Source organism: Gadus morhua, chromosome 4 (assembly GCF_902167405.1).
Source record: "Gadus morhua chromosome 4, gadMor3.0, whole genome shotgun sequence".
In the NCBI taxonomy this organism is placed as follows: Eukaryota; Metazoa; Chordata; class Actinopteri; order Gadiformes; family Gadidae; genus Gadus; species Gadus morhua.
The window spans coordinates 267-70,290 of record NC_044051.1 but is presented as its reverse complement, the minus strand read 5'-3'; the positions used below and the strand labels follow the sequence as shown (position 1 = coordinate 70,290).

General features: G+C 48.3%; 2 protein-coding genes across 6 annotated transcripts in view; both read left to right on the top strand.

The window, feature by feature from the left end:
• Nucleotides 1-10,828, top strand: part of depdc4 (DEP domain containing 4) — a 12,947-nt gene extending 2,119 nt beyond the window's left edge. Inside the window, exons 4-9 of one of the 2 annotated variants that reach the window (XM_030355383.1) lie at nt 1,306-1,510; nt 4,960-5,204; nt 7,242-7,384; nt 8,591-8,716; nt 9,080-9,158; nt 10,481-10,828. In XM_030355383.1, the coding sequence (XP_030211243.1) occupies nt 1,306-1,510; nt 4,960-5,204; nt 7,242-7,384; nt 8,591-8,716; nt 9,080-9,158; nt 10,481-10,680 (998 nt within the window). In that variant the 3' untranslated portion in view covers nt 10,681-10,828. Of the gene's footprint in view, nt 1-1,305; nt 1,511-4,959; nt 5,205-7,241; nt 7,385-8,590; nt 8,717-9,079; nt 9,159-10,284 lie in introns of both variants that reach the window. The other variant, XM_030355384.1, reaches the window with a different exon arrangement.
• A 2,180-nt stretch (nt 10,829-13,008) lies between these two features.
• Nucleotides 13,009-36,666, top strand: scyl2 (SCY1 like pseudokinase 2). 4 transcript variants are annotated; one of them, XM_030353763.1, is made up of 19 exons: nt 13,009-13,170; nt 14,040-14,224; nt 15,692-15,849; nt 15,941-16,085; nt 19,301-19,450; nt 23,516-23,737; nt 24,777-24,893; nt 25,800-25,925; nt 26,133-26,309; nt 28,495-28,506; nt 28,984-29,106; nt 29,460-29,573; nt 29,657-29,789; nt 30,167-30,285; nt 32,138-32,238; nt 32,541-32,610; nt 32,713-32,784; nt 33,389-33,508; nt 33,772-36,666. In XM_030353763.1, the coding sequence occupies exons 2-19, from the start codon at nt 14,048-14,050 to the stop codon at nt 34,393-34,395; spliced, it is 2,760 nt and encodes a 919-aa protein (XP_030209623.1). In that variant the 5' UTR covers nt 13,009-13,170; nt 14,040-14,047; the 3' UTR covers nt 34,396-36,666. The 4 variants fall into 4 exon arrangements, with proteins under 4 accessions (XP_030209623.1, XP_030209621.1, XP_030209625.1 ...); XM_030353761.1 differs by having other exon boundaries at nt 13,010-13,166; XM_030353764.1 differs by lacking the exon at nt 13,009-13,170 and adding an exon at nt 13,684-13,813.
• Nucleotides 36,667-70,024: the final 33,358 nt, after the last annotated feature.

Here is a 70,024-nt window from a genome sequence, read left to right as displayed (position 1 = left end):
TCACAACATTTACACCCTCTCCATCATCCAACATATGTTTTACTTTGTAACTGTTTCTACTTCCAGGCGCGGAGTGATATGCAAACTTTCACAAAATGATCGGGCGTCATAGCAGTTATGTATACGCTCATTATACAACAGTTAGGAACCAATCAGATCGCTGGATTTAAACCACCCGTTGTATAATCTCGCATATACACCACTATACTCATATACTCGCACTATTATACTCCTTTTCCATGTATGTATCTGAGTGTATGTCTGAGAGTATAGTACTGTATGTGAGAGAGTATAGTACTGTTAGAGTACTGTAAAGTTGGGTATCTGAGGGAGTATAGTAGTGTACGAGTTTGAGATAGGCTTCCTCTTGTGGCCGCCATCTTTCTCTTGTGCCAATTCGTTCTCAACCATGGCCAGTCTTTACTTGTTGTGGAAGTACCAGAGACGTCAGAGAAACCACTCCAGCAGGAGTCAGTTCCGGAGCTGACTCTGCGGTTGTCCGGGAGTCCGCCCGCCATAATCCCTTTCTCCTCCATGTAGCGGTTCAATCTGGCGAGTTATTTAATTTTGGGACATTACTGTACTGCCTATATCTAATAGTGGCCAACCCTACTTTGCAGAAGTCCACCCTGCTGTGCTGAATAATCATAATCAATGAGGAAGTAAGAATTCCTGTTTGATCAAATCAACTTCCTTTTCAATTATACCTATCACACGCATATACTCCATCTCACACACTACCATACTCTCTCACATAACCAACTATATACTCTCACACAGTACCATACTCCCTCACACAGTACCATACTCACTCACACACACTACCACTCTCTCACATAACCAACTATATACTCTCACACAGTACCATACTCTCTCACATAACCAACTATATACTCTCACACAGTACCATACTCTCTCACATAACCAACTATATACTCTCACACAGTACCATACTCACTCACACAGTACCATACTCACTCACACACACTACCACTCTCTCACATAACCAACTATATACTCTCACACAGTACCATACTCTCTCACATAACCAACTATATACCCTCACACATACATGTAAAAGGAGTATCAAAGTGTGTGTTTGAGTATAGTGGGTTATATGCAAGATTATAATAGTGTGTGTAAGACCAAGTATGAATTATGTCCCATGTCCTCGTCCACACACACATGCACACGTAGACACACACACACACAGTGCTGTTGAAACACGTATTGGGTTTCCAATGCACTAGGTAGGACATGGTTTGTGAGCACGACGAGGTAACCCTCCACTGCCTCCCTCCTCAGCGCTGGAGGCCTTGTGGAGGCAGCAGACCCTCCTGCAGCTGCTGCAGGTTGTGGAGCTGCCCATGCTGGAATGCATCCTCAGCTCCCCCCCCCGAGCCCGGGCGGCGCAGGCCTGCCCGCGCCGCCCGGGCTCCGGGCACCAGGACCTCGTCCTCTCCAACACCTGCCTGGAAAGAGACCTGCACCAAATGCTTCACCTGCCTCGGTCAGTGTTCGACCCTCTCACCACCGCCCCCGCTGCGGTGGTGGATATGTCTGTCTCACAGAGGAACGTCTGTCTCACAAAAACAGGATGTGGTATCATAGTGTCTGATAGTGGTGTAGCCATACACAAAAGTCACGATTAAGCACGTACCTCGTTCACAGTTCAGAAGGTTTTTCGGTACAAGACAAGACACTCCAAGTGTGATAATCAAAATTTCTTAAATTAAGATAAAAAAATGAAAAAAATAATCGGTACGCACCGAAAAGAAACGAGCATCGAACAGTTAGACCCCAACCGAAAAATGTCAGAACAAATACACGTATCGTTACACCCCTAGTGTCTGAGAATGATCTGTGTGCTGCCTATGCATTATGGCACATATTAATGACAAGTTTGCCTTTATTAGTTGCAAGTCAGGCCAACTTACATTGGGGATACATGGAAGGAAAGACAATCATAATCATCCTCCTGTATAATTGGCTGGCTCATTAATGCCCTCACTCTCCACCTCCAGCTGGTGCAGTGTTCCCCCAGCACTGTATGGCTAAGGCCTTAACAACAGGGTTAGAGTTAGGGTTAACCCTAACCCTAACCCTAACCCTAACCTCCAGCTGGTGCAGTGTTTCCCCCAGCACTGTATGGCTAAGGCCTTAACAACAGTAGGGCCCCGCTAACCCTAACCCTTAACAACAGTAGGGCCCCGCTAACCCTAACCCTAACCCAGCCCTGTATGGCTAAGGCCTTAACAACAGTAGGGCCCCGCTAACCCTAACCCTAACCCAGCCCTGTATGGCTAAGGCCTTAACAACAGTAGGGCCCCGCCTTGACTACCAATGTATGAAAACAAACCTAACTGTCCGTCCACACCAGAAGCGAATTGAGCGACCAAATCGCCGGAAGTCATTCACTTTCTATGGGCAAGAGCGACCAAAGCGACCAAAGCGACCAACGCTACCAGCGGCCAAAGTTGAGCGACCAGAGCGTCAAAAAGAAGTTGAAAACTTTTTAACTTTATGCAAATGACTATTATTCGCTTCAGCGGCCAAACACTGACAGCCAATCGGAATGTAGACGCTCTTCGCTTGCGTGGATCCCAGGGAACATCGGCAGGCACTTTGGTTCCTACCTACCTTTATTCACTCACTGAACAAAATGTCGGCTGAAGTATTAATCGCGGCTGTAACTGGGCACCCGGTGTTGTACGAACCCACCCCTTTTCATTTCAGAGATCGAAACGCCGTAGTGGTTTGGATATCAAGTGATGATAAGCGGGAGTATTTATAGGCTACATCTAGAACGTTCGTATTTAAGCGGGAATCATTTTAATTTGCTCTCATGCCACCAATCTAACCAACCAATCGCGTGTAGCATGCTTTCAACAAAACCAAAAAAGTTTTTGAAATCGTCACATAAACAAACTAATCGACAAGACGAGGGATAAATGACAAGGGATATATCTAGTCTAGATAGATAGAAAGCCTAGTCAAGTCTTTATTAATACCAAACGACACAAATCGTCGGGAATCCATTTAGGTGGTTCGGCCCACACAGGACAGTAGCCTACAAGACCACACAGAACAAGTCTGACTGGACATACACACAATACATCACATTAAAACTAGACACGCGTTGATAGATAGACAGAAAAGCCTAGATAGATCGATATGTTCCATTATTTGCCTTGCGGAGCCAACCAGTCCTGTGCGCGTATGCAAATTAGCCATGTGCGCGAATGTCTATTTGTTTTGAATGCGACGAATGAGTGCAGATCATGATTTGCAGATCCAGATCAGTGAAACATATTTTAACTACTACATCACGCAGGGTTTTTTGTTCTCGGTTGTAATTAGCCTACATTTTAGGATTTTTTTTGTATTGGGGGGAATCACTGTCCTACTTGTTGTCGAAGCACTTTATCGAACAAGCAAAACCGTCTCGGCAATATGGCCAAGGTGTATGGGAGAGTTCACTATTTGATATGGCTGTCTGTAGGGCCTACTAAACGCATACGGCTCCTTTAAATGGGTCTGCATAATTGAATTGTACGTCATGAGCGACTTGAGCGACCAAAGCGAACAGAAAAATTCGCAGCGAAACTTTGTGAGCGACCAAAGCGTCTTTGACGCTTTGTGGACGTACAGTAAGAGAAAAACTCTCATAGGGAAAGAAAACATGCTTCCATCAACTACAAAAAATAAAGATAAATAATGCATATGTAATAGTGTTAATAGTCGTGCCATAGTTGTGTAGTGTTACAATAGTCGTGCCATAAAACTTTTTGAATGGGATTGAAACGGCAGTAAATGGTTGTATATATTATTGCTCACCGAAGACCCCCCCCCCCACTCCTTGACCACCTTGACTAAGAGATTTTCTTGGGGGAACGCTGGTGTGTGGTGAGCGCTCTGGCGCAGACCGGCTGCCGTGAGTCACCCCAGTGGGTGCGTCACACTGGTGGTGGTGAGAGAGGTCCCCCCTCCACTGGTGGTGGTGAGAGAGGTCCCCCCTCCACTGGTGGTGGTGAGAGAGGTCCCCCCTCCACTGGTGGTGGTGAGAGGTGCCCCCTCCACTGGTGGTGGTGAGAGGTCCCCCCTCCACTGGTGGTGGTGAGAGAGGTCCCCCCTCCACTGGTGGTGGTGAGAGGTCCCCCCTCCACTGGTGGTGGTGAGAGAGGTCCCCCCTCATCTGGTGGTGGTGAGAGAGGTCCCCCCTCCACTGGTGGTGGTGAGAGGTCCCCCCTCCACTGGTGGTGGTGAGAGAGGTCCCCCCTCCACTGGTGGTGGTGAGAGAGGTCCCCCCTCCACTGGTGGTGGTGAGAGAGGTCCCCCCTCCACTGTAAAGCGTCTTCGAGTGTCCGGAAAGGGCTATATAAAAGCTCACGTTTATTTTGTGATAATGTATTCTGATGTATTCTTGCTGTCTGTCTGTGTCTATCTCTCTCTGTGTGTCCGTCTGTCTGTCTGTGTGCCTCTCTCTCTCTGTCCGTCCGTCTGTCTGTCTTTGTGCCTCTCTCTCTCTCTTTGTCTGTCCGTCTTTGTGCCTCTCTCTCTCTCTCTCTCTCTCTCTCTCTCTCTCTCTCTGTCCGTCTGTCTGTCTTTGTGCCTCTCTCTGTGTGTCCGTCTGTCTGTCTTTGTGCCTCTCTCTCTCTCTCTCTCTCTCTCTCTCTCTCTCTCTCTCTCTCTCTCTCTCTCTCTCTCTCTCTCTCTCTCGCTCTCTCTCTCTCTCTCTCTCTCTCTCTCTCTCTCTCTCTCTCTCTCTCTCTCTCTCTCGTTCTCTCTCTCTCTCTCTCTCTCTCTGTGTCTGTGTCTGTCTGTCTTTGTGCCTCTCTCTGTGTCTGTGTCTGTCTGTGTGTCCGTCTGTCTGTCTGTCTTTGTGCCTCTCTCTCTCTCTCTCTGTCCGTCTGTCTGTCCTTGTGGCTCTCTCTCTGTCCGTCCGTCTGTCTGACTCAGTCTGGACGACTGGCTCCTGGCAGCAGCCGACTGCTTGGAGCTCCTCCCCGACCGGCTGATCGTAGCGGTGGGGGGGCAGCTGGCCGCCGCCACGGGGGCGGGGCCCGGCGGGGCCGCTGCCGCGGGGGAGGGGCCCAAGAGGCTGCTTTTCGACGTCATAGCCAAGCACTACGGCGGGCAGGAGACGGGCCCACTGCTGGCAGGACGCTACTCTGACGTGCACGTTGCCATACATGGCTTACTGGGTGAGAGGATAAAGGGTTCTCAATACATGGCTTACTGGGTGGGAGGATAAAGGGTTCTCAATACATGGCTGGGTGAGAGGATAAAGGGTTCTCAATACATGGTTTACTGGGTGAGAGGATAAAGGGTTCTCAATACATGGCTTACTGGGTGAGAGGATAAAGGGTTCTCAATGCATGGCTTACTGGGTGAGAGGATAAAGGGTTCTCAATACATGGCTTACTGGGTGAGAGGATAGGGGGTTCTCAATACATGGCTTACTGGGTGAGAGGATAAAGGGTTCTCAATTAGGGCCCGACCGATATTGATTTTTGAGTGCCGATGCCGATTATTTTCAGAGAAAAATCACGATTACGATTTAATCGGCCGATTAAAAACAAAACAAAAAAAAGCCTATAAAACATAGTTTTTCATACCTTAAATATACTTTAAACACTTTTGACGAATATGTGAATTGAATGCAGAACCTTTGAGTGTTTTAGAATACATTTACAGTCAGAAATGGGTGTAATGTAAAATGTAAAATAAATACCTAACTCCCAATGTGCTGCGCTCGTGAGCAGTGACTAACACGTGCGTGCTGAGCAGTATGGTCTCACAGTTAGAGTCTACAGTATTACAAATTAACATGGCCTGGGACCTAAAGAAAAACAGGCACAACATGCTCAAACAACGCGTCTTGTGTACATTGGTGAGGTGAGTGCGCAGCTGCCTGAGCGAGCGTGCTTTCATGTTGTACGGTAAAATTCAATGTCCTCTTTTTTACTCCAGCTAAAGTTGTTAGTTAGCAAGGCGAGTAGGAGCGCAATCTGCAGGATACTAAGCGCAATAACATTTTGAAAAAAAAAATGAAAATAGGTTGTAATCGGCGTCTTTTGGGCAGATGTTGATTATTTTCAAAAAGGCTATAATCGGCCGATTAAATCGGCAGGCCGATGAATCGGTCGGGCCCTATTCTCAATACATGGCTTACTGGGTGAGAGGATAAAGGGTACTCAATACATGGCTTACTGGGTGAGAGGATAAAGGGTTCTCAATACATGGCTTACTGGGTGAGAGGATAAAGGGTTCTCAATACATGGCTTACTGGGTCAGAGGATAAAGGGTTCTCAATACATGGCATACTGGGTGAGAGGATAAAGGGTTCTCAATACATGGCATACTGGGTGAGAGGATAAAGGGTTCTCAATGGGTTGGTTAGGAATTGGTTATTTTTAGGGTTTTTAATTTCCTCTTAGCACCCCTCAATTTTGTTATACATTATTAATTTATTTTCCAAACACAGTGTTTTGTTCAAGAAGCAGTAGGTAGTGGATTTCATGTTTAAAAACCCAATTAAAGGGATACTTTGCAATTACAGTTGATCAATGTTCGGATAGGGAAGTTGGGTCACATTGGTCGTTATTAATGGGTCTTTGGGTTAACCCTAACCATTATTAATGGGTACTTGGGTTAACCCTAACCCTTATTAATGGGTACTTGGGTTAACCCTAACCCTTATCAAATGGTACTTGGGTTAACCCTAACCCTTATTAATGGGTACTTGGGTTAACCCTAACCCTTATCAATGGGTACTTGGGTTAACCCTAACCCTTATTAATGGGTACTTGGGTTAACCCTAACCCCCTATTAATGGGTTCTTGGGTTAACCCTAACCCTTATTAATGGGTACTTGCAGTTGTGTGCAGCTCAAGTTGAATCAAACTTCAATTGCAGATGGCTTAAACTGAATCACTGGATCTGTTTTCTATTTATTGCATCTACTTTATCACGGTTTATTTGAGTCTGATAAAGTTATCTGTCTGGCAGTTTGCTTCTTGCCATGGTGCCGTGTCATACATTAAATAAGATTCTTCGGCCTCAATCATGTCATATTCTCTTCAGGTGCTGAGCTCCCATAAAGGTCTCACCGTCAAATCGAACCTGGGGCCGGGGATTAGTATCCTCCACCTTGGACCAATCACGTCGATGGTTGATGTGACCCCTTTCCAGAATCCTAGCTTGTGCTTGACTCTTCTTTGGTCTGCCGTGTCCTCCAGAGCGCGGCGAGGAGGCCGCCGCCCTGAAGGCCTCCCAGCTGTGTCTGCGTCTGCTGGACGCCAGCGGGCGGGACCAGCTGCGCAGACTGTTGGCCTTCATGGCCCAGGCGGCCGCGCCACACGCCTGCCGTCTGCACAGACAGGTAGCCAGCCCCGCAGGACCCAGCCGCCTCGGTGTGTGTGTGTGTGTGTGTGTGTGTGTGTGTGTGTGTGTGTGTGTGTGTGTGTGTGTGTGTGTGTGTGTGTGTGTGTGTGTGTGTGTGTGTGTGTGTGTGTGTGTGTGTGTGTGTGTGTGTGTGTGACCCTGTTCATTAATCCCAGAGGGTTTATGTTTCAATCACCGCTCAGACCTTCCAAAACGTGTTCAGTTCCTTAAAGAAACGGATAATAAAAGTCCCACGGGTTAGGGTTAGGCTAACCCGTGGGACTTTTATTATCTGTTTCTTTACCCATACCCTAACCATATTTTATGGTTAGGGTATGGGTAATCACATGGGTTAGGCTAACCCTAGCTCTTACCCTAGTTCCCATACCCTAACCATATCTTATGGTTAGTGTAGTGACGATTTGTCCTCAATAAAACAATAACTTGAAAATTAAGAAATCAAACAAAGCAACGTAATCAAAATAGCCACTGAGGCACCAGGGGGGACGAATCTTACACAGTGCAAAGAGTCAACTGTCCTGTCGTGAATTTAGATTTCTGCAGGTTTATTTTCCGACCTTCCAAGCAAACAAAACAAATGTGAACAGTGTGAACCAGCAGCCTCACTCCTTTGTCTCACTCGTACAGCTGGTAAAAAACCATGACCCTTCCCAGTGCCTGTCTTACCTATACCCGCCACCTCTATATATAGGCTAGTAATAACTTCAAAACAAAAGCATAAGCAAACTCAAATTAACTAATTTATACTACAAACGACAAATTAAACATAAAATAGTCCTATTATTTTATATTAAGCAAGAACTGCATAGCTCCAACAGTTAGGGTATGGGTAATCTAACCATATCTTATGGTTAGGGTATGGGTAATCTAACCCTATTTTATGGTTGGGGTATGGGTAATCTAACCATATTTTATGGTTAGGGTATGGGTAATCTAACCATATCTTATGGTTAGGGTATGGGTAATCTAACCATATTTTATGGTTAGGGTATTGGTAATCTAACCATATTTTATGGTTAGGGTATGGGTAATCTAACCATATTTTATGGTTAGGATATGGGTAATCTAACCATAGGGTTAGGGTATTGGTAATCTAACCATAATAGGGTATCATATCATAGGTATTATATCAGGGTATGGGTAATCCCACGGGTGGGTGACATGATGGTGTTCCTTCTGCCAGATTCCCAACAGGATGTTAGTCAGCCGCACCTTCCAGAAGGCCGTCGTCCGGAACCGCGAGCTGAGCCCCGCCCAGAGCCAAGCCCTGCTTCTGTTCCTCATGGACCACCACACCCGCCTCTTCAAGGTGTGTGTGTGTGTGTGTGTGTGTGTGTGTGTGTGTGTGTGTGTGTGTGTGTGTGTGTGTGTGTGTGTGTGTGTGTGTGTGTGTGTGTGTGTGTGTGTGTGTGTGTGCAAGCTTTATTATTAACCGAGTACTGCGATGAAAATGTCAGTAGTTAACAGTGTCAATGTCATGTGAATAATTTCAGGGAATATTACGGACAAGCAATAATCTCATGTTTAGTCCCTAGTGTTGCATCTCTTACGATATTACTACCATTGGTTGCTAAAATGATATTATTGTATTTATGGATTTAGACTGTCCTGTCATTCGTTCATTTAACTTAGCGGAGCATTAAGTGCCATAAAGGTGAACCTGTGTTTGTAGACCCCTTCCTGTGTGATTGAGGCTGTGAGAAAGACTCTGAGGGATATGCAAAAAGGAAAAGACCCAGACTCCATTGGTAGTAAGTACAAACAACCCCAAGTACCCTTTATCACACAAAACACGACATCGGCAAGTTTTGGCGGTGAAATGCAGCCATACCTGTTACCTCCCAGGTGTCAGCATTTAAAAAGAAAATGTTCTATTTGTTGTCCATGCATCACACATTGTTTAATTGCAATGTAGTATAGAAGAGCTATACATGTGTGAAAAAACTGCTACGCAAAGTAAAGGTGTCTTCAGTGATGTTTAGTATAGTAATGTCAATTAACAGGGCAACACTCACTATGGGAACGGGGCGCAAAACTAAATCTCGCCTGGGGCTACCAAAGGGCTCGAGCAGGCAGCTGTAAAGTTGTGGGTATTGTTCTCTAACGGAGATTAAGGCATCTACATAACCTGTATAACCCGACCTGAATACCTCTGTGAATACATGGGAATACTCACTTTAGTTGACGTGCTGTTTGCACATTCTTTTGGGTGATACGAATGATACGAAAATAAACAACCAGTCAATTTATCGACAATTAAATCAAATACTTTTTATTTGCAGCATTAGTTCAAGACACTAAATCTCCAAAGTGCCTATCTTTGGGCTTTTTCCGAACACCTCTTGAAATGCTTGGACGATGTCTTTCTGCTCCCCAACTTCCTTATTTCCCGAGCCAAAATGCTCAATCAATAGAAAGCAAACTCTCATCTAACCTTCCTTCTTTATTGTTTTAACGTGTCAATCATTGAAAACCTGACCTGGCTCAAGCAGTAAACTGCAACGGTTAGGGTTAGGGTTAAACATAACCTTTGCAGTTTATGTTGGTCATAAACTGCAAAGGTTATGTTTGTCAAGGGAACTTATATTCCTTTGGCTAACATGACCTTGCAGTACTATTGTTACATCTTACCTTTTTTCTTTATTGGAACACTGTTCCTTACAGCTCAACGCAACACTAAGCGTACTGCTCTTTCTCTCATATCAGGAAACAGTTTCCTCCTTTTTAAATGAGCCCTGAGAACCGCCGTGTCCCTTCTCTTCCCCCGCCCTCCGTCCAGCGTTCTCCTTCTGACTGTAGAACCTCCTTCTGCCCCGTTCTCCGTCCAGCGTTCTCCTTCTGACTGTAGAACCTCCTTCTGCCCCGTTCTCCGTCCAGCGTTCGCCTTCTGACTGTAGAACCTCCTTCTGCCCCGTTCTCCGTCCAGCGTTCGCCTTCTGACTGTAGAACCTCCTTCTGCCCCGTTCTCCGTCCAGTGTTCTCCTTCTGACTGTAGAACCTCCTTCTGCCCCGTTCTCCATCCAGCGTTCGCCTTCTGACTGTAGAACCTCCTTCTGCCCCGTTCTCCGTCCAGCGTTCGCCTTCTGCCAGCAGGTGTCACCGCAGCAGTATGAGGACCAGAGGGAGGCCTCCACCCTCCAGAGCCTCAAGCGGCTCCTGAGTGACGTCGTCCTCAGCGACGGGCTACCCGCTAAGGAGCGTTCGTGGCTGGTGAAGGAGTTCCAGAAGCACCACCCCGTCGTGTTCCTGCAGCACTTCTCCGGAACCTACTGAGGCCCCGTTCACACGAAGCCGAAACGGGCGAAACCGTTACGGTTTCGATCTATCCGGTTTCAAAGTATCTCCGTAAAGACGAAGCCAAGCGAAACCGGGTAGATCTGTAGAAACGCTGTAGTACACATTCCAGGCCCATAAGGGGCGCCTCTTCTGGTACAGAAATCCAGAAGAAATGAAATAAGAAGAAGAGGCGAGCATGCGCATAAAGGCTGCCCTTATGCGCATGCTCGCATGTGATTTCTGAGACTCCGCGGGCTTAAGAGCCATTGGCTAGAAGGTCGAGGGGTGGGGCGATGACGTCATGGTTTGCGGTTTCAGTCGGTTTCAGGCGTACACACGAATCCAAAACGAAACCGGGTAGATTTGAAACCACCTCCGAGGGTGGTTTCAGAAGTTTGCGGTTTCGGTCAGCGGATTCGCCGGCTTCGTGTGTACGGAAGGCCGAACCGTACAAGACCTTTGCGGTTTCGCCATGAAATCGGCTTCGTGTGAACGGGGCCTGAGACAATGATGTCAGTGCTAGGGGAGAGCGGGGTAGGGGACAGGGGGCACTGTGTCAGGGCCTTGGGGAGGGAGGGAGAGAGAGTGGGGGAGGGAGAGAGAGTGGGGGAGAGAGAGATAGAGAGAGGGCGAGAGGGAGAGAGGAAGGGGAGGGAGAGAGGAAGGGGAGGGAAAGAGAGAGAGAGGGGGAGAGAGAGTGGGGGAGAGGGAGAAAGGGGGACAGGGGGCGCTGTGTCAGTGCCTTAGGGAGGGAGAGAGAGAGTGGGGGAGAGGGAGGGGGCCCTGTGTCAGTGACTTGGGGAGGGAGAAGGAGAGGGGGAGGGAGAGAGAGAATGGGGGAGAGGGAGAAAGGGGAACAGGGGGCGCTGTGTCAGTGCCTTGGGGAGGGAGAGAGAGAGAGAGAGAGAGAGAGAGAGAGAGAGAGAGAGAGAGAGAGAGAGAGAGAGAGAGAGAGAGAGAGAGAGAGAGAGAGAGAGAGAGAGAGAGAGAGAGAGAGAGAGAGAGAGAGAGAGAGAGAGAGAGAGAGAGAGAGAGAGAGAGAGAGAGAGAGAGAGAGAGTTGTGTTTATCAGGGAGAATCCTTGCTGTTACACACACACACCGTCTATACACTGCCGGGTCTAGGCTGTCCCGCCCCTTTTTTACTTTCAATAGGAAATGTTATTTAGGATTTTATCGCTCCGGGGCAAATCATTTAACTTAATTTTCAGGTGTTGTTTCTTTTATGGTTTCCGACTTATTTTTAAATCAGTTGTTCTGCTACCTTTTAATTTCTAGGGCTTTGGCTTACCTAATAACTAGGAAAAGGTACTGGCCGAAGGTACCCTGTTGTCCCCTGTTCTTTGGAACTAACCTTTGGGCAGGCAGCTAGTGTTTGTAGGGCTGAATTAATGCAAATTATTGCACATCACTAATCGAAAATGACCTTATCCTGTTCCCAATGGTGTAGTTTAATACCTTAACTTTGAAGAAAATTGCGTTTTTATTGAGGACTGTTCTTGTCATAATTGATGAAAGAATAGAAGAGTGTCTTCATTGCAGTTCTAAATTTGGTATTTTGGTATTTTCCAACCCATTCTCCAAACTAAGAGGTGAAAACAAGCTGTTTTTGTTGCTCTTTTCATTTGTGCACATTAACTGCTTTCACTTTGAATGCTTTCGCTTTGTCAAGTGAGAGACGTTATATCTAATGAAAAAAATCTATGCTGGATTTCTTATCTTATTTGTAGCATGATGTGAGGTTAAGGACGTCAAGAAATATTTGTAAATTAGGCTTTTATATTACGACTTTAAAATTTGTGTACATTTGAGATGTTATTAATTTTGAACAGAATGATTTAACATACTGTATATGTGGTTGTATAGAGTTTACTTACAAGGACCAAGAAGCTGGACAATTAACTCTAGAAAATTGGCTTGGAAACAGCCATGCAACAATTAGGGAACTATGTTTTAATTGCATCAAATTTTTATAATTTCACACTGATTAGTTGACTGTTTGTCTGGTGTTAGGTGTGCTTTTGTATTCCTTGAGTTTTCTTTATTCAAAAGCACTTAATGATAAATAATGTAGGCTTTAATAAAACCTTTATTCTTAAAGTGTGTTGTATTAATAGTTTTATTTTATGTAAAATGTGAATGTGTGTTGTCTGGAATAACAAACTAACGTAAAAGTGTTACATTTACTTTAACAATCGATATGTTAACACTTGCTCAAATAAATACCGGTAGAGTTATAAGTGACAGCTATAGATGTGTCTGCACACAGCCGTTCTATAAATACCCTTGGTGACGCACCCCTAGGCACTGATACACACGAGTCACGTGTCAAATGGAGGGGGTGGATACCGGAAGTAGGATAGCTTGCGAAGCTAGGCAACTTAAATGCTGGAAGACATGGCTGTTTTTCTCAACAATTATTGACATGTATATTTAAATGTGTTTTTTTTAGAATTCAAACAGTCGGATCATATATATAACACAGTAGGTAAACATTGAAAGTTGTGAGGTTTACATGTTGACGGCTAAAGGAAAGGGATCCTGTCATGATAAAGCTCTCTGACGCTAGCGTGATAGCACTCTGAAGACACTGATGTTGTTATTGGATAGGGTTAGGGTTAGCTGTTGCTAACTTTTGTTTATACGTTGCAAAGACACGCATTATGGATGAGCTACACGTTACGGATCAGCTACCAATTGAATAACAGTCAACACGGCGATGGTGGCAGCTCGGGTTTGCTGTGAATTCACATGCCCACTAACATGCTATGTTACATCTGCTGTACATGGCTAACGATGGATGACGATTCATATCGGATATTTTGCATCAGGGTTAGAGTACTGCGTAATATATATATCTATATATATATATATATCTATATATATATGAGAGAGAGATTGGTTATATGTATGTATTCATCCTACCTTTGCTAAACATGTTGCATGGCCAACTTGATAAGCAAACGTCAAGGTTTGAATTGGTGTTTTGCTGAGGTCAGAAATTCAACCTGTTGGGGTTTACCCGTTAAAAAATGACGTCACTGTAGTTCGGGTTAACTCTAACCCGTATCCTATCAACCTGGGATATATCGACTGTAATGACCCGAACTACTTCATTTAAAATGCACATGGTAAACAAATTGCAGTACTCGGGTCTCAGTTTGCTATCTATACCCTAGAATTTGTTTGATTAAAAATAAGATGCCAATACCCCTACCTAAATGGTTTTCTAGCTCCCATTTTGAATATACTGTATATAAAAGTCCTTATTGTTGTTGTGGCTATAAGTATAAAACACTCTGGAGTTGTCTAATGTTGTATATTCTGTGTTTTTACATCTGAACCTTCCCTCAACAGCCCTGAACATGGAGTCCATGCTGAACAAGCTCAAAAGTACCGTCACCAAGGTGACGGCCGACGTCACCAGCGCCGTCATGGGCAACCCAGTGACGAGGGAATTCGAGGTGGGCCGCCACATCGCCAGCGGGGGGCCTGGCCTCTGCTGGAGGATCTACAACGGCACCAAGAAGTCCACCAAACAGGTGTGTGTGTGTGTGTGTGTGTGTGTGTGTGTGTGTGTGTCTAAACAACTAGTTTTGCTCAATATCAGCAGTGATAGGCAGCCTTGCAGTGAGGCGCAGGAGATGTTTTTTGTACCCTTGAACAAAGCAGTATCATCTCTGAAATATTTGAATCCTATCTGTTGTAATGTGATTGGTGGATTCAAATAAAGAATTAAAGTGTTTGTGTGTGTTTCTGTCTAGACGGTGGTCTTTGACTCCTAATGCTGAGTTAACATCAGAGCAACCATGCTAGTCAGCGACAGCCTTATCTAAAGGACAGTCAGCCTCATCTAAAGGACAGTCAGCCTCATCTAAAGGACAGTCAGCCTCATCTAAAGGACAGTCAGCCTCATCTAGAAAAGCAGTCAGCCTCATCTAAAGGACAGTCAGCCTCATCTAAAGGACAGTCGGGGTACCTCAGGGTCAGCTAACTATTGCCATGTGACGTTGTGATGGACAAGCTCTATACCGCTCTGGCTGGTCAGTGAATGTCATGATGCTTAGACAGGGCTGGATTATCCATAAGGGCACTTTGGCCCGCGCCCAGGGTCACCTACCATTGACAACCAGTGGGGGTGAGCCACATGAAACAAGCTTTAAAATATAGCTTTAAAAATAACAATAATGAATGAATAAAGACCACATTCAGTCCCCCTCCCCAATCTGTATGGTGGAGGTGTAGTTTGGTACCGCAGGGTGTTAGCACGGCCTTACCCTCCCCAATCTGTATGGTGGAGGTGTAGTTTGGTACCGCAGGGTGTTAGCACGGCCTTACCCTCCCCAATCTGTATGGTGGAGGTGTAGTTTGGTACCGCAGGGTGTTAGCACGGCCTAACCCTCCCCAGTCTGTATAGTGGAGGTGTAGTTTGGTACCGCAGGGTGTTAGCACGGCCTAACCCTCCCCAATCTGTATGGTGGAGGTGTAGTTTGGTACCGCAGGGTGTTAGCACGGCCTAACCCTCCCCAGTCTGTATAGTGGAGGTGTAGTTTGGTACCGCAGGGTGTTAGCACGGCCTAACCCTCCCCAGTCTGTATAGTGGAGGTGTAGTTTGGTACCGCAGGGTGTTAGCACGGCCTAACCCTCCCCAGTCTGTATAGTGGAGGTGTAGTTTGGTACCGCAGGGTGTTAGCACGGCCTAACCCTCCCCAGTCTGTATAGTGGAGGTGTAGTTTGGTACCGCAGGGTGTTAGCACGGCCTAACCCTCCCCAGTCTGTATAGTGGAGGTGTAGTTTGGTACCGCAGGGTGTTAGCACGGCCTAACCCTCCCCAGTCTGTATAGTGGAGGTGTAGTTTGGTACCGCAGGGTGTTAGCACGGCCTGTGCTTTGACGCAGGTCACTGGTAGCAGGGCAGGAGGTTGGGGGTGTTGCTCAATGATGCATTACTCAAGAAGCAGAAGACCAGAGTTATAAATGCAGTGACTGTTCCCCCCTTTCCCCCCACAGGAAGTGGCTGTGTTTGTGTTTGACAAGAAGTTGATTGACAAGTACCAGAAGTTTGACAAAGACCAGATCATCGACTCGCTGAAACGAGGGGTGCAGCAGCTTACCCGCCTCCGGCATCCCCGCCTGCTGACGGTGCAGCACCCGCTGGAGGAGTCTCGGTGTGTGTGTGTGTGTGTGTGTGTGTGTGTGTGTGTGTGTGTGTGCCAGTCATACACTTGACATCCGTCCCCACTGTCTCCCGCCCTGCAGAGACTGTCTGGCCTTCTGCACGGAGCCGGTGTTCGCCAGCCTGGCCAACGTGATGGGCCAGTGGGACCACTTGCCGAGCCCCGTCCCCCAAGACATCAAGGAGTACAAGCTGTACGACGTAGAGACCAAGTACGGCCTGCTCCAGGTCAGTGTCTGAACTAAGGCTGCAAATAACTAGATAAGAAATAATTATTTGGATTGATTGGCGATGAATTAACTGGTGATATGGTTGTTTATTTTCCGATTTAATCAATTCATTGATCAATCGTTTTACCAATAAATGGCAAACAAGAACCGAAACAAGTGTTCCGGTCAGCTGATACAGAGCTTATGTAGATGCCTTAATATCCATCATACAGAAGAGTTCTGTCAGGCGGCTGGCTGTCAGGCAGGGTTAGAGGAACAGCTGTGGAGACGCCTAACGCCCTTCCTTTGTCTTATAGCCCAACAACAGATCCCTGTCTCTGCCCCCACTTTATCCCCCGCAGACCAGCATCTCGAGGGCCCTTCTGGCCCAGGTATCACGCCCAGCCACAATTGTTGGAGAGGGTGAAGGCTAATGTTGTTTTTGGCGGCCTGTTTTAATTTTAGTTTTAGTCTAGTCTTTGTCTCAAAGATTTTAGTTGTTATTAGTTTTAGTCACTTTCATACTCTTTTCAGTCTAGTCAAGTTTCAGTCGACTAAAAGTCTGAGCATTTTAGTCTAGTTTTAGTCAAAGCAGATTGTATTAGTCACTTTTTTGTAATGCAATTCTATTTAACTCAGTCAATATAGTATAAGTAGGCTACCTAGTAGTATTGACAAAACCAACATTTTATTTTTGCCAAACCCATTTCACAATTCAAACAAGGTAATCTTATTATATTATTCTTACCTTATAGACTCAAGAATACATCCATTCCAGAAATGGAAGACACTCTGATATGAATTTACAACGTATTTATTTTACCAACCAAACATGTTCCGTCCACATTAGAACGGCGAATTCCGACACTGAAAACGATACTTTTCAAAAACGATTGCTGAGGTGGATAAATAAGAAAACGCTGGGTTCGCGTTGTAGTGTGGTCAGGGTAGACGGAGGCTTTCAGATACGATGGCGTTCGGTTGCCATGACGCTGCCACAAGCTTGCGGTCATGTAAAAAAAAATGGCAATGTACTATGTATCTTCAGTTGCAAGTTGCACGTTTTTATATTTACCCGGATTAGTATGGACAGGGCCTTACGTTTTCATTAACGCTACCACCACAGCTGCGTCTTGTGAATCTAAATAATGCCGTGACGAGCGGGGATTCAGGAAGTAACGTAACCTGATACAGCCCCAGGAATAAATAAAATAAACAATTTTCTCGACTAGTTTTGGTCAACGAAAATGAAGACATTTTCGCAGAGTATTATTTTGTAAAACACATTTAGTCTCATTTTTATTCGTCAACAATATTGCATTATGTATTTAATTATAGTTATTGTCACATGACCAGCATTTACGTTGCGTCTCGTCTCGTTTTCCTCACGTGATAAAGGGTCGTTGACGACGATATTTAGTCATAATTTTCGTTGACGAAAGCAACACTAGTGAAGGCCATTTGTGATTTGGCTCGATATGAATAACAGTAACCCAACAGGTATCGGTGGGTTCCACCTGAATAATAACACTAATGATGGAGATAACTGAGTGGCCCGGCCCTGTGCTTTATGATGGAGAACCAAGGTTAGATTGAGCTGAGGAGAGCCCGAGAATAAAGTGTTGACCTGCGGCCTTCTGGAAGCTCCTGGACTTGGAAACTTGCATCTGAATTTGATCAAACTTCTACAATACAATGTCTAGTATCTTGAATGCAGTAGACTAACTCCATCCACGCCTTACTCCACATCTAATACCGGACATGCTGTTGCCTCCCAGGTTGCTGGTCCTGGGTCAGTTTTAGGAGCAAGCTAGAAGATGATTAAATATTTGTTTTGACTCCTTATAAACATTGTTTCTTAATCTATTCTAATGGCGTATAGACATTTTCTTAATGGAGAAAGGATCTAGCATACAAAGGGCGAAAGAGTTACTGGCAAAAATAAATATAGTGGCATAGTTGACAAATCAAAGTTTGTTTGGTCAACATATCATCTCAAAGCAACAGCCTCACCGTTGGTCAGATCGTGGTCCCCTTTGTCTTAAAGGAGACATATTATGGCGTCGTCACAACAAGTAAACATACTATTTGAGTTCCAGAAAACATATTTTTGAAGCTGTTTGCTGGAAATAGCTTTTAGAAAAAAAAATCTCGCCTAACGCTATTCCCCTCTGTTTCAGTCCCTTCAGAATGCGCTGTTTCTGGTGTCTGTAGCTTTAATGCAAATGAGCTGCTGCCCATTGACCAATGAGCTGTCCAACTGAACCACAGCATGGAGGAGAAGGGATTGTTGCCGTTTGCAGACTCCCGGAGCTCTAGATCTATATAATATCATAATAAAATTATCTATGGGTATTTATATAATATATCTAATATCACGGCCAGATGATATGATGAATCATAAAGACTGCATCTGACGTCTCTGTCACTTTCACAACAAGTACTGACTCATAATGGGGGTTATCTCGGCCATGGTTGAGAAGAATTCGGGAAGGGAACTTTTGGCGTGACTCTCTGAATTCAATGAACCGCGACATGGAGAAGAAAGGGATTGTACTCCGGGAGCTGAGATGCCGAACTGCTGCCGAGCTCCCCGCGCCGGAGCTGCCGGACTGCCGCCGAAGCTTCAGTGGCAGTCCGGCAGCTCCGGCGGTGTACTGCGGTGTACTGCGGGCGCTGAACTACCGCCAAAGCTTCCCGGCTTCTCCAGCGGGTGTCCTCCGGGAGCTGAACAGTCTGTCGGGGGTAGATGGCGGCAGTCCGGCAGCTCAGCTCCAGGAGTACAATCCCTTTCTTCTTCTTGTCCCCTCCTCCGGACTGCCGGCGAAGCTTCGGCAGTCCAGCAGCTATGGTGGTGCCGCCGGCAGTGAAATGGATTGTACTCCCGGAGCTGAGCTGCCGCCGAGTTCCCCCCACTGGAGCTGCTCGTCCGCTGGTCCACAAAATCTTAGCCATGCTCTGATAGGAGGGGAGTGGGGAAGTAGGAGGTAATATTCAACTGTGCCCCCTTCCTACGTAGGAGGGTGAGCCGAAACTGACGAAACAGCTCATCTGGTAACTGTAGGCGGGGTACTCTCAAAAATGCATATCTCACTCAAAAAATCATGAACAGACTTTTTCACAGTTTGTATGCGTGTGGGAGCACCAGACACCCCAAACAACACCCCAAATCCCAGGAAAAGTGTTGTTTTCATAAATGTCCCCTTTAATGTGGACTCTCTTTCCTGTCCACAGGTCTCAGAGGGCCTTGTGTTCCTGCACAGCGGGGTGAAGATGGTGCACGGCAACCTGTGTCTGGAGAACATCATTCTCAACAAGAGCGGGGCGTGGAAGATCATGGGCTTCGACCACAGCATCTCCTCAGCCAACCCCTCTGAGGCCGAGGTAGGGTTAGTTTTAGGGTAGGGGTAGGGTTAGGGTAGGGCCGGGGTAGGGTTAGTGTTAGGGTAGGATAGGGCGGAGGTAAGGGTAGGGCAGAGGTAGGGTTAGGGTTAGGTTAGGACCGAGGTAGGGGTAGGGTAATGTAGGGTTAGGGGTAGGGGTAGGGTTAGGGGTAGGGTAGGGCCGAGGTAGGGGTAGGGTAATGTAGGGTTAGGGGTAGGGTTAGGGGTAGGGTAGGGCCGAGGTAGGGGTAGGGTAATGTAGGGTTAGGGGTAGGGTTAGGGGTAGGGTAGGGCTGAGGTAGGGGTAGGGTAATGTAGGGTTAGGGGTAGGGTTAGGGGTAGGGTAGGGCCGAGGTAGGGGTAGGGTAGGGACGAGCTAGGGCGCTCTGCCACTGGAGCCATTTCTTTGATCGACTCGCTCTTAGTTTCTTCATAAGACTATGATTAATTGATAAAATAATTGAAAAAAAAATATTTCTAAAAAAAACATTACGCAAGTCACTACACTATTAAACAGAGTTCTATTTCATCCCTACTGACCGGTGCTTAAAGCACTGGATATCGCCACCTCGCGCATGCGCATTCCGAGTGCCTAATACCAACATAGTCACCTGTGACCCCCACGTGACACCGGGAAGGCTATATCTTCCGGTGTCGTCAGAGGATCTGTTTCTTTACATCTTCTCGCTGCGCAGGTACCGAATGGAACCTTTGTTTGGCGAAAGGAAGGAAATTAGTGCTTACGCTCAAGCTAATAAATATCGGTTGATTACAGTTTCTGGTGAAGGCAGTGTTCTCGCTCCCGGTAACGCCGCATTTGGCCCTTCTTTGATTGACAATTGGTAGCAGCGATGACGCACAGGCTAATTAGTTTCTGTTTTTCAATTTACTGTCGAGGGAAGTCCTCCGCTTCCGCTTCCAGTTACGCTGCCGGTGGCTGCCTCCATAATGGGCCACCAATGTGTCGGCTGTGCGGCTCCTCGCGAGCCTGAGGACGGCCACGACAGCTGCCCTCCTTGACACGGTCTCGTGCATTAGACGGAGAGCCTCACGGACAGCGCCTGCATGAACTGCAGCCTCCTTCCTTGGGCGCTCAGAGTGGCTAGGCTGGCAGAGATGGAAAATCCGGCAACAGCCAATAACCCCTCTGCCTTAATGGGCCTCCCTCCCAATCAGCCCGGTCGTTCTGGGTGGCATCGGCATGATTGGGCTGCAGCGATGGGTGCCCCAGGCTTCCAAGGTGGACGGATTGACGGCCGACATGGAGCAAATACGGTCCCTCCTCCTGGCCCTTCAGCCTGGGGCTGGTCAGGGGCGGGCTGAGCTACGGCCTGGCCCTCCCTCGTCCCAATTTGACGACGCCCTCTCTCTGGCGGCTTCGACTATCCTCTTTAATGAGGTTATGACAGAGGGCGATGCCTCCCACATACTGGACGAGGCCTCCTGCTCTCCTGCACAAAGCTCTCTGCAGGGGCAGCAGACACCTCCATGGCGGCCGTCCTGCGGATGGCTCTGGCTCGCCTACAGCTCGATGCGGTGCAGACGGAGCCATCCCAGGCCAGCGCCTTCTTCAGGCGCAACCCTGCCACGGCAACATTCTCCGTCCATCCTTCAGAGGAGTACTTGAAGGAGCTTCATGGTTGCTGGAGGGACATTAGGGCCCTATCCCACTCAACGTTGGATGCCTGGACCTTGGCTGCCATGCAGAACATGGCACAGGTTGGGCTGGGCCGCATGCCATCAGTCGAGCCTGCCATCGCCTCCCTAATTCTGGCTCCTGATGAGGCTCTGAGGCCAAATGCCAGGTGTCCCCCTAACCCTAACCCTAACCCACAGTGCAGGGTCACAGACGACCTCCTGTCGAAAGCCTATGACGCAGCGGCATGCATGGGTCGTATTGGGAACTCCCTTTCCCACCTGTTGATGGTTCTTTCGACCTCTCTGCAGCAGGCCCAGGTTGAGCCGTCGCTGCAGAGTCTGAGTGTCTCCGGTTCGCCTTTCGCGGCCGTCATTTTCAATTCAGGGTACTTCCCTTTGATCTCTCCCACTCCCCGAGGGTATTCACCAGGGTGTGGCGGCAGCTCTCGCACCCCTGCAGAAGCAGGGCACGAAGGTCCTGCCATATTTGGACGGCTGGCTGATCTGTGCACCGTCCCAGTGTCAGGTGGCCCGGGACACGGCTACTCTTGCCATCTCAGAACCTGTTGACCTGGGCATATCCCCGCCTGGCCATCGTACGGGCGGCCTCCATACCGGGGGAACGGAACCAGGTCGCAGATTTCTTATCGAGTGGCGGCTTCATCCGGAGGTGGTGGAGAAGATATGGGGTCTCTTTGGCAAGGGGGAAGTGGACTTCTTTGCTTCAGAGGAATCCACACATTGCCCCCTCTGGTTCTCCTGGACGGAGGTGACGGCCCCCTCGGACAGGATGCCTTAGCTCACGACTGGCCACAGATTCCTCTGTATGCCTTCCCACCACTGCCCCTGATTCTTCCCACACTCCAGAGAGTGTTTCTGCGGGGCCAAAGGCTACTACTGGTGGCCCCCTACTTCAACTGCTGCGCAGGCTCTGCTGCAGCTCTCCATGGCGCCTCCCCTGCAGGAAGGACCTCCTTTCGTAGCTGGGGGGTCAGTTTTGGAACCCAGATCCCCGTCACCTCCAGCTCTGGGCTTGGCCACTGCAGGGCCCGACTCACTGCTGAATGTTTGAACTGCGACCGTCAGGAATACTATTCCAAGTGCCAGGGCACCATCTACCAGAGCACAGTATGCCAACAGATGGAAGTTGTTCTCTGACTGGTGTAGGGGTAAGGCAGTGGACCCAGTACGTTGCTCCGTGGCCACTGTTCTGGAGTTCCTGCAGTCCCTCCTGGATGGTGGTCGCTCTCATTCCCCCTTGAGGGTCTATGTGGCTGCTATTTCTTCCCAGCATGTGATGGTTGATGGAGCCACAGTGGGGTGCCACAGGTTGGTGTCCCTCTTCCTTAGGGGGGCCCTGAGGCTGCGCCCCCCTAGGACTCTTGAGGGCTCCAGCTTGGGACCTGCCCCTGGTGCTGGGGGCCATGTCATCACCTCCTTTTGAGCCTCTGACCCAGGTATGGTTGAAGTGGCTGTCCATGAAGGTCCACCCAAGTGTGGACCTACTGCCAAGCTCTGCTACCTCCAAGGAGTGAGGTTCCTTTTTGGTATGGGTCATCCAGTGCTTTAAGCACCGGTCAGTAGGGATCAAATAGAACGAAAGTTACGAATGGAACTACGTTTCTATGAATCCTGGATGACCACCGGAGCGTTTAGTCACTCAGAATCCTTGTGTGCTCGCGAGAAGATTCTAGGAACAGATCCTCTGACGACACCGGAAGATGTAGCCTTCCCGGTGTCACGTGGGGGTCACAGGTGACCATGTTGGTATTAGGCACTCGGAATGCGCATGCGCGAGGTGGAGATATCCAGTGCTTTAAGCACTGGTCATCCAGGATCCATAGAACCGTAGTTACATTAATAACTTTCGATCTGTCAGCAAGTCAAAGTATCTATAAACTCTGCCCCCCCCCCCCCCCCCCCCCCCCCCCCATCATGTCCCTCCTCTCATTACCCCCCCTTAATCCCCACCCTCATTTCCCCCCCCCCCTTTATCCCCCCCTCTCCCCAATCACCCCCCCCCTCATCACCCCACCCATCACGCCCCCTCATCACCCCCCTATCACGCCCCCTCATCACCCCCATCACCCCCCCATCACGCCCCCTCATCACCCCTCATCACCCCCCCCCACCCCTCATCACGCCCCCTCCTCACCCCCCCCCTCATCACCCCCCCCCCTCATCACCCCCCCTATCATGCCCCCTCATCACCCCCCCCACCCCTCATCACCCCCCCCCTCCCACCCATCACCCCCCCTCATCACCCCCCCCCTCCCACCCATCACCCCCCCTCATCACCCCCCCCTCCCATCACGCCCCCTCATCACCCTCCCCCCTCATCACCCCCCCTCATCACCCCCCTCCCCTCCCCTCCCTTCATCAACCCCCCCCTCCCTTCATCACCCCCCATTCTTCACCCTCCCCCCAGCCCAGGTACACGTGTAAGGAGTGGGAGCCCAGCCTCCCGGCGCTGTGCCTGCCCAACCCGGAGTACCTGGCCCCGGAGTACATCCTGTCCGTCAGCTGTGACTCCGCCTCCGACATGTACTCTCTGGGCGTGGTGGTGCACGCCGTCTTCAACGAGGGCCAGCCCGTGTGCCAGGTCAACAAGCACGACCTCTTCAAGAGCTTCAGCCGCCAGCTGGACCAGGTGGGGGGGGGGGGGGGGGTTAGCTTCAGCCGCCAGCTGGACCGGGGGGGGGGGGGGGGTTAGCTTCAGCCGGCAGCTGGACCAGGTGGGGGGGGGGGGGGGGGGGTTAGCTTCAGCCGCCAGCTGGACCAGGGGGGGGGGGGTTAGCTTCAGCCGGCAGCTGGACCAGGTGGAGGGGCGGGGGGGGGGGCGGTGTTGGCTTCAGCCGCCAGCTGGACCAGGTGGGGGGGGGGGGGTTAGCTTCAGCCGCCAGCTGGACCAGGTGGAGGAGGGGGGGGGGGGGGGTTAGCTTCAGCCGCCAGCTCGACCAGGTGGGGGTTAGCTTCAGCCGCCAGCTCGACCAGGTGGGGGTTAGCTTCAGACGCCAGCTGGACCAGGTGGGGGTTAGCTTCAGCCGCCAGCTAATATTACATTGATTCTCCGTCTTAAAAATAATAATGTGTGTGTGTGTGTGTGTGTATATGTGTATATATATCTATATATATTAGAGCTGTCAGTTAAACGCGTTATTAACGGCGTTAACGCAAACCAAATTTAACGGCGTTAAATTTTTTATCGCGCGATTAACGCAATTATTTTATATAAAAAAAAAAATAAATAAACTTTTTTTTTTTTTTTTCTTCGGCTCAAAACAAAGAAGCAGTAGCCTGACTGCTATGTTCAAATGACATTTGTTCAAAGCAGTCGTTTAATTGCACTATAGGCTCTTTTTTTGTATCGTCCTGTTTTGATCAGTGTATATGCCAATGTTGTTATCAATAAAAAATCATTTGCACAAGGCAAGCCGATGCACTTCACCATGTTGATAAGAGAATTAAAATGAGAAGAATTATGGGACAAAAAAATCAAGGGATATTTAGCATAGAAAAAGAATTTGCGATTAATCGCGATTAATTAGAGTTAACTATGACATTAATGCGATTAATCACGATTAAATATTTTAATCGCTTGACAGCTCTAATATATATATATATATATATATATATATAATAATTTTTTATTATTAGCTTCAGCTCATAACCCTAATCCTTACCTCCAGCTGAGCAGCATGAGCCCCACCATGCTGAACCACATCCCAGAGGAGGTGCGCGACCACGTCAAGATGCTGCTTAGCGTCGCCCCCAACGTGCGCCCCGACGCCGACCAGATGACCAAGGTGTGTACGGCCCGGGACCCCAGGTCACTGGGAGGGTAGGGGTGGACAGTAGGTAGATGGGCCCCAGTGGGAGCTGGGATAGGGTTAGGGCTGGCTGCTTAACAAGAAGGTTCACATGGAGTTAGGGTTAGGGCTGGCTGCTTAACAAGAAGGTTCACATGGAGTTAGGGTTAGGGCTGCTTAACAAAGGGGTTCATGGAGTTAGGGTTAGGGCTGGCTGCTTAACAAGAAGGTTCACATGGATTTAGGGTTAGGGCTGGCTGCTTAACAAGAAGGTTCACATGGAGTTAGGGTTAGGGCTGCTTAACAAAGGGGTTCATGGAGTTAGGGTTAGGGCTGGCTGCTTAACAAGAAGGTTCACATGGAGTTAGGGTTAGGGCTGGCTGCTTAACAAAGGGGTTCATGGAGTTAGGGTTAGGCCGCTTAACAAAGGGGTTCATGGGGTTGGGGTTAGCCCTAACCCCAACCCTAACAAAGGGGTTCATGGAGTTAGGGTTAGGGTTAGCCCTAACCCTAACCCTAACAAAGGGGTTCATGGAGTTAGGGTTAGGGCTGCTTAACAAAGGGGTTCATGGAGTTAGGGTTAGGCCGCTTAACAAAGGGGTTCATGGGGTTGGGGTTAGCCCTAACCCCAACCCTAACAAAGGGGTTCATGGAGTTAGGGTTAGGGTTAGCCCTAACCCTAACCCTAACAAAGGGGTTCATGGAGTTAGGGTTAGGGTTAGCCCTAACCCTAACCCTAACAAAGGGGTTCATGGAGTTTTATTGTTGTATATTTTTTTAATAAGTTCTTCCAAATTGAAATATACTTTGTGTCTTTTCTCGAGCCGTAAACCATTACTACTACTACTACTACTACTACTACTACTACTACTTACCTCTGCGGGTGTTTGTGTGTGAATCCAGATCCCGTTCTTCGATGATGTCGGCGCCATGACCCTGCAGTACTTCGACTCCCTCTTCCAGAGGGACAACCTGCAGAAGTCTCAGTTCTTCAAGGGCCTTCCCAAAGTGCTGCCCAAGCTCCCCAAGGTTCACATCCACATCAGCATTTAGTTCTTCCACTTGAAGTAGCAGCCCTGTAAAGGGGGCGGGCGGGGGGACCAGTGGTCAGGGTGTTGGATACCTAGCCACAACGGTCTAGGTTCAATAAAGAGTCGGGTAAGCATGTCCTCAACCCTCCCATATCCTCTCCTCCCGTTCCTCCCCGTTGGGCCCCTGTCATGGCCCCCCCGACAGAGAGTGGTGGTCTACCGGATCCTGCCGGCTCTGACCGGGGAGTTCGTCAACCCCGACATGGTGCCCTTCGTGCTGCCCAATGTGCTGCTGATCGCCGAGGAGTGCACCAAGGATGAGTACATCCGCCTCGTCCTGCCCGACCTCACGCCCGTCTTCAAGCAGCAGGAGCCCATCCAGGTAGAGCCGGCCCCCACACGCAGCGCCACGCCTCTCAGGGATAGGGTTAGGATTAACTCTAAAGGTTAACCCTAACCCTAACCCATCCAGGTAGAGCCGGCCCCCACACGCAGCGCCACGCCTCTCAGGGATAGGGTTAGGATTAACCCTAAGGGTTAACCCTAACCCTAACCCATCCAGGTAGAGCCAGCCGCCACACGCAGCACCACGCCTCTCAGGGATAGGGTTAGGATTAACCCTAAGGGTTAACCCTAACCCTAACCCATCCAGGTAGAGCCAGCCGCCACACGCAGCGCCACGCCTCTGAGGAATAGGGTTAGGATTAACCCTAAGGGTTAACCCTAACCCTAACCCATCCAGGTAGAGCCAGCCGCCACACGCAGCACCACGCCTCTCAGGGATAGGGTTAGGATTAACCCTAAGGGTTAACCCTAACCCATCCAGGTAGAGCCGGCCCCCACACGCAGCGCCACGCCTCTCAGGGATAGGGTTAGGATTAACTCTAAAGGTTAACCCTAACCCATCCAGGTAGAGCCAGCCGCCACACGCAGCACCACGCCTCTCAGGGATAGGGTTAGGATTAACCCTAAGGGTTAACCCTAACCCTAACCCATCCAGGTAGAGCCAGCCGCCACACGCAGCACCACGCCTCTCAGGGATAGGGTTAGGATTAACCCTAACCCATCCAGGTAGAGCCAGCCGCCACACGCAGCACCACGCCTCTGAGGAATAGGGTTAGGATTAACCCTAAGGGTTAACCCTAACCCTAACCCATCCAGGTAGAGCCAGCCGCCACACGCAGCACCACGCCTCTGAGGAATAGGGTTAGGATTAACCCTAAGGGTTAACCCTAACCCTAACCCATCCAGGTAGAGCCAGCCGCCACACGCAGCACCAAGCCTCTGAGGGATAGGGTTAGGATTAACCCTAACCCATCCAGGTATAGCCGGCCGCCACCCGCAGTGCCACGCCTCTCAGGGATAGGGTTAGGATTAACCCTAAGGGTTAACCCTAACCCATCCAGGTAGAGCCAGCCGCCACACGCAGCACCACGCCTCTGAGGGATAGGGTTAGGATTAACCCTAACCCATCCAGGTAGAGCCAGCCGCCACACGCAGCACCACGCCTCTCAGGGATAGGGTTAGGATTAACCCTAAGGGTTAACCCTAACCCATCCAGGTATAGCCGGCCGCCACACGCAGCACCACGCCTCTGAGGAATAGGGTTAGGATTAACCCTAACCCATCCAGGTAGAGCCAGCCGCCACACGCAGCACCACGCCTCTGAAGGATAGGGTTAGGATTAACCCTAAGGATTAACCCTAACCCATCCAGGTAGAGCCAGCCGCCACACGCAGCACCACGCCTCTCAGGGTTGGGGTTAGGATTAACCCTAAGGATTAACCGTAAGGGTTAACCCTAACCCATCCAGGTAGAGCCAGCCGCCACACGCAGCACCACGCCTCTCAGGGTTGGGGTTAGGATTAACCCTAAGGATTAACCCTAACCCGCGCCTCTCAGACAGGGCCACGCCTCTCAGGCAGGGCCACGCCTCTCAGGCAGGGCCACGCCTCTCACGCGCACTCAAAGGAGCACCAAAGGGCTAGGGTTAGGGTTAACCCCAACCCTAGCCCTAACCCTAGCACCAAAGGGTTAGGGCTGGGGTTAACCCTAACCCTAGCACCAAAGGCGTAGGGCCGTATGCATGTCTGAGTGCTGTAGGGGTCTTATTTCGCTGGAGACTTTATGGTAGGTAGGTCGGACTCCGTACTCGTCCCCTGGGTTCAGCTGGGTGGAAGGCCGGAGGCTGCCCCCTGCTGGTGGTGTGCACAGCCACATGTTCAGAGGGAGAGAGTGACTGACTGAGAGACAGAAATGAGTGGTCTAAGATCGAAATTGTCGTTAAAAAAAAAAACACTCTGATAATAGCTTGCAAATATTACTTACAGCATGTTTTGAGCATGGATTTGCAAGAAGTGTCTCCAAAATAAAGTAATCTTTATTCAAAGAAGTGTTTTCAAATATATTGTGGTTGCAGTTGATGATTTTGCATGGACTGCCTTTAGATGTTAGACGCTCCTCCAGAGTGGTGTGATCGTAGCAGAGCCCTGCTCTGAAACATTAGACGCGCTACAGTGAATCTTTTGTCTTTTTCTGTTTTTGTTTTTCTTCTTGCGCCTCCTCAGGCTAGCAATATGGTGAGTGATAACTGGGCCACGATCTAACTGCTTCTACTAATGGCTTATCTCATCCTTTTTTATTTTAATGTGTAGAGAAAGACATTTCATTTATTTTACTCCTTCGAGGGAACACATGGAGGCTCCTTGTGGGTTAGTGGGAAAGAGTTTCAACTCGAGCATATCGTGTAACTTTCTAAAAATTCTGATTTAGTGTACAATAGGTGCCTTTAATCACACATTTTCATCACTGTGCTTTGTAGGTAGGCAGACTACTTTGAATGCAAGCTGTTTTTGTTTGAAATAAATCAAACTAACTAAAACGACCCCCAACGGGAGCCTCAATGTGTTAAATCGGCAAAGCCGCCCCTTTAAATGTCCCGCAAGTCCCCCCTTGTCGTTTCTCCCACTACCCTTAAGCATGACCCACTGAATGCTCTCTGTATTGACTGTGTGTCTAATGCTATGCCCCCCCCCCTGACCGCTGCCTGCTGCTAGATCCTGCTGATCTTCCTGCAGAAGATGGACCTCCTGCTGACCAAGACGCCCCCGGACGCCATCAAGAGCAGCGTGCTGCCCATGGTGTACCGGGCCCTGGAGGCGCCGTCGGTGCAGATCCAGGTACCCTACCCCTACCCCTTGCACGCACGCAGTGTGTACGACCATAGGTCGTGCACACCTATGGTTACCCTAACCCTAACACCATAGGTTAGGGTTAGGGTAACCCCTAGGGCCGCTGGGGGGGTGGTGTAGCAGCCCATATGGCCCCAATGGGTCCATTGCTGATGCGCCTGTCTTGTGTTTTTCTCTGGGGTTAGCTTTAGGGTTAGGGTTCCCTAACCCTGTCTTGTGTTTTTCTCTGGGGTTAGCTTTAGGGTTAGGGTTCCCTAACCCTGTCTTGTGTTTTCCTCGGGGGTTAGGGTTAACCCTAACGATAACCCTAACCCTGTCTTGTGTTTTTCTCGGGTTACCAGGAGCTGTGCCTAAACATCATCCCAACGTTCGCCAACCTGATCGACTATCCCTCCATGAAGAACTCTCTCATCCCCCGCGTCAAGTCCGCCTGTCTCCAGACGTCCTCGCTCGCAGTCAGTGTGTGTGTGTGTGTGTGTGTGTGTGTGTGTGTGTGTGTGTGTGTGTGTGTACTTATTCTGTCTATGTGTGTGACCAGGTGCGGGTGAACTCCCTAGTGTGTCTGGGCAAGATCCTGGAGTACCTGGACAAGTGGTACGTCATCGACGAGGTCCTGCCCTTCCTGCAGCAGATCCCCTCCAGAGAGCCTGCCGTGCTCATGGGCGTCCTCGGTAGGCCCTCCGGACCCCCCAGCCACTATACCAGCCTTATGTCCCTCCCCTGGACCCCCCAGCCACTATACCAGCCTTATGTCATTCACACACTGTGTGTGTGTGTGTGTGTGTGTGTGTGTGTGTGTGTGTGTGTGTGTGTGTGTGTGTGTGTGTGTGTGTGTGTGTGTGTGTGTGTGTGTGTGTGTGTGTGTGTCAATCATGGAGCAAATCATCAATAGTATTGATTATTGATTGGTTATTATTTGATTATTGGTGTATCAGGAGTATATAATATATAGACGAGGCCAGATACCTTACCACTGCTCTAACCGACAGATCAAATAATGGATCATGTTATTAAGTTGTTGACCTTTGACCTCTCTGAACCCCGGTAGGCATCTATAAGTGCACCTTCTCACACAAGAAGCTGGGCATTCCTAAGGAGCACCTAGCCAGCAAGTGCCTGCCACACCTTGTCTCGCTCAGCATAGACAACAACCTCAACCTTAACCAGGTAACCCACCCGTAACACAGGTAACCCACCAGTAACCCAGGTAAACCAGCCTTAAAGGTCCCATGGCATTAAAAACCTCACTTTCTGAGGTTTTTTAACATAAATATGGGTTCCCCTAGCCTGCCTATGGTCCCCCAGTGGCTAAAACTTGCGTTCGGTGTAAAAAGAGCCTTTGAATAAACGGAGGCTCAAGCAAGCTGATTTGGAATGTGGTCCCATATGTCGTCATAAAGGATCTAACCTCCTCCCTTTCTCTGCCTTGCCCGCCCAGAGAATTGTGCCCGCCAATGAGACACGACCGTGCGAGTGCCACATGTGTGTGTGTGTGATTACAAACACTGTACCGCAAGTGATTGCTGTTGGTGTTATGGCGCATAACACCGGTTCTTTGAAGTCTCTTGTATTTGCACAACGAGACTGTAGTTGGGGTTAGCTCAGCCATGGTTGAGAAGGAATTGGGGGGAATGGAACTTTGGCTTCGACTCCCTGAAGTACATGAACTGCGACATGCTGCCGGCTGCCGCGAGGCACCACCACCGCAAAGCACGGGCAGCCGGCAGCAGGCAGCGCGCGGTTCAGCCTACTTCAGATTCATGTGGAAGAACCAGAGACGACGGAGAACCTGACGAAGTCGTTTGTGATTCATAATATCGTCTGGAGGCGCACACAGCTTTTGGCCGTGATATGTATTATATGTTATAGATATCTATCTATCATATGATATTATTTAGATATAGACTGTAACGCAAGTGTTGTACACTTCCTTGTAATTTGGATAACCGTTCTGCTGTTGGTGTTATGCCGCATAACACGTCAGACTCTCATCTCTGGTATTTCCACAACGAGACTCGTAGTGGGGGTTATCTCAGCCGTGGTTGAGAATGAATTGGGGGAAAGAACTTTGGCTTTGACTCCCTCAAGAACATGAACCACGACATGAAGGAGAAATGGATTGTTCGCCGTGAATGTCTCCCGCTTGAGCACCGCTGCCGAGGCGGTGGTCCTTCGGCAGCGAGGCTCCGGCGGGAGACAACCGCGGTCAACAACCGCGGGCAACAATCCCTTCCTCCTCCTTGTCGTGGTTCATTCTACTTCAGATTGACGTGGAAGAACCAGAGACGTCGGAGAACCCGACGCGGTCGTTTGAGATTCATAATATCGTCTGGAGGCTCACAGCTTTTGGCCGTGATAATATATATTATATGTATTGATATCTATGTATAATATGATATTATTTAGATATAGAGCTCCAGTGGACTCCAGTGGACGCGCATGGTACCGTGGCTGCAAGCTGCTCAGGGCCACAACCCCACCCTCCCCCTTAACCCGCCTCGCTCCTCCTCATTTGCATTAAAGCTACAGACACCGAAACGGCGCATTTGGGGAAAGCTCAATGTGCGACTGGCTTGTAGTGGCTGTAACTCTGCACCACGGCTGAATTCCGGGGAACGTCTTTAAATACTGTTTGGGACCTACTGATATCTATATTAAAGCATCCATAAAGTAGCATGCCATGGGATCTTTAACCCAGGTAAACCCCCCTTAGCCCAGGTAAACCCCCCTTAGCCCAGGTAAACCCCCCTTAGCCCAGGTAAACCCCCCTTAGCCCAGGTAAACCCCCCCTAACCCAGGTAAACCCCCCCTAACCCAGGTAAACCCCCCCTAACCCAGGTAAACCCGCCTTAACCCAGGTAAACCAGCCTTACCTGGACTTCCCATCCCTCAAGTGTTAGTATATGATGTCATCTCATCTTTACCTGTGGAGTTTAATTTCACTGTGAATGTTTGTACAGGAATAACCTGTTGGTAATTTGACTTTAGCTACACTTCTCTTCACCTCTTCTTCTTCCAGTTCAACTCCTTCATGGTGATGATCCGGGAGATGCTGAGTCGCATGGAGGTGGAGCACAAGACTAAGCTGGAGCAGCTGCACGCCATGCAAGAGCAGCAGAGGTGACTGCCGCCCCACTGCCCACCACGTAGACACCCACTCATCCAGCCCTCTGACTGGTTGGGGGGTTGGAGAAAATCCTTATTCAAGGTTCTGTATTCAGAGCCTGCAGGCTCCCCTGTAGGCACCAAATGATATGAGGGAGAGAGAGAGAGGCTGTAATGGCACATCTGACGCTCCATATAAAGGGAGCCAGTCGGGTTCAACATGAAGGACAGCAGCCTCAACACAAAGCTCAGGTTTAAGTCTCCGAATCCACCGGTTGACCTCTAGGTGTTTAACCGTTACACGTCTCTCCCGATAGGAGCATGGCGATATCAACCACAGGCAACCAATCGGGGGAGAGCAAGAGCACGCCCAGCTCCGGCCATCAGGTGAACAGTGGTTTCCGTGGCAACAGAAAGAGGCGATCCCCCTTGTATCGTCTCGGCTCACGCCCACTCCCCCTCTGTTCTAACCCTAACTCTGTTCTTCAGATCGAGCATCTCTTCGGCAGCGGCGGGCTGACAGCCAACGGCTTGTCCACACCGGCACCACAGCCCAGCAGAGTGAGTATACGAGACGTCCCCCCTCTCTGGCCGCCTCTCTGGCCGCCTCTCTGGCCGCCTCTCTGGCCGTCTCTCTGGCCGTCTCTCTGGCCGTCTCTCTGGCCGTCTCTCTGGCCGTCTCTCTGGCCGTCTCCACGCCGTCTCTCTGGCCGTCTCTCTGGCCGTCTCTCTGGCCGTCTCTCTGGCCGTCTCCACGCCGTCTCTCTGGCCGTCTCTCTGGCCGTCTCTCTGGCCGTCTCTGGCCTTCCCGACGCCGTCTCTCTGGCCGTCTCTGGCCTTCCCGACGCCGTCTCTCTGGCCGTCTCTCTGGCCGTCTCTCTGGCCGTCTCTGGCCTTCCCGACGCCGTCTCTGGCCGTCTCTCTGGCCGTCTCTCTCTGGCCGTCTCTCTGGCCGTCTCTGGCCTTCCCGACGCCGTCTCTCTGGCCGTCTCTGGCCTTCCCGACGCCGTCTCTGGCCGTCTCTGGCCGTCTCTGGCCTTCCCGACGCCGTCTCTGGCTGTCTCTCTGGCCGTCTCTGGCCTTCCCGACGCCGTCTCTGGCCGTCTCTCTGGCCGTCTCTGGCCGTCCGTTTTCCTGAAGACCTCCCCTCGTGTTCTGCCCTCAGGTGTCGCTGACTCTGGAGGAGAAGCAGCGCTTGGCTAAAGAGCAAGAGCAGGCCTCTAAACTAAGGAACCAGCAACCCTTGGCCCCGCAGGCTGCTAAACCAGCGGCCGCCGCCACTCAGGTACAGGGTTAGCGCGCCTCTGGAAGGCTCAGAATAAATATGAAAATGATTTGTTGAAAATTTAAAGAGTTAAATTCAGAGGCAAAAAATGACGTTGCTTCAATGCATACTCAGTGCTTAAAATTCAATGGCTTTTTATTTTCAAGATGCGATGAGACATATACTTCGATAAGCGGCCAGGGCGCGATGTCAGGTCTGATTAAATCCTGCTCAGTGATATCAGAAGGACTTGAAACCCCCTCCCTCGTTGTTCTCTTTGGCAGGCGAAGGATCTGACCCACAGTCTCCTCCTCCAAAACAAGGCGTCGCTCAGCAGCCTGTCGCTGGGCAACACGTCGCGGCCGGCGCCAGTCCAGGGCACCGCCATGTCGGCCTACCCCAGCCCCATGGGCGTCCCGGTGTCCAATGGCTTCAACCCCTCCATGGGCTTCCAGGCATCGGGTATGGGCATGGGCGTGTGTCCCCCGGGCCCCAGCCTCTACGGGGGCATGGCCACCACCACCAGCACTCCCAACTTCAGCACCCTCACCCAGAGTCAAGGAGCCCTCGGGCAGACGAACAAGGCGCCCAACATGGCTGCCCTGGACAATCTCTTCACCGCCAACAAGCCCCGGGCAACGCTCCACCAGCTGTGCTCCAGTGTGACCCCCGCAGCCAACAGCACCCCTTGGCGTAATCAATTTGGTCCTGGCCAGGCCAATCAGACTGCACCCGTTCAGGGCATACCATTAGGAATGGGAGGGGTGCCAAGTGGGTTCGGAATGCAGGCCAACCCATTCTTCAGCCCGCAGAACTTCTCTCAGCCCCCTTCTGCCCTGAGTGTGAATCCCGCAGCGCTCAAGCAAACGGCTTCGGTTAACAATGACCTCAAGGACTTGTTTGGCTAGAAATACAAGGCGATGCGGGAGTCCATGTTGTTTTAAGGACTGTAGAAAGTAGAAAGCGTTGAATTCTTATAGTAAAAAGAAATATGCTGTGAGAATGTGATAACGAATAATCCTATTTGAGGGTGTTGCTGTATATATTTTTTAAATCCAACTTTGTTTGTGATTTTCCCCCATTTGAAAACTTGGCCCCACTGGTAACCTTGCACCAATCCCACCGCTATTTCAATGGTTGTAAAAAAAATTGGGTTGTGTAAATCCTATTGTCGCGTTCTCATCACTGATGGGGTTTTCCTACGGTTTTGTACTTGAAGCCTTTCTACGAATGTCAAAAAGTTGAGGTTGATTCGATTTCTTTAGATCGAAATGCAATCCACCATTCCGGGTTTCTCTGGGTTAGAAAACCATTTGACACCCTCGCCGATTTCTCTTTGTACGGGTTTCTTGTACGTTGTCATTTGGATACATTGGGGACCAACCTGGTAATCCCACAAGCTATATTAACCAAGGGAACGCACTATGTTGGGGTACAGTGGCTAGGAGCCAAAGATGTAGCACTGGCTAGCCCATGACGCCCCTGAGAGGCACCTTGGACACTGTCTTCTGTTGGATATTTGTTCGTCTTTGGGGAAATGAGGGAGAGGCCTTCAGAGTATTTATCATGCGTACCCTCCTCATAGTCTTTGAGAGTTCAGTTGAATCCTTCCTGTTCCACGGAGGGAGAGCAGTCCTTCAGCAGTTCCTCATTCAATCCACATGTTGAGAGCGAGGTCCATATCACATTGCTGGCTTTCCTCTCGCATTTTTATGGGCTGTGGTTCTTATCATAAAACTTGTATATGTATGTGACGCAAATTATTTGAAGGTAGTGGGATCACAAGACCTTTTGCACGTGGTGCCAGCTAAAACTAAAGGACTCATTATGGATGTGGGTGCAGTATGGTAATGGTGAGAGATCCTGTGGTAGAGCTCCTGCTGTTGGGGCGGTATACATGTCACAGTATACAGTGTTTCATAGTAGTGCCCGAAGGAAGAAAGACAAAATGGCGGTTTTTCTAATGTACTGACTCTACTAATTGTTACATTTAGGATCATTCCTTTGAGTTCATTATCGTATAATGTTCTGGAGATGACAATATCATTCCATTCAATCACATTGTGTGAAGCAATGATAAATACAAATTTAAACTTAAATCATTACTTTTTTTCGTGAGTATCCAGTGACATTTGGGAAGGTATTTTAAATTGATTCAATTAGTCTGGTCTTGATTTCTATAGATGAAGAAAATTGTATTATGTCCAATTAATTTATTTTTCCATTGCACGAGAATTACATGAATAGTTTTTTAAACAATACATCTCAGAATCTTCTCTCTTCACAGTGAATAACGATTTTAGTGCATGTTACTGAAGAAATATATATATAAAGTTAGTGTTATCTTTCTCATTCTGACCCCAAATTCCTTGGACCAATGTGTTTGCACGTGATGTCTTTTCTTTCTTTTTTTTTTCTAAAGAAAAGTTGCAAACGTTTGTATGAAAGTAGCATACATATTGAGTTCTGCACTATGACCTGAATAGGAATCTATACTGCTGATATAAAATGATCTGCCGTTGATACTTTTTACATTCAAACAACTTAAAGGCCTTAAAAGAGTAGTGTGCAATATTCCTAAAGGACTTGGGACAGCATAATTTGCAGTTTTCCCTTGTTGCCTTCCCCTATTCCCTGGCTTAGACATCATTATACATCAATGCCGCTAATTTATTTCTTTGAGATTTCCTCATTGTATTTTCACAAACTGGTAACTGAATCAAAATTCACTGCTTTTAGGACAAAATTGTCCTATTTACTGAATGTTATTGTCGTGGCACCAGTACAAGGTTAACTTTTAATGTATCTGTAGAGCAACCTCAGCACGGATTGGTTGAGAAGCTCTTCAACCATGTGCTTAATTAGCTGAGAAGTTTGACCTCATCAAAAGGCCGAATACCAGGCAGACGATTGACAGTGGCTGCTGCATCATTCAATCTTTGCTATATCACAATTTTTTTGCAGTCTTCAACATGTGCTAGTAGGACCCTAAAGCATAAAACAAAAGCTTATTCTTCTACAAGATATAGCGGATTGTCGGTTGAATACAAACCACTGTTGTATATGTAATTTGATCTCTATGAACCTGCTCTTGTGTGTTGAGGTGTGTAATCTGAGGTGGTTTGATGGAAAATCTGTCCATATATATGGAAAAAATACAGACTAATATTCTCAAGGTCTGATCTTTCTTTCTTTGCCTTTATTCACATTATTTTGATTGTGTTTTACTTGTGTATGGCTTATATTCCGATGTTGTGAAAGGTTATGTTAGGGGTCCAAAACAAAGTGGGAGGGACTCTGGGGCCCAATTCTGAAAGTCAAATCTCCTAACCTCTCTGCCTCTCTTCCTTAACCTTTGAGGAAAACCGTCATAGAGTCAAGGAGAGATGAAAAGGTGCTTCCTTTCGATCACCGGAAAAGGCTGCACTGTTTAAAATGAATTAGACTCCACTATTCCCAACCAACGTTGTTGTGCGACGGCGGGTATTGCCGACCTCTAGAGTCTCTAGTGTGAAACAAATTTTCCGAAGTTGGACTATAACAAGCACTCTTTCGATCAATGCGTTCTTGTCGTTGATTTCAATCAGGTTGTCGCCAACAGTGGTAATCACTTAGGTCGGACTTAGGTCGGAATATTTTAGGCCATATGAATCCCAATTTACATGTGAAAAAAGGAGGATAAACTTATGTTGATGTTGAAATTAACTGCCCACAGTAGCCTTTTAAATGTGAAGTTGGCATTTTAGTTCCTTATGGTGTAAATTATGTGCTTACTAACCTGCAATAAATGAATTAATTTAAATTCTAGTGCTGTCAAGCGATTAAAATATTTAATCAAATTAATGTCATAGTTAACTCACGATTAGGGTTAGGGTTAGGACATGTCGGCAATTAACGACGCCACCGCGTCGCTGGCACGGGCCATCATCAGTCGGCTCCCCGGTGGTCCCCGACCCACCCCAACGTTCAAACCGAGGGGCTGCAAGGTCCCCTGCCTGTCAATCCACCTCCTCTCTGCCCTGCGACGCTGGGCGATAGACCAAAAGGGGTTTGCTTCCAACACCAACGCAGCACAAAATGCGCAACCAGGGGAAGGTGAGCGTCTCTTTTCTGTTTAATGTTGTGGCGGTGCTGGTGGAAGCGGACGCGTACGGTGTTTCCCATTTCTCCGACGTACTGGAGTTTGCAGGTGAGGCAACGGATCAAGTAAACACAGTTTTTTGTGGTAAGACCTGAGTGCCGTTCGGTGGGGAAGACGTCACCATTGTTTTGATTGCGCGCCCAAGGAATAAAGTTGTAAAAGTACGACAGTCTGTTAACCCTGGGCTCTAACAGAGGGCGCAGTTTGGCCCTCACTAGAAGGTCCTTGATGTTTTTATTCCTTCTGTAGACCGCGTTAATGCCATAACCCCGCAGGAACGTGGTGGAATCCAAAAGTTGTTGGAAATTGGATCTGACCAGCGCGGGCGCGCGGCGCCTCTCTGGGTGGAGGCAGACGCGCAGACCCAGTGCGCCTCGCGGTAGCGACCGGAGGCCCTGGGCGTCGTGGAGGTCGGGGCCGCTCGCGGACCAGGACGCGGAGGCGGAGGTCGTACCTGTGGCAGTGTCCTCGGGGGTCCAGCGGGGGGGCCCGGAACCCGCGCAGGGTGGCGGGGGGCCCGACGCGCCTCAGGCGCGCGGTGATGGAGAGGCCTCTGCGCCTCACGACGAGGAGGCGAGTAGGCCGGTCTGTAGGCCTCAAACCTCACCTCGTGATGGTGTCGGGCAGGCCCGTAGGGAGACCAGTCCCTACCGGGCCGCGTGTGACCATCCCAATGCCTGGGAGACGGGTAGCGCGGAGCCCAGAGGCATTCGTGTTGCTGCGCGAACTGATGAAAACGGCCCTCCGGAGCAGGTGCGGCCCACACAGAGGAATCCATCAGAGGTGGGGGGTAGCGGGGGTCACGAGGAGCCCGTCGTCGACGTCCCCGTTGGACCAGGGTCCAGTCATCGTCGGCTTGGAAGTCATCCGGATGCATGTTTTTTTGCGGATGATTCAGGAATTCAAAAAATACTAAAAGGTTTCTAAGCTTTTATTTATTTATTTTTTTGGGAAAATGAGACAAGTGTGATCCAGCCAAAATCCGGTTTTATTGGACATAGTCTGCTGTGAGCAAAGTACGACGTTTCGTCAGTGTTTCTGACTTCATCAGGTACAAGTGGTAGCAAAGAAACAGACCGTATATTGCAGAATCCAGACAAGCCGCGGTTACAGAACACAAATGAGACACAATAAAGACTGATACTTATATACAGACACATAAAGAGGGAGGGGGAAGTAAACGTCTGGGGCAGAGGCATCCAATGGGGGGCCAGGGCAGCAAAACAATTTCAAATTTGGAGTTTAGACCCAATGGGGGGATCGAATGCAGAGCCAATGGGGAGTCAAAATTTGAACTAGCGCCAATCAGGAGGTCGAATTTGAAAAGCAGCTTTTAACCTCTGCAACAATGTTGCAGAATGTTGTGGTACCCCGAAGTTCCAGCAGGTGGAGTCAGGAGAACCGTGGTGGTGGCACCTCCCGGAGCCGCCAGCAGAGGTTGCTAAGTATCATAAAACCCGGGTGGTGTTGAAGACACAAAGATGGCGGCCGCCACCGAAACAATTACCACAAAAACACTGAATAAAAACGGTAAGAGATGTCCTAAAGGGTTAGGACAACGACACCCAAAGGCGGTAGTGTCGCTGGCACGGGCCATCATCAGGCGTCCCCCCGGTGGTCCCCTACCCACCCCAACGTTCAAACCAAGGGGTTGCCAGGTCCCCAGCCTATCAATCCAAAGCCTCTCAGCTCTGCGCCGTTGAGCAGCAGACCAGAAAGGATTGGCTTCAAGCACCGACGCGGAAAGGGCCAGCCATCCGTGCTCCACAAAATGCGCAACTACAGGTAGGTGAGCGTCCTTTTTGTGTTTAATGTTGTGTTTGTGTTGGTGGAAGCGGACACGAATGGTGTTCCCCGGTTCCCCCACATATTGGAGATCGCATGCGAGGCAACGGATGAGGTACACACAGTTCTTGGTGTTGATGTCTGAGTGCCGGTCAGTGGGAAAGACGTCCCCATTATTTTTGTTGCGGGCCCACGGAACGAAATTATAGAAATAGGACCGTCTGTTGATCTTAGGCTTTACCAGGGGGCGTAGCTTGGCCCTAATTAGAAGGTCCCTGATGTTTTTGTTCCTCCGGTAGGCCGCAATAATACCATAGCCCGGAAGGTAGGTGGTGGAGTCCAGGAGACATTGAAAATTCGCTCTGACCAGTCGGGTCAGGCGAGAGGAGTAGGTGGAGTAGGTCGTTACCAAGAGGATACGCTGTCCCTCAACGGGTGGACGCACTAATTTAAATTCCTTTAGGGAGAGACGGCGTGCCGAGCGTGAGTAACCCCTAAGGGACAGAGCTTCAAATAGAATTTTGACAGCCGCCCAGAAGTCGGAAGTTCTGGAGCAGATGCGTTGAAATCGTAAGAGTTGCGACTTAAGGAGCCCCGCGAACGTGTGTTTGGGATGAAAGCTGTTCGCATGTAAGAGCGCATGCGTGTCAGTGGGTTTGAAGTAGACCTTGACGTCTAGAGTGAGGGACATCGCGAAATCGGGACCTTTAAACGTGGTGGTATCAAGGAAATCGACCGAGGAGAGGTGTTGACATGATTTAAGTGTGATTGATGGATCGTGCGTGTTGAGGATATTTAAAAACTGTTCGAATTCCGATTCCGAGTGTTGCCATACGCCCCAGATGTCGTCTAAATAACGCATGTAGGAGAGAGATTGCAGAGGGCAGACGGCGAGCGCAGAAGTTTCCCATTGGGCCATGAAAAGATTAGCGTAGGAGGGGGCGAATTTCTTCCCCATGGCCGTGCCCTTAACCTGAAGGAAGAACTGGTCATCAAAGAGGAAGTCATTCCTAGTCAGGTTAATTTCAAGCAGGCGGAGGAGTTCGTCATCAGGGCGCGTGACGTCAGGGTTCAGATTAAAAGCATTGCGCACGGAGCGCATGCCACCAGTTATGTCAATGTTGGTGTATAAGCTGTCAACATCCATCGTAAAGAGGAAGGCGTGCCACACACACGCACCAACATCATTGTGGACCACATCGATTCCATCTCACCAGAATCCATTTCCCCCCCACCCCTCTTCCCCACAGGTGTCACCAGTGGCCTGGCAAAAAAACAACAAAAAAATGAAAGAGAAATGATGAAGGGGCTCACTAAGGTCGACATGACTTCAAACCCAACTGAAAAAACCTCTTCCCCCCCTCCCTCCACAACCCTCTTGCCAGGTCACTGTTGACACCAACCCTCCGGCCCCCACTGCCCGCTCGTCCCAGATTAGCCCCTCCCCGACCAATCCTGCAGCCTTAAAATACCATCGACCCACCTACCACAAGGCTAGGGCGGGCAATAAGCTGCAGGATTGGTCATACACAGGTCACTTACCCACACTCATCATCGGAGACTCCAACCTCAATAGAATTCCCCCACACACACATGCACACATACAAATAGACAGTTACCCCGGAGCCACCATAGGCCACATCTTACATATTTTAAAGAAAACTCCTACACATACCTACACACAAACAGTTATCCTCTCAATTGGCATCAACAACATGGATCATAACCCTGAACTCACATCCAATAAACAATTATCAGCACTCCTTAAACAGGCACTCACCACATTCCCTAACGCCACCATCCACTTCCCAGTCATCAACCACTCACCGACACTCACACTACAACAACAACAGAACCTACGCATAATCAACAGTTATATAGTCACTTACCTCAGTCCCCTATTAGAAATTCCCCACGACACCTTCTTCACTCAACCCGACAACATACACTGGACACCAGACACAGCACGGCGCATCCTTGCCCATTGGTGCACACAGTTGAATTTCCACTAGCACATAACCTCACTCAGGACACTCCCACTACATCACCATCCATCACACCAAGACACGATACATCCACTCCCCCTACCCCCCAACCTCCAACGGCAGACAGAATCAGATACATCCGATACATACACACGGCCCCCTCCAACATTCTCAACCTATCCACATCCCTCATCCTCACAACAGCACAAACATCACTTTTAGAAAAAGGCCTCACTTTCATTCCACGCCCCATCACACTAGACCGGGAGGAGCTTCAAAGGGATCTGTCCAGGTATCACAGACGACTCGCACTACTGGACCACTTTCAATACACACCATACACTAACTTCATTCCATTCATACAACCCTCCCACAGGCAACCTCCAGCCGCACAGCGTCACCCACACATCACCAGACTAATCAAGACGGACCTGGACTCACTTCATCACTTACAACCCACTTCAGACACCCCGGACAACATCACCACACAACAGAGACAAGCATTACAACAACTTAAATCACACCCACACATAATTATCAAACCAGCAGATAAAGGCTCAAAGATTGTAATATTAGACACCCACCAATACCTCTTTGAAGCCAACCGACAACTCACCAACACATCACATTACCTACCCATTCCCACCAACAACCAACCCACAACACAAATTAAACTCAGACACATAATTAGCTCACTGTACATCCAGAAATTCATCACTGCCAAACAGCGCAATTTTCTTTTCGGACCGGACAACCCCAGACCCCGCAAATTCTACCTCCTCCCCAAGATACACAAGGACCCAGATGCTTGGACGGTTCCCTTTGAGGTTCCTCCCGGCAGACCAATAGTTTCCGACTGCAACAGCACCACTTATCACATTGCACACTACATCGAACACCACCTCAACCCTCTCTCCACTACCCACCCCAGTTACCTCAGGGACACCACACACTTTCTCACTAAAATCAACTCCATACAGGTTCCTCCCCACACACACCTTTTCACTATTGATATAGACAGCCTATGCACAAACATAAATATCACTCAAGGATTAGACGCAATCAGGACAACATTCAACAATAACCTGGACCCACTCAGACCCGACACCCACCTCCTCCAACTTCTACACATCTGCCTCACCACCAACAATTTCACTTTTGACAATACAGAATACCTGCAAATACAGGGAACCGCCATGGGCCAAAGGTTTGCACCTTCCTATGCCAACATATACATGAGCGAGTGGGAGCGGGGAGCACTACAAAAATGCACACACAAACCACTCTTTTATTTCAGATTCTTAGACGACATCATAGGGGCATGGACACACGACATCTCACTTTTCCACGATTCATTCATACACTCAACACCCACCACGACACAATTAAGGTAAAATACATAATAGACACTACTCAGGTACACTTCCTGGACACCACAGTCACACTACAGCCCCACTCAGATCTTGCACACAAAACACTCACCACCAAAGTATATTTCAAACCTACGGACACACACGCACTCCTTCACAAGCACAGTTATCACCCAAAGCACACCTTTAAAGGTATCATCAAGTCACAAATCATCCGCCACCACAGAATCTGCACCCACCACACTGACCTTCAACACGCCATAAGCACACTTTTCTCAGCACTCAGGACACGTGGTTACAGTAAAAGGTTTCTCAGGTCAATCAAAACAAGCACACTATCACAACTCGCTCCTACTCGCGCCCCACCCTCCTCACACACCGTTCCATGCACCACACCCGACTCCACACCGGCTACCCCACTGTCATCCTCTGTCAGACATCCCACACAACACACACACAGCACCAACCAACCTCTAGGCACCTACCCCAACCTCAATCATCCTTCCCCCACCCTCATTCCCTATCCAAACTCCCTCCCTCTCCCCAGACCCAACCCCGACCCTAACCCATACCCTAACCCCAACCCCCTAACCTCTACTCCTTCCACACACCTAATCCTAACCCTAACCCTTCCCCTAACCCTAACCTCTACCCCTTCTCTAACCCTAACCTCTACCCCTTCCCTAACCCTAACCCTAACCTCTACCCCTTCCCTAACCCTAACCCCAACCTCTACTCCTTCCACACACCTAATCCCAACCCTCCCCCCTCCCCCAACCCCTACCCTTTCCCTAACCCTAACCCCCTCTCCACACCTAATCCTAACCCTCCCCCTTCCCCTAACCCTAACCTCTACCCCTTGCCTAACCCTAACCCTTCCCCTAACCCTAACCTCTACCCCTTCCCCTTCCCATAACCCTAACCTCTACCCCTTCCCTAACCCTAACCCTTCCCCTTCCCATAACCCTAACCTCTACCCCTTCCCTAACCCTTCCCCTTCCCCTAACCCTAACATCAACCCCCTCCACACACCTAACCCTAACACACAGATTCCCCCCACTATCATCCTACCCTTCGTCACCACCTTCTCCCATAGAACCCTCTCCATACACCGCAGCATCAAATCCCACTTCACCACCACACAGCAACAACACACACCACTCCAACCATACAAAATCATCTCCGCATACAGGAAAAACAAAAATCTCAAGGATCTCCTGGTCACCTCCACCTTCTCCCGCAAACCCACACAAGCACCACCGTCTATAACACACTATTTCAAACCACACAAATCCATCACAAACCCACACAGCCACACCAGTCTACCCATTCTTCACCCCCCATGTATTGATTCCCTCAACACGGTTTACATAATAACATGCACACACTGTCACAAACATTACATCGGGGAAACAAAACACACTATGGTCATCCGTTTAAGACAACACCTCCACAACATCAAACTCCAGCACCTACAAACCACACTGGTCAGACATTTTGCAGAGCACTCTCACTCACCTCACCATCGCCGGATTGGAGTCCGACCCCAGATGGACCACCCCACGACGCAGACGCATAGAGCACCAATGGATCACCCGCTTGCATACACTTGCACCCACAGGTCTGAATGAGAAATCGTGAACCACAGCATACATTCACCACAACCAACATACACACATCTCCCATTACACTTTTACTACACCCACCTACACAACTGTTTTGTACACATCCAACCTTTGCCATCCATTACACTCCCAGCACTAAGTATCCATGCCACATTCATCTTACAGATCCATCATACACCCACTACACATTTATCATTCATAATACACCTGTTACACACTCATTACATATCTACTACAACCACCACGAACACTACCAAACTATCACACACCCACACTACAACCACTACCATTACACATTTACCACATTCCCCTCCTTCACATTACATCTATTTACCCCTTATACCTTCTACCCTCTTCGTCTATCATCCGCACACATCTTACACAAGTTACACCTCTTAAACCTCTTACACATTCATTATTCACAACACACCTATTACACATTCATCAGTTTTTACACATGCATTACACCCACTCCTTATTTACTACACACATAATCAACAGATGCACATTTATTATACATCCACTCCACACATACAATCACTAGGTGCCTCCTCTTACACGGTCATCCTAAACCTAGTTACATTCACCACACATTTCACCCACACCTAGACCACACCTCACACATGGTACAATAGGCCAGCTGCAACTGCGACCACACAGTCCTCCCTAACCATTACCCTATCACCTAACCCCCTCCCCACACCTAATCCTACCCCTCCCCCTTCCCCTAACCTCTACCCCTTCCCTAACCCTAACCCTCCCCCTTCCCCTAACCCCTATCCCTTCCCTAACCCTAACATCAACCCCCTCCACACACCTAACCCTAACACACAGATTCCCCCCCCCACTATCATCCTACCCTTCGTCACCACCTTCTCCCATAGAACCCTCTCCATACACCGCAGAATCAAATCCCACTTCACCACCACACAGCAACAACACAAACCACTTCAACCATACAAAATAATTTCCGCATACAGGAAAAACAAAAATCTCAAGGATCTCCTGGTCACCTCCACCTTTTCCCGCGAACCCACACAAGCACCACCGTCTATAACACACTATTTCAAACCACACAAATCCATCACAAACCCACACAGCCACACCAGTCTACCCATTCTTCACCCCCCATGTATTGATTCCCCCAACACGGTTTACATAATAACATGCACACACTGCCACAAACACTACATCGGGGAAACAAAACACACTACATCCGCCTAAGACAACACCTCCGCAATATCAAACTCCAGCACCTACAAACCACACTGGTCAAACACTTTGCAGAACACTCCGTCACTCACCTCACCATCGCCGGATTGGAGTCCGACCCCAGATGGACCACCCCACAACGCAGACGCATAGAGCACCAATGGATCACCCGTCTACATACACTTGCACCCACAGGTCTGAATGAGAAACTGTGAACCACAGCATACATTCACCACAACCAGCATACACACATCTCCTATTACACTTTTACTACACCCCCTTACACACCTGTTTTACACACATCCATCTTTTACCATCCATTACACTCCCAGCACTAAGTATCAATGCCACATTCACCTCAGATCCATCATACACCCACTACACATTTATCATTCATAACACACTTGTTACACATTCATTACATATCTACTACAACCACCACAAACACTCCCAAACTATCACACACCCACACTAAAATCACCACCATTACACATTTATTACATATCCCTCCTTCACACTACATCCATTTACCTCTTATACCTTCTACGCTTTTCATCTATCATCTGCACACACCTTACATAAGTTACACCTATTCCACCTCTTTATTATTCATTATTCATTATACACAATACACCTATTACACATTCATCATCTATTACATATGCATTACCCCCACTCCTCATCCACTACACACACAATCAACAAATACATATTTATTTACATCCACTCTACACATACAACCACCAGGTGCCCCCTCTCATACGATCATCCCACACTTATTCACATTCACCACACATTTCATCCACACCTAGACCACACCTCACACACGGTACAATAGGCCAGCTGCAACTGCGACCACACAGTCCTCCCCAACCATTACCCTTTCACCTAACCCTAACGCCCAGAGCCTCCGGTGGCCAACGCTGCGCGCACTGGGTCTGCGCATCATCGTTGGATGCAGTGTGAAAGGACGAACGTTTCGATATGTGACACATGCCCAAGGTAGCGGCGAGGGAGAAAATATCCAACCGAGATTGATAAGATAAAGTAATTCGGAGGAACAGGTGTTCGATGGGAAATTCCCCAATGCCGATGGGTAATACAAAGTTGGGTGAGTTTGGGATCAAATGTTAGCTGGGAAATTCACAAATGTCGATGGGTAGTACAGTATTGGATGACTAGTAGGGTAATAAAAAGTTAGAATAGGTTAAACTTCGAGAACCATAAGTAAGATGGACTTCGGCCAAAATGGGGCCGAAACGTTCAGGAGCGCGGGCTGAGGTAATAATCGAGTATACCTTGCTCTGGTTCCAATGACCAAGGCGAATCTACTCAGATAACTACAACTAAGCTTTCCTACCCTATGGGTGAAGAGCGCTGCCTGTCTAAGTAAATTAGTATTTTAAATCAAGAAGGTCGGTTTTGTGGTAGTCTCGTTAAAAGACAGATTGCGAGGACACAAGGGGTCTCCCATGGGGGGCCCATAACGGTCCTCCCAGAGAGATCCCCAATGGTCCAGAGCGCCCCCCGCTGGATGCACCCAGAATCAAAGTGGCCGGCCCGAAGAATACCATTTTACAGAGAACGTCCCCTACTACAGTAAAAATCATCATCTCAGTTTACAAAATTACGCCCCCTATGGTAGAACCCAAATAAGGCAAAAAATATATGGTTTAATACCCTATGGGCGGATAGCCCCTCTGGTGCTAAAATAAGTAAACTGTTTTTAGGGGTAGGGTAACGATTTTTTAGAAGGATGAGAGAGTAGATTCCTCAGAATGGGTAACTCCCTTGGTTCAAAGACCATGGAGAGATTACCTAAAACCTCATCGGTTCTCCCATCCTATAATTTTTTTTTTTTTTATTATCTTATTTTTTTTATTTTTTTGTATATATTTTTTTAAAAAATATGGATAAAAATGAACAATGACAAAATATTCTAATTAACAATATTATTAAAATACAAAAGTCACATTAGAAAAGGTTTTCTTCATTCTGTAGGACGGTAATGACATGTGGAGGAGATAAACACTCAATTTATGTAAATATTTTTTTAGATTTTTTTATATATATATATATTAGATAATAAGAGCACCACTGGAAGTCAGTGAATATAACTGTGAAAAACCACGATATATAGAAAAAAACTTGAACTAATCATGGGAACTGGAAGAAGGATCAACGGTAGTTGAGGTTATATACATAGAAGAATGTAGCCGTCCTAAACATATTTACATATCCATAAACAAAAAAGGTCCATAATATGTGTACATATATTAACATGTAGGCATGTAACTACACACCTATACATATGCCCCCATATATATGGTCCTGTAATGTAAATCCGGTAGGAGTTTGGGGGTCTTTAAATCTCGTTCAGACCATTGGGGTGCCTCGCCCCCAATTTATTGATCCAGTCCCGCTCCGCTCTCTTCCTCTGTCCTGTTGTCCACAGGGGGTTGTGTTGTAAACCAAAAAGTCTTAGGTTTTGTAGGCCATGGGACCTAAAATGTCGCACTAGGAAGGTGTCCGACTTGCGTCCAGTGCTAATGTTGTATTTGTGTGAGGAGAGGCGAGCCGAGAGGCTGTTCCTGGTTTCCCCAACATAAGCAATAAAAAACAACATTGTTACCCCTTATGTTTCTTTTCATCACGACCAATAAAAAACAACAGTGTTACCCCTTATATTTTATTTGACAAAAACAGTGTTACCCCTTATGTTTTTTTTCATGATGACCAGTAAAAAACAAGCGTTACCCCTTATGTTTTTTTTCATGACGACCAATAAAAAACAACAGTGTTACCCCTTATATTTTATTTGACAAAACATGACCTGAATGGCGAGGGGTGGACTACCCTGCCATTAAGACAAATGCTGGGGATTATTCTGCCCCTTTATGGCACTGTCTGTCTAAACGATAGTCAACAAAGTGAGTTGGCATTCTCCTGGTTCTCTGAGGTCTAGTGTCCTGTTCATGGGTTTCAACTGGTGCTGTGCGAGACCAACCTCTCTCCAGCCACACCGATTGGCATGACCGTGTCTGGTTCAGGCTGAACCCACCGCTTCACAAATGACACATGACGCATTATCTGCTTGCCGTCCTTTTCAAGAATGACTGAACATCCTTTTCGGTCCACCACAGTGTAGGGGTCTTGTTCGAACGGTGTAGACAGTTTGTTTTGTCTCTGCTGACGGAGCAGGACTTTGTCACCCTGCTTCACAGTGCTGTCCTTCGTTCTTCTGATTCTGTCTGCATCCACACGTCCCTTCTCCTTCCTCACAGCATCAGTCCTGCGAACAGCAGCTGGTTGAACTGGTTGTTCGCCGGTTGAAAAGTAGCTCGGCCGGACTGCGGCCGGTGACACAGTGTGGAGTGCTGCGGTAAGCCATAAGAAAAACGTCAAGCTCACTGCGCCAGTCCTTGCCTTCAGCGTGAGCTGCACTTATGGCTTTACATATTGTCCTGTTCTGTCTCTCAACTTCCCCGTTCGCCTGAGGCCATTATGGCGTGACACGGCGATGTTCAATTCCACTCTCCTGCAGATATGTATTGAATTATTTTTACACGAACGGCGTGCCGTTGTCAGTCACTACAGATTCTGGGATTACATGAGTCGCAAATAGGTGTTTCAGACATTTTATTATGTTAACTGATGTGGGACTTCTGAGGATATCGACATTCACCCATCTAGAGTAGTAATCAGTCACCACCAGTAGATGGTCTCCTGATGGGAATGGTCCACACATGCCCATTGCGAGCGTCTGCCATGGTTTAGCAGGGAGCTCGGACCTTGTTGTAGGAACATCCTGTGAAGTGAAGCTATTGAGTTGACAAGCGTGACATGACCTCACTAACTTCTCTGCTTCACGATCAATTCCGGGCCTCCACACTTGTGTTCTCAGATTTTGTTTTGTTTTGACTATTCCTCGATGTCCTTCATGCGCTAACATCAGCGTCTGTTGGCGTGCTGCCTGAGGAACGACCATCCGGGTACCTCTCAGCACTATTTTCCCAACAGTGGAGAGCTCAGTCTTGACTGTTTTGTAAGCCGCCTCGCATTTACTCCAGTCACCTGTCTCGATACTGCGCCGTACAGTAGCAAGAGTGTGGTCCTCTGCTGACAAGTTCTCCGTTTGTCGTGGTGTGAAAGCATGGGGCACTGCATGTTGAGCCACGTAGTAGACACGCTCCTCCATGGTGCCATTCTCTACGGGCGGTTTGACTGTGAGGCTTGACAGCGAATCAGCTGCATTCTGTGGGCCTTGCTTATACACCACTTTGAAACGATAGGGTTGCAGCCACAGAGCTCAACTTTCAGTTCTCGCTGGCGGTTTGGACTTTGGCGAGTAGATTGTTTCGAGTGGCTTGTGATCCGTCACCATCACAAACTCTTTCCCGTAGAGAAACACATGGAATTTCTCCCATCCCTAACCCTAACCCGGCAATGTGACTGCACAGGATGAGACAGAGTCCCTATCAGCAGTCATCGACACCTCTACAAGCCTGTCAGCTGGAGATATGTCCTCTCTAGCAGGAGGAGAAGATCTTCCATCCCCGTTTGCTGACATTCCTGCCCTAGTACATGACCACAGCTACCTTCCCGTCCGCTACGATGGTCTTGTGGACAACGCTCTCGTGTACATTTCTAGTGCCAATAGTCAACTCTGTGAGAGAAGAATCTTGACAGTCCAAAAAAAGAAATGTCTCCTTAATTTCCCCACGCGTATTATTATAAGTTATGATATTATACTAACCCATATTTCAGGATTTGTTGTGAGACGGGCTCTGAAGAAGGTGTACTGTGATGTCTGCCGTGCCAGCCTGGTGACAGACGCTGCATCTGCCATCAAGAACCAGAGCTACCACCTGGCACAGTGAGGGTCGTCAGGGCAGCAGAGTGGGTCATTCGCCAGGCATCAGCTAGCTTCAGACCATCACGGCCCATCAAACCGCTAGAGGTCTTGTACATTGTACGGATGTGGATCGGGTCAGAGGATGTGTTGGTGCTGAGGGAGCACATCGGCAACACGCAGACAGCCACCACAATACGCTGCTAACACTAGTTGTGTCCTTGTTTTTTAGGCTAAGGCTACATTACATCGCTCAAATGACCACACTAAGCTTACAGAGCAACAACATGCGACAGAAGCTCAATAAAACAGTCCTTTTCAAAGGGCATTAGCCCAATGTTACGACCCTGGTGGGTCTCTCATTGGGCCCGCCCATTTTTGCTGCCTCTCTCTCTCTCCACCCCCTCCCCCCTTCCCGTGAGGATGGACACCGGGGTTTCAGCGGCCCTCACCAGATCGGCTCGAGGTCCGTCGTCTGTGGATTACGTCACACAATACGCTTTCTACAGCAACGCCACTCGGACAAACTAAATTACATTCTACTTTCACGACAGACGCCATTTCTTTGAGCTAATTTTCAGTTACCTCAGTGTGTGTATTTGTCTTATTTACTCAGACTGTTGGACATATATATATATATATAAAATATATAATAAATACATATATATACATACTTTTAAGATATTTTTCACTTATCTGTGTGTGTGTATTTGTGCATATACTCAACAGAAAAATCTCAATTCGTTTTATGTAAATGTTTTGCCTAACATAAATAGGAGTCCACACACGCGTACACAAACAATACACAAAACTGAAAAGGAAGCTTCTCTTCGGAGTGAACCAAGGCCAAAATATTCAAATAAAACAAACTCGATTTGAAATGAAAGCTACCTAAACCCTAGGTAGTAAATAATAAAAAAGACAATTACTAAAACTAACTTCCTAAACTAACAAAATACATGAGAAAACGAGTCAAAAGAAATGCAGCTCACTCATACTGCTTCCAGGTACTAACAGTGACTATATACAAATGGGGAAAAAAGGTGACAATTTAAAGTGACTATGTACAACAAAAATGACTAGTGAAACAAACTAAGGTAATACTTAACATGCAAATTCAATCGAAACTAACAAAGCCAAGGTCACCCTTGGATGCAGAAACAAGAAAAGAAATATGTATATACTTCCAGCAATAACAGTTTCATGAGATTTTCCAAAAGTACATTTGAAAGTCCAACATGTGACAGTTCTCACGGAGTAAAGTCCTCTGGGCACAAACGTGTGTCTGCTCTTCTCGACGTGTGGGGGCTGGAGGACAGGCAAGAGGGACATCTGCAACAAAGCAAAAGCAAAGATGTGCAGATATACCGTCAAAAAATTAAGTTTGTAACTGACATACAATATATGCTGTTGCCCCTAAACTATGGAACAGCTTGCCGCTGCATATTCAATCGTCCCCCTCTGTAGCTATTTTAAAATCAAATCTTAAAACTCATCTCTACTCTATTGCCTTTAATATAACCTTTCTTTTACCTCATCTTTATCACATCTTTTATTTTTTTGACCCTGATTGTACATTGATTTATTGCATTGTGGCAACGTCTGGTGTGACGACCCTGGTGAGTCTTTGACTCCACCCTTTGCTTTGACTCCACCCTGGCTGTTTGGTTTGCCTGTTTTCCCTCTCTCTTAATAGGTGATGCAGTTCAGGTGTGCCGGGTTTGGCAGCAGGTTAAAAGCCTGCAGTCGCAACAGTCAAGGGCGCTCCCTCCTCCCGGCGTGTTGGTTTTCGTTGTCCTTTGTTTGGTTACACATAGACTGACTTTGCTTGACACTTTTGGGTTACTTACATTTAACTGATTTACACCACACTTGTTTATCTTTAATTAATTTCATTCTCTGTAAAATTATCTTACTTTAATAAATTCTTTATTATTACAAAACGGCGTGGTCTCCCCCATTTCATGTTCATGCTAGAGCCAGCATGTGACACTGGCCAACATTACAATTGTTATTACTGTCTTTATTATTATTACTGTTATTATCGTCTTTTTAAATGTATGAATGTTACTTGTTTTATTTTGTATTTCTTTTCTTATTTTTTTAGCACTTGTGTGAAATGTTGTTTTTTAAATGTGCTTTAGAAATACATTTACGTTACATTTTATTTTGAAGTACTGTTGTTAGTTAAATGCCACAGCCAGGACTTTAATGAATTATTTCTGTCCTGGGCCTCTTCAAATCTAGGCTAAAAACCGAGTTATTTAGGATGGCTTTTACTAACCAGCAGTATGATAACCCTTTTATTTTAACTTACATATATACTACATTTATTTTGAAGTACTGTTGAAAGTTAAGTAAAGTTAATTCTGTGTGACTTACCTTTTATTGTGTATTTTATTGACTAGTGTTGGTCAAGGTGTGGTAAAGCCTATTTTGTAGGAAATACTTAATTTCTTCGTAAAAGCTCTCCATAGCTGCTGTCGATGACCGAAACACCGGAAAAAAACTCTCCGATACAGCCAGAGCGATAGCGTAAAACAGCCAATCACAACTGTCCGACGTACAGCCAATCACAATGTACTCCCATTCAAGCGTACAGCCAATGATATTGTGTGACGTAATCAGCAGACGACGTTCCCCCAGCCGATCTGGAAACCACACTGGCATAATTTACGACTCCTCCTTTCGTGACGGTGAAGTGCTCTTCTGCCTTAACAAACTGTTGTCAGCACAGTGGAACTGTCTGTTAACGCTGTCCAATTCGGTACAGGACAAGTACTGGCACGGGAATAATATGATAATAATAACTGAGTGTGATATTTTTTTTCCATAATTAGTTGAGTACGATGATAAAATTACCAAATTTTGCGTATTATTTCGGGGCGGCAATTAGCTCAGGTGGTAGCGTCGTCGACTGGTGATCGCAAGGTGACCAGTTCGATCTCCGCTCAGAACCTAGCTGATCGTCGAGTGTCCTTGAGCAAGACGCCTAACCCCGAGCGCTCCTGACGCGCGCTGTCGGCCCTTCTTGGCCGGCACCGCCGTTGGCGAGATTTTTATAATGATGTATATGTAACAAATATTATTACAATTACAAATCATTAAAAAGTGGGTGATTTACAAAGTGATTATCCAAGGTGTTGTCGGTCAGTCTTATTTATATTCTCATTTGTCAACATTCGACATTGTCTTGCTCAAGGAGCGGAGATCGAACTGGTTATTATTCAAATGTTGACAAATGAGAATATAAATAAGACTGACTGAGAACACCTTGGATAATCACTTTGTAAATCACCCACTTTTTAATGCCTGATTTGTCATGAAAAGCATCAGCTAATAATATAACGATTGTGATGAGAAGTATGTGGCTTGGTTTTTTCCACACTTGGGATTTAATTGACATTTGTTGACATAAAACTATTATGTTATTGACACATGTTGGACAGATGTTTTATTCCATGCAGTGGTAGCCTATAAATGTAGAATATTTTCATTTGTATTATAATGAGATGTTTCTGGAATGTCTGGCCTATTGAACATATTTACAAACTATTATTTAAAAATGAAAGAGGGGTTTTTGTTTTATATAATTTGTTTATATTGTATAAGTTGCTGAAATCCCGGTCGGATCCATCTGATCGTGTGTGCGTGTGTTTCTATTCTTGCTCGTTCGTAATTCGTAAAATTGAGAAACGGCAATCTCATACAAGCCACTGATTGTTTATATGTAGGGTACAGCTGGCTTGCCGTACGTGTGATTCAAAATATTAACATACTATTTTAAAACTAAAGTGGTTGGTGTTTTGTTTTACATCATTTGTTTATATTGTTCAGTAGTTATATGCCTACATGAGGCCGTAGTACAGTTAACAGACGAGCTGAGCGGGTGACGTCATGGAGTCTGCTGCTGTTCCAATTGCAGGTGCGTACTCCCGTCCTCGGAAGTGTTTAGTTAACAGTTAGCGCGCATTTTTGAAAAGTGAAGCTGGATGCGTTTTCGCTAGGTTACTTTAATTTGTAGTTCATCATCATGGATATTCGTAAGTGGTTGAAAAGCCCACCAACAGTCTAATAATCAGTCCGATAATTTCCTGGACCCATCAAAGGTTACCTTCCTCCTGCTATTAGCTGGAAGTGATGTGGCTGAATCTGAATATACTGTGGCTCGTGAGTTCCTGGTTAAGGAAATGAATGACACCACGATTCCCCCTGAAGACGGCAAATGGACAAGAGCAAACATCCTTAGCACATTCAACTGTGCACTCCAGGCAATGCCGACTGTTCTCGCAGCCTACACCCTTGCCCTAACTTTCGGAGCTTCCACAGCAATGTGTGAAAACAACGCTGAAAAACGTCTTCTCTGAGCATGCTGCTGCACAGACGCAAGGCCCAGCTGATTCAGCTTGCTTTTGAAAAGGACCTGACTCACAAGAGTTTACGTGTGAGTGGAAGGATGCCGAGTACAGGGAGGGAGGACAGCGCTGACTCAACTCAAAGTAAGCTACCGTGTGTGCATGTGTCTAATGGCAATGCATATCCCTCTCTGTTAACTGCTTTTACACCTAATATGTTGTATTGTCCAGTGTTTTATGGATATATATTCATAGCATTGCTTCTATGTAATGTATTGCTTTAGATGATGAGGAATGATGTGATGTTGTAGGCCAGGCCTATTCAACTAGCGGCCCCTCTTAATTTTTGTTCTGGCCCGCAAGAGATGCATGCAAAAAATAAATAAAATAAAGGAGAAACATATTTGCATGCAAATCATGTTTCTGTGTGCAGCCGTTAATACTAGCCAGTATCAGTACCCACAATCAGGAACTGGCATCACTTATTCTGACAATGTTTGGCTCAACCGATACGTGTGAGTCTAGCCTGCGCACACAGCTTAGTCTGCGCCCCCGCCGTGGTGTGTGTGTGAGTGAGCAGTCAGTCATCACCCGCCGTGGTGTGTGTGTGAGCAGTCAGTCGCAGTGGGTTAGGGTTAGGGTTAGGAAAATTGAAATATCTCATGGATCTCCCCACGTCGTCCGACGACTTCGCAGTTAGGATAGAGATCCAAGGCAAGGCACTGGCCGGCGCTTGTTATTCATGGTCTTAATGTCCTCATATGCTTTGACCCGTTCCTTAGAAAGAGCTTTCGTTTTTCCAGTTTGGATTTTTCCAGGTCGATGCGTTGTTTGTTTTGGTTTTTAAGACAGGATCGATTTTTCCTTTGTTTGTTCGGTTGGTATTAAGATGGGATAGAATTTCCGTTAGTGCTACTCGGTTGGTTTTAAGATAGGATAGATTTCTCTTTGTTTGTTCGGTTGGTGTTAAAACAGGAAAGATTTTTCCTTTTTAGTGTTATTCGGTTGGTTTTAAGAAAGGATAGATTTTTTTTTTTTTTTTTATGGGTTAGGGTTAGGGTTAGGGTTAGGGTTAGGGTTAGGGTTAGGGTTAGGGTTAGGGTTAGGGTTAGGGTTAGGGTTAGGGTTAGGGTTAGGGTTAGGGTTAGGGTTAGGGTTAGGGTTAGGGTTAGGGTTAGGGTTAGGGTTAGGGTTAGGGTTAGGGTTAGGGTTAGGGTTAGGGTTAGGGTTAGGGTTAGGGTTAGGGTTAGGGTTAGGGTTAGGGTTAGGGTTAGGGTTAGGGTTAGGGTTAGGGTTAGGGTTAGGGTTAGGGTTAGGGTTAGGGTTAGGGTTAGGGTTAGGGTTAGGGTTAGGGTTAGGGTTAGGGTTAGGGTTAGGGTTAGGGTTAGGGTTAGGGTTAGGGTTAGGGTTAGGGTTAGGGTTAGGGTTAGGGTTGGGGTTAGGGTTAGGGTTAGGGTTAGGGTTAGGGTTAGGGTTAGGGTTAGGGTTAGGGTTAGGGTTAGGGTTAGGGTTAGGGTTAGGGTTAGGGTTAGGGTTAGGGTTAGGGTTAGGGTTAGGGTTAGGGTTAGGGTTAGGGTTAGGGTTAGGGTTAGGGTTAGGGTTAGGGTTAGGGTTAGGGTTAGGGTTAGGGTTAGGGTTAGGGTTAGGGTTAGGGTTAGGGTTAGGGTTAGGGTTAGGGTTAGGGTTAGGGTTAGGGTTAGGGTTAGGGTTAGGGTTAGGGTTAGGGTTAGGGTTAGGGTTAGGGTTAGGGTTAGGGTTAGGGTTAGGGTTAGGGTTAGGGTTAGGGTTAGGGTTAGGGTTAGGGTTAGGGTTAGGGTTAGGGTTAGGGTTAGGGTTAGGGTTAGGGTTAGGGTTAGGGTTAGGGTTAGGGTTAGGGTTAGGGTTAGGGTTAGGGTTAGGGTTAGGGTTAGGGTTAGGGTTAGGGTTAGGGTTAGGGTTAGGGTTAGGGTTAGGGTTAGGGTTAGGGTTAGGGTTAGGGTTAGGGTTAGGGTTAGGGTTAGGGTTAGGGTTAGGGTTAGGGTTAGGGTTAGGGTTAGGGTTAGGGTTAGGGTTAGGGTTAGGGTTAGGGTTAGGGTTAGGGTTAGGGTTAGGGTTAGGGTTAGGGTTAGGGTTAGGGTTAGGGTTAGGGTTAGGGTTAGGGTTAGGGTTAGGGTTAGGGTTAGGGTTAGGGTTAGGGTTAGGGTTAGGGTTAGGGTTAGGGTTAGGGTTAGGGTTAGGGTTAGGGTTAGGGTTAGGGTTAGGGTTAGGGTTAGGGTTAGGGTTAGGGTTAGGGTTAGGGTTAGGGTTAGGGTTAGGGTTAGGGTTAGGGTTAGGGTTAGGGTTAGGGTTAGGGTTAGGGTTAGGGTTAGGGTTAGGGTTAGGGTTAGGGTTAGGGTTAGGGTTAGGGTTAGGGTTAGGGTTAGGGTTAGGGTTAGGGTTAGGGTTAGGGTTAGGGTTAGGGTTAGGGTTAGGGTTAGGGTTAGGGTTAGGGTTAGGGTTAGGGTTAGGGTTAGGGTTAGGGTTAGGGTTAGGGTTAGGGTTAGGGTTAGGGTTAGGGTTAGGGTTAGGGTTAGGGTTAGGGTTAGGGTTAGGGTTAGGGTTAGGGTTAGGGTTAGGGTTAGGGTTAGGGTTAGGGTTAGGGTTAGGGTTAGGGTTAGGGTTAGGGTTAGGGTTAGGGTTAGGGTTAGGGTTAGGGTTAGGGTTAGGGTTAGGGTTAGGGTTAGGGTTAGGGTTAGGGTTAGGGTTAGGGTTAGGGTTAGGGTTAGGGTTAGGGTTAGGGTTAGGGTTAGGGTTAGGGTTAGGGTTAGGGTTAGGGTTAGGGTTAGGGTTAGGGTTAGGGTTAGGGTTAGGGTTAGGGTTAGGGTTAGGGTTAGGGTTAGGGTTAGGGTTAGGGTTAGGGTTAGGGTTAGGGTTAGGGTTAGGGTTAGGGTTAGGGTTAGGGTTAGGGTTAGGGTTAGGGTTAGGGTTAGGGTTAGGGTTAGGGTTAGGGTTAGGGTTAGGGTTAGGGTTAGGGTTAGGGTTAGGGTTAGGGTTAGGGTTAGGGTTAGGGTTAGGGTTAGGGTTAGGGTTAGGGTTAGGGTTAGGGTTAGGGTTAGGGTTAGGGTTAGGGTTAGGGTTAGGGTTAGGGTTAGGGTTAGGGTTAGGGTTAGGGTTAGGGTTAGGGTTAGGGTTAGGGTTAGGGTTAGGGTTAGGGTTAGGGTTAGGGTTAGGGTTAGGGTTAGGGTTAGGGTTAGGGTTAGGGTTAGGGTTAGGGTTAGGGTTAGGGTTAGGGTTAGGGTTAGGGTTAGGGTTAGGGTTAGGGTTAGGGTTAGGGTTAGGGTTAGGGTTAGGGTTAGGGTTAGGGTTAGGGTTAGGGTTAGGGTTAGGGTTAGGGTTAGGGTTAGGGTTAGGGTTAGGGTTAGGGTTAGGGTTAGGGTTAGGGTTAGGGTTAGGGTTAGGGTTAGGGTTAGGGTTAGGGTTAGGGTTAGGGTTAGGGTTAGGGTTAGGGTTAGGGTTAGGGTTAGGGTTAGGGTTAGGGTTAGGGTTAGGGTTAGGGTTAGGGTTAGGGTTAGGGTTAGGGTTAGGGTTAGGGTTAGGGTTAGGGTTAGGGTTAGGGTTAGGGTTAGGGTTAGGGTTAGGGTTAGGGTTAGGGTTAGGGTTAGGGTTAGGGTTAGGGTTAGGGTTAGGGTTAGGGTTAGGGTTAGGGTTAGGGTTAGGGTTAGGGTTAGGGTTAGGGTTAGGGTTAGGGTTAGGGTTAGGGTTAGGGTTAGGGTTAGGGTTAGGGTTAGGGTTAGGGTTAGGGTTAGGGTTAGGGTTAGGGTTAGGGTTAGGGTTAGGGTTAGGGTTAGGGTTAGGGTTAGGGTTAGGGTTAGGGTTAGGGTTAGGGTTAGGGTTAGGGTTAGGGTTAGGGTTAGGGTTAGGGTTAGGGTTAGGGTTAGGGTTAGGGTTAGGGTTAGGGTTAGGGTTAGGGTTAGGGTTAGGGTTAGGGTTAGGGTTAGGGTTAGGGTTAGGGTTAGGGTTAGGGTTAGGGTTAGGGTTAGGGTTAGGGTTAGGGTTAGGGTTAGGGTTAGGGTTAGGGTTAGGGTTAGGGTTAGGGTTAGGGTTAGGGTTAGGGTTAGGGTTAGGGTTAGGGTTAGGGTTAGGGTTAGGGTTAGGGTTAGGGTTAGGGTTAGGGTTAGGGTTAGGGTTAGGGTTAGGGTTAGGGTTAGGGTTAGGGTTAGGGTTAGGGTTAGGGTTAGGGTTAGGGTTAGGGTTAGGGTTAGGGTTAGGGTTAGGGTTAGGGTTAGGGTTAGGGTTAGGGTTAGGGTTAGGGTTAGGGTTAGGGTTAGGGTTAGGGTTAGGGTTAGGGTTAGGGTTAGGGTTAGGGTTAGGGTTAGGGTTAGGGTTAGGGTTAGGGTTAGGGTTAGGGTTAGGGTTAGGGTTAGGGTTAGGGTTAGGGTTAGGGTTAGGGTTAGGGTTAGGGTTAGGGTTAGGGTTAGGGTTAGGGTTAGGGTTAGGGTTAGGGTTAGGGTTAGGGTTAGGGTTAGGGTTAGGGTTAGGGTTAGGGTTAGGGTTAGGGTTAGGGTTAGGGTTAGGGTTAGGGTTAGGGTTAGGGTTAGGGTTAGGGTTAGGGTTAGGGTTAGGGTTAGGGTTAGGGTTAGGGTTAGGGTTAGGGTTAGGGTTAGGGTTAGGGTTAGGGTTAGGGTTAGGGTTAGGGTTAGGGTTAGGGTTAGGGTTAGGGTTAGGGTTAGGGTTAGGGTTAGGGTTAGGGTTAGGGTTAGGGTTAGGGTTAGGGTTAGGGTTAGGGTTAGGGTTAGGGTTAGGGTTAGGGTTAGGGTTAGGGTTAGGGTTAGGGTTAGGGTTAGGGTTAGGGTTAGGGTTAGGGTTAGGGTTAGGGTTAGGGTTAGGGTTAGGGTTAGGGTTAGGGTTAGGGTTAGGGTTAGGGTTAGGGTTAGGGTTAGGGTTAGGGTTAGGGTTAGGGTTAGGGTTAGGGTTAGGGTTAGGGTTAGGGTTAGGGTTAGGGTTAGGGTTAGGGTTAGGGTTAGGGTTAGGGTTAGGGTTAGGGTTAGGGTTAGGGTTAGGGTTAGGGTTAGGGTTAGGGTTAGGGTTAGGGTTAGGGTTAGGGTTAGGGTTAGGGTTAGGGTTAGGGTTAGGGTTAGGGTTAGGGTTAGGGTTAGGGTTAGGGTTAGGGTTAGGGTTAGGGTTAGGGTTAGGGTTAGGGTTAGGGTTAGGGTTAGGGTTAGGGTTAGGGTTAGGGTTAGGGTTAGGGTTAGGGTTAGGGTTAGGGTTAGGGTTAGGGTTAGGGTTAGGGTTAGGGTTAGGGTTAGGGTTAGGGTTAGGGTTAGGGTTAGGGTTAGGGTTAGGGTTAGGGTTAGGGTTAGGGTTAGGGTTAGGGTTAGGGTTAGGGTTAGGGTTAGGGTTAGGGTTAGGGTTAGGGTTAGGGTTAGGGTTAGGGTTAGGGTTAGGGTTAGGGTTAGGGTTAGGGTTAGGGTTAGGGTTAGGGTTAGGGTTAGGGTTAGGGTTAGGGTTAGGGTTAGGGTTAGGGTTAGGGTTAGGGTTAGGGTTAGGGTTAGGGTTAGGGTTAGGGTTAGGGTTAGGGTTAGGGTTAGGGTTAGGGTTAGGGTTAGGGTTAGGGTTAGGGTTAGGGTTAGGGTTAGGGTTAGGGTTAGGGTTAGGGTTAGGGTTAGGGTTAGGGTTAGGGTTAGGGTTAGGGTTAGGGTTAGGGTTAGGGTTAGGGTTAGGGTTAGGGTTAGGGTTAGGGTTAGGGTTAGGGTTAGGGTTAGGGTTAGGGTTAGGGTTAGGGTTAGGGTTAGGGTTAGGGTTAGGGTTAGGGTTAGGGTTAGGGTTAGGGTTAGGGTTAGGGTTAGGGTTAGGGTTAGGGTTAGGGTTAGGGTTAGGGTTAGGGTTAGGGTTAGGGTTAGGGTTAGGGTTAGGGTTAGGGTTAGGGTTAGGGTTAGGGTTAGGGTTAGGGTTAGGGTTAGGGTTAGGGTTAGGGTTAGGGTTAGGGTTAGGGTTAGGGTTAGGGTTAGGGTTAGGGTTAGGGTTAGGGTTAGGGTTAGGGTTAGGGTTAGGGTTAGGGTTAGGGTTAGGGTTAGGGTTAGGGTTAGGGTTAGGGTTAGGGTTAGGGTTAGGGTTAGGGTTAGGGTTAGGGTTAGGGTTAGGGTTAGGGTTAGGGTTAGGGTTAGGGTTAGGGTTAGGGTTAGGGTTAGGGTTAGGGTTAGGGTTAGGGTTAGGGTTAGGGTTAGGGTTAGGGTTAGGGTTAGGGTTAGGGTTAGGGTTAGGGTTAGGGTTAGGGTTAGGGTTAGGGTTAGGGTTAGGGTTAGGGTTAGGGTTAGGGTTAGGGTTAGGGTTAGGGTTAGGGTTAGGGTTAGGGTTAGGGTTAGGGTTAGGGTTAGGGTTAGGGTTAGGGTTAGGGTTAGGGTTAGGGTTAGGGTTAGGGTTAGGGTTAGGGTTAGGGTTAGGGTTAGGGTTAGGGTTAGGGTTAGGGTTAGGGTTAGGGTTAGGGTTAGGGTTAGGGTTAGGGTTAGGGTTAGGGTTAGGGTTAGGGTTAGGGTTAGGGTTAGGGTTAGGGTTAGGGTTAGGGTTAGGGTTAGGGTTAGGGTTAGGGTTAGGGTTAGGGTTAGGGTTAGGGTTAGGGTTAGGGTTAGGGTTAGGGTTAGGGTTAGGGTTAGGGTTAGGGTTAGGGTTAGGGTTAGGGTTAGGGTTAGGGTTAGGGTTAGGGTTAGGGTTAGGGTTAGGGTTAGGGTTAGGGTTAGGGTTAGGGTTAGGGTTAGGGTTAGGGTTAGGGTTAGGGTTAGGGTTAGGGTTAGGGTTAGGGTTAGGGTTAGGGTTAGGGTTAGGGTTAGGGTTAGGGTTAGGGTTAGGGTTAGGGTTAGGGTTAGGGTTAGGGTTAGGGTTAGGGTTAGGGTTAGGGTTAGGGTTAGGGTTAGGGTTAGGGTTAGGGTTAGGGTTAGGGTTAGGGTTAGGGTTAGGGTTAGGGTTAGGGTTAGGGTTAGGGTTAGGGTTAGGGTTAGGGTTAGGGTTAGGGTTAGGGTTAGGGTTAGGGTTAGGGTTAGGGTTAGGGTTAGGGTTAGGGTTAGGGTTAGGGTTAGGGTTAGGGTTAGGGTTAGGGTTAGGGTTAGGGTTAGGGTTAGGGTTAGGGTTAGGGTTAGGGTTAGGGTTAGGGTTAGGGTTAGGGTTAGGGTTAGGGTTAGGGTTAGGGTTAGGGTTAGGGTTAGGGTTAGGGTTAGGGTTAGGGTTAGGGTTAGGGTTAGGGTTAGGGTTAGGGTTAGGGTTAGGGTTAGGGTTAGGGTTAGGGTTAGGGTTAGGGTTAGGGTTAGGGTTAGGGTTAGGGTTAGGGTTAGGGTTAGGGTTAGGGTTAGGGTTAGGGTTAGGGTTAGGGTTAGGGTTAGGGTTAGGGTTAGGGTTAGGGTTAGGGTTAGGGTTAGGGTTAGGGTTAGGGTTAGGGTTAGGGTTAGGGTTAGGGTTAGGGTTAGGGTTAGGGTTAGGGTTAGGGTTAGGGTTAGGGTTAGGGTTAGGGTTAGGGTTAGGGTTAGGGTTAGGGTTAGGGTTAGGGTTAGGGTTAGGGTTAGGGTTAGGGTTAGGGTTAGGGTTAGGGTTAGGGTTAGGGTTAGGGTTAGGGTTAGGGTTAGGGTTAGGGTTAGGGTTAGGGTTAGGGTTAGGGTTAGGGTTAGGGTTAGGGTTAGGGTTAGGGTTAGGGTTAGGGTTAGGGTTAGGGTTAGGGTTAGGGTTAGGGTTAGGGTTAGGGTTAGGGTTAGGGTTAGGGTTAGGGTTAGGGTTAGGGTTAGGGTTAGGGTTAGGGTTAGGGTTAGGGTTAGGGTTAGGGTTAGGGTTAGGGTTAGGGTTAGGGTTAGGGTTAGGGTTAGGGTTAGGGTTAGGGTTAGGGTTAGGGTTAGGGTTAGGGTTAGGGTTAGGGTTAGGGTTAGGGTTAGGGTTAGGGTTAGGGTTAGGGTTAGGGTTAGGGTTAGGGTTAGGGTTAGGGTTAGGGTTAGGGTTAGGGTTAGGGTTAGGGTTAGGGTTAGGGTTAGGGTTAGGGTTAGGGTTAGGGTTAGGGTTAGGGTTAGGGTTAGGGTTAGGGTTAGGGTTAGGGTTAGGGTTAGGGTTAGGGTTAGGGTTAGGGTTAGGGTTAGGGTTAGGGTTAGGGTTAGGGTTAGGGTTAGGGTTAGGGTTAGGGTTAGGGTTAGGGTTAGGGTTAGGGTTAGGGTTAGGGTTAGGGTTAGGGTTAGGGTTAGGGTTAGGGTTAGGGTTAGGGTTAGGGTTAGGGTTAGGGTTAGGGTTAGGGTTAGGGTTAGGGTTAGGGTTAGGGTTAGGGTTAGGGTTAGGGTTAGGGTTAGGGTTAGGGTTAGGGTTAGGGTTAGGGTTAGGGTTAGGGTTAGGGTTAGGGTTAGGGTTAGGGTTAGGGTTAGGGTTAGGGTTAGGGTTAGGGTTAGGGTTAGGGTTAGGGTTAGGGTTAGGGTTAGGGTTAGGGTTAGGGTTAGGGTTAGGGTTAGGGTTAGGGTTAGGGTTAGGGTTAGGGTTAGGGTTAGGGTTAGGGTTAGGGTTAGGGTTAGGGTTAGGGTTAGGGTTAGGGTTAGGGTTAGGGTTAGGGTTAGGGTTAGGGTTAGGGTTAGGGTTAGGGTTAGGGTTAGGGTTAGGGTTAGGGTTAGGGTTAGGGTTAGGGTTAGGGTTAGGGTTAGGGTTAGGGTTAGGGTTAGGGTTAGGGTTAGGGTTAGGGTTAGGGTTAGGGTTAGGGTTAGGGTTAGGGTTAGGGTTAGGGTTAGGGTTAGGGTTAGGGTTAGGGTTAGGGTTAGGGTTAGGGTTAGGGTTAGGGTTAGGGTTAGGGTTAGGGTTAGGGTTAGGGTTAGGGTTAGGGTTAGGGTTAGGGTTAGGGTTAGGGTTAGGGTTAGGGTTCGGGTTAGGGTTAGGGTTAGGGTTAGGGTTAGGGTTAGGGTTAGGGTTAGGGTTAGGGTTAGGGTTAGGGTTAGGGTTAGGGTTAGGGTTAGGGTTAGGGTTAGGGTTAGGGTTAGGGTTAGGGTTAGGGTTAGGGGTAGGGTTAGGGTTAGGGTTAGGGGTAGGGTTAGGGTTAGGGTTAGGGTTAGGGTTAGGGTTAGGGTTAGGGTTAGGGTTAGGGTTAGGGTTAGGGTTAGGGTTAGGGTTAGGGTTAGGGTTAGGGTTAGGGTTAGGGTTAGGGTTAGGGTTAGGGTTAGGGTTAGGGTTAGGGTTAGGGTTAGGGTTAGGGTTAGGGTTAGGGTTAGGGTTAGGGTTAGGGTTAGGGTTAGGGTTAGGGTTAGGGTTAGGGTTAGGGGTAGGGTTAGGGTTAGGGTTAGGGTTAGGGTTAGGGTTAGGGTTAGGGTTAGGGTTAGGGTTAGGGTTAGGGTTAGGGTTAGGGTTAGGGTTAGGGTTAGGGTTAGGGTTAGGGTTAGGGTTAGGGTTAGGGTTAGGGTTAGGGTTAGGGGGTTAGGGTTAGGGTTAGGGTTAGGGTTAGGGTTAGGGTTAGGGTTAGGGTTAGGGTTAGGGTTAGGGTTAGGGTTAGGGTTAGGGTTAGGGTTAGGGTTAGGGTTAGGGTTAGGGTTAGGGTTAGGGTTAGGGTTAGGGTTAGGGTTAGGGTTAGGGTTAGGGTTAGGGTTAGGGTTAGGGTTAGGGTTAGGGTTAGGGTTAGGGTTAGGGTTAGGGTTAGGGTTAGGGTTAGGGTTAGGGTTAGGGTTAGGGTTAGGGTTAGGGTTAGGGTTAGGGTTAGGGTTAGGGTTAGGGTTAGGGTTAGGGTTAGGGTTAGGGTTAGGGTTAGGGTTAGGGTTAGGGTTAGGGTTAGGGTTAGGGTTAGGGTTAGGGTTAGGGTTAGGGTTAGGGTTAGGGTTAGGGTTAGGGTTAGGGTTAGGGTTAGGGTTAGGGTTAGGGTTAGGGTTAGGGTTAGGGTTAGGGTTAGGGTTAGGGTTAGGGTTAGGGTTAGGGTTAGGGTTAGGGTTAGGGTTAGGGTTAGGGTTAGGGTTAGGGTTAGGGTTAGGGTTAGGGTTAGGGTTAGGGTTAGGGTTAGGGTTAGGGTTAGGGTTAGGGTTAGGGTTAGGGTTAGGGTTAGGGTTAGGGTTAGGGTTAGGGTTAGGGTTAGGGTTAGGGTTAGGGTTAGGGTTAGGGTTAGGGTTAGGGTTAGGGTTAGGGTTAGGGTTAGGGTTAGGGTTAGGGTTAGGGTTAGGGTTAGGGTTAGGGTTAGGGTTAGGGTTAGGGTTAGGGTTAGGGTTAGGGTTAGGGTTAGGGTTAGGGTTAGGGTTAGGGTTAGGGTTAGGGTTAGGGTTAGGGTTAGGGTTAGGGTTAGGGTTAGGGTTAGGGTTAGGGTTAGGGTTAGGGTTAGGGTTAGGGTTAGGGTTAGGGTTAGGGTTAGGGTTAGGGTTAGGGTTAGGGTTAGGGTTAGGGTTAGGGTTAGGGTTAGGGTTAGGGTTAGGGTTAGGGTTAGGGTTAGGGTTAGGGTTAGGGTTAGGGTTAGGGTTAGGGTTAGGGTTAGGGTTAGGGTTAGGGTTAGGGTTAGGGTTAGGGTTAGGGTTAGGGTTAGGGTTAGGGTTAGGGTTAGGGTTAGGGTTAGGGTTAGGGTTAGGGTTAGGGTTAGGGTTAGGGTTAGGGTTAGGGTTAGGGTTAGGGTTAGGGTTAGGGTTAGGGTTAGGGTTAGGGTTAGGGTTAGGGTTAGGGTTAGGGTTAGGGTTAGGGTTAGGGTTAGGGTTAGGGTTAGGGTTAGGGTTAGGGTTAGGGTTAGGGTTAGGGTTAGGGTTAGGGTTAGGGTTAGGGTTAGGGTTAGGGTTAGGGTTAGGGTTAGGGTTAGGGTTAGGGTTAGGGTTAGGGTTAGGGTTAGGGTTAGGGTTAGGGTTAGGGTTAGGGTTAGGGTTAGGGTTAGGGTTAGGGTTAGGGTTAGGGTTAGGGTTAGGGTTAGGGTTAGGGTTAGGGTTAGGGTTAGGGTTAGGGTTAGGGTTAGGGTTAGGGTTAGGGTTAGGGTTAGGGTTAGGGTTAGGGTTAGGGTTAGGGTTAGGGTTAGGGTTAGGGTTAGGGTTAGGGTTAGGGTTAGGGTTAGGGTTAGGGTTAGGGTTAGGGTTAGGGTTAGGGTTAGGGTTAGGGTTAGGGTTAGGGTTAGGGTTAGGGTTAGGGTTAGGGTTAGGGTTAGGGTTAGGGTTAGGGTTAGGGTTAGGGTTAGGGTTAGGGTTAGGGTTAGGGTTAGGGTTAGGGTTAGGGTTAGGGTTAGGGTTAGGGTTAGGGTTAGGGTTAGGGTTAGGGTTAGGGTTAGGGTTAGGGTTAGGGTTAGGGTTAGGGTTAGGGTTAGGGTTAGGGTTAGGGTTAGGGTTAGGGTTAGGGTTAGGGTTAGGGTTAGGGTTAGGGTTAGGGTTAGGGTTAGGGTTAGGGTTAGGGTTAGGGTTAGGGTTAGGGTTAGGGTTAGGGTTAGGGTTAGGGTTAGGGTTAGGGTTAGGGTTAGGGTTAGGGTTAGGGTTAGGGTTAGGGTTAGGGTTAGGGTTAGGGTTAGGGTTAGGGTTAGGGTTAGGGTTAGGGTTAGGGTTAGGGTTAGGGTTAGGGTTAGGGTTAGGGTTAGGGTTAGGGTTAGGGTTAGGGTTAGGGTTAGGGTTAGGGTTAGGGTTAGGGTTAGGGTTAGGGTTAGGGTTAGGGTTAGGGTTAGGGTTAGGGTTAGGGTTAGGGTTAGGGTTAGGGTTAGGGTTAGGGTTAGGGTTAGGGTTAGGGTTAGGGTTAGGGTTAGGGTTAGGGTTAGGGTTAGGGTTAGGGTTAGGGTTAGGGTTAGGGTTAGGGTTAGGGTTAGGGTTAGGGTTAGGGTTAGGGTTAGGGTTAGGGTTAGGGTTAGGGTTAGGGTTAGGGTTAGGGTTAGGGTTAGGGTTAGGGTTAGGGTTAGGGTTAGGGTTAGGGTTAGGGTTAGGGTTAGGGTTAGGGTTAGGGTTAGGGTTAGGGTTAGGGTTAGGGTTAGGGTTAGGGTTAGGGTTAGGGTTAGGGTTAGGGTTAGGGTTAGGGTTAGGGTTAGGGTTAGGGTTAGGGTTAGGGTTAGGGTTAGGGTTAGGGTTAGGGTTAGGGTTAGGGTTAGGGTTAGGGTTAGGGTTAGGGTTAGGGTTAGGGTTAGGGTTAGGGTTAGGGTTAGGGTTAGGGTTAGGGTTAGGGTTAGGGTTAGGGTTAGGGTTAGGGTTAGGGTTAGGGTTAGGGTTAGGGTTAGGGTTAGGGTTAGGGTTAGGGTTAGGGTTAGGGTTAGGGTTAGGGTTAGGGTTAGGGTTAGGGTTAGGGTTAGGGTTAGGGTTAGGGTTAGGGTTAGGGTTAGGGTTAGGGTTAGGGTTAGGGTTAGGGTTAGGGTTAGGGTTAGGGTTAGGGTTAGGGTTAGGGTTAGGGTTAGGGTTAGGGTTAGGGTTAGGGTTAGGGTTAGGGTTAGGGTTAGGGTTAGGGTTAGGGTTAGGGTTAGGGTTAGGGTTAGGGTTAGGGTTAGGGCTAGGGTTAGGGTTAGGGTTAGGGTTAGGGTTAGGGTTAGGGTTAGGGTTAGGGTTAGGGTTAGGGTTAGGGTTAGGGTTAGGGTTAGGGTTAGGGTTAGGGTTAGGGTTAGGGTTAGGGTTAGGGTTAGGGTTAGGGTTAGGGTTAGGGTTAGGGTTAGGGTTAGGGTTAGGGTTAGGGTTAGGGTTAGGGTTAGGGTTAGGGTTAGGGTTAGGGTTAGGGTTAGGGTTAGGGTTAGGGTTAGGGTTAGGGTTAGGGTTAGGGTTAGGGTTAGGGTTAGGGTTAGGGTTAGGGTTAGGGTTAGGGTTAGGGTTAGGGTTAGGGTTAGGGTTAGGGTTAGGGTTAGGGTTAGGGTTAGGGTTAGGGTTAGGGTTAGGGTTAGGGTTAGGGTTAGGGTTAGGGTTAGGGTTAGGGTTAGGGTTAGGGTTAGGGTTAGGGTTAGGGTTAGGGTTAGGGTTAGGGTTAGGGTTAGGGTTAGGGTTAGGGTTAGGGTTAGGGTTAGGGTTAGGGTTAGGGTTAGGGTTAGGGTTAGGGTTAGGGTTAGGGTTAGGGTTAGGGTTAGGGTTAGGGTTAGGGTTAGGGTTAGGGTTAGGGTTAGGGTTAGGGTTAGGGTTAGGGTTAGGGTTAGGGTTAGGGTTAGGGTTAGGGTTAGGGTTAGGGTTAGGGTTAGGGTTAGGGTTAGGGTTAGGGTTAGGGTTAGGGTTAGGGTTAGGGTTAGGGTTAGGGTTAGGGTTAGGGTTAGGGTTAGGGTTAGGGTTAGGGTTAGGGTTAGGGTTAGGGTTAGGGTTAGGGTTAGGGTTAGGGTTAGGGTTAGGGTTAGGGTTAGGGTTAGGGTTAGGGTTAGGGTTAGGGTTAGGGTTAGGGTTAGGGTTAGGGTTAGGGTTAGGGTTAGGGTTAGGGTTAGGGTTAGGGTTAGGGTTAGGGTTAGGGTTAGGGTTAGGGTTAGGGTTAGGGTTAGGGTTAGGGTTAGGGTTAGGGTTAGGGTTAGGGTTAGGGTTAGGGTTAGGGTTAGGGTTAGGGTTAGGGTTAGGGTTAGGGTTAGGGTTAGGGTTAGGGTTAGGGTTAGGGTTAGGGTTAGGGTTAGGGTTAGGGTTAGGGTTAGGGTTAGGGTTAGGGTTAGGGTTAGGGTTAGGGTTAGGGTTAGGGTTAGGGTTAGGGTTAGGGTTAGGGTTAGGGTTAGGGTTAGGGTTAGGGTTAGGGTTAGGGTTAGGGTTAGGGTTAGGGTTAGGGTTAGGGTTAGGGTTAGGGTTAGGGTTAGGGTTAGGGTTAGGGTTAGGGTTAGGGTTAGGGTTAGGGTTAGGGTTAGGGTTAGGGTTAGGGTTAGGGTTAGGGTTAGGGTTAGGGTTAGGGTTAGGGTTAGGGTTAGGGTTAGGGTTAGGGTTAGGGTTAGGGTTAGGGTTAGGGTTAGGGTTAGGGTTAGGGTTAGGGTTAGGGTTAGGGTTAGGGTTAGGGTTAGGGTTAGGGTTAGGGTTAGGGTTAGGGTTAGGGTTAGGGTTAGGGTTAGGGTTAGGGTTAGGGTTAGGGTTAGGGTTAGGGTTAGGGTTAGGGTTAGGGTTAGGGTTAGGGTTAGGGTTAGGGTTAGGGTTAGGGTTAGGGTTAGGGTTAGGGTTAGGGTTAGGGTTAGGGTTAGGGTTAGGGTTAGGGTTAGGGTTAGGGTTAGGGTTAGGGTTAGGGTTAGGGTTAGGGTTAGGGTTAGGGTTAGGGTTAGGGTTAGGGTTAGGGTTAGGGTTAGGGTTAGGGTTAGGGTTAGGGTTAGGGTTAGGGTTAGGGTTAGGGTTAGGGTTAGGGTTAGGGTTAGGGTTAGGGTTAGGGTTAGGGTTAGGGTTAGGGTTAGGGTTAGGGTTAGGGTTAGGGTTAGGGTTAGGGTTAGGGTTAGGGTTAGGGTTAGGGTTAGGGTTAGGGTTAGGGTTAGGGTTAGGGTTAGGGTTAGGGTTAGGGTTAGGGTTAGGGTTAGGGTTAGGGTTAGGGTTAGGGTTAGGGTTAGGGTTAGGGTTAGGGTTAGGGTTAGGGTTAGGGTTAGGGTTAGGGTTAGGGTTAGGGTTAGGGTTAGGGTTAGGGTTAGGGTTAGGGTTAGGGTTAGGGTTAGGGTTAGGGTTAGGGTTAGGGTTAGGGTTAGGGTTAGGGTTAGGGTTAGGGTTAGGGTTAGGGTTAGGGTTAGGGTTAGGGTTAGGGTTAGGGTTAGGGTTAGGGTTAGGGTTAGGGTTAGGGTTAGGGTTAGGGTTAGGGTTAGGGTTAGGGTTAGGGTTAGGGTTAGGGTTAGGGTTAGGGTTAGGGTTAGGGTTAGGGTTAGGGTTAGGGTTAGGGTTAGGGTTAGGGTTAGGGTTAGGGTTAGGGTTAGGGTTAGGGTTAGGGTTAGGGTTAGGGTTAGGGTTAGGGTTAGGGTTAGGGTTAGGGTTAGGGTTAGGGTTAGGGTTAGGGTTAGGGTTAGGGTTAGGGTTAGGGTTAGGGTTAGGGTTAGGGTTAGGGTTAGGGTTAGGGTTAGGGTTAGGGTTAGGGTTAGGGTTAGGGTTAGGGTTAGGGTTAGGGTTAGGGTTAGGGTTAGGGTTAGGGTTAGGGTTAGGGTTAGGGTTAGGGTTAGGGTTAGGGTTAGGGTTAGGGTTAGGGTTAGGGTTAGGGTTAGGGTTAGGGTTAGGGTTAGGGTTAGGGTTAGGGTTAGGGTTAGGGTTAGGGTTAGGGTTAGGGTTAGGGTTAGGGTTAGGGTTAGGGTTAGGGTTAGGGTTAGGGTTAGGGTTAGGGTTAGGGTTAGGGTTAGGGTTAGGGTTAGGGTTAGGGTTAGGGTTAGGGTTAGGGTTAGGGTTAGGGTTAGGGTTAGGGTTAGGGTTAGGGTTAGGGTTAGGGTTAGGGTT

Bases quoted from the DNA above. Each gene is read 5' to 3' on its own strand.
- scyl2 (XM_030353763.1), top strand. From the start codon at position 14,048: ATGGAGTCCATGCTGAACAAGCTCAAAAGTACCGTCACCAAGGTGACG. The intron at 14,225-15,691 runs GTGTGTGTGTGT...TTCCCCCCACAG, and splicing joins CCAAGAAGTCCACCAAACAG to GAAGTGGCTGTGTTTGTGTT. The intron at 23,738-24,776 runs GTGGGGGGGGGG...CCTTACCTCCAG, and splicing joins TCAGCCGCCAGCTGGACCAG to CTGAGCAGCATGAGCCCCAC.